General features: G+C 34.2%; 1 long non-coding RNA gene across 1 annotated transcript; it reads left to right on the top strand.

The window, feature by feature from the left end:
* Positions 1-42,112: 42,112 nt before the first annotated feature.
* LOC141544409 (uncharacterized) lies at positions 42,113-51,239 on the top strand. Its single transcript, XR_012482598.1, has 4 exons — positions 42,113-42,237; positions 43,036-43,120; positions 50,063-50,116; positions 50,225-51,239. It is a non-coding gene; the product is annotated as an uncharacterized LOC141544409 (long non-coding RNA).
* Positions 51,240-72,089: the final 20,850 nt, after the last annotated feature.

Genomic DNA, 72,089 nt, shown 5'->3' with positions numbered 1-72,089 from the left:
AAATAAAATATATTGATACATATTTATACAGTTGTCTTGCTACACAAGAAAAACTGGATTTAGAAAGAAGGTAAAAATAACCTGGGAAGAAAAACAAAAATGCAAGCAAACAACAACAGAAAGAGTGCAAATGTTATGTTGTGGTCTACACTCATTTTCTAGTGTTCTTTCACTGGGTATAGCTGGTTCTGTTCATTACTGATCAATTGGAACTGATTTGGATCTTTTCATTGTTGAAGCTAGCCACTTCCATCAGAACTGATCCTCATATAGTATTGTTGTTGAAATGTATAATGATATCCTGGGTCTGCTCATTTCACTTAGCATCAATTCATATGTCTCTATAAGCCTCTCTATATTCATCTTGTTAGTCATTTCTTACAGAACAATAATATTCCATAATATTCATATATCACAATTTACTCAGCAATTCTCCAATTGATGGGCATCCATTCAATTTCCAGTTTCTAGACAGTACAAAAAAGGCTGCCACAAACATTTTGGCACATACATGTCCCTTTCCCTTATTTAATATCTCTTTAGGGTATAATCCCAATAGTAACACTTCTGGATCAAAGGGTATACACAGTTTGAGAACTTTTTGAGCATAGTTCCAAATTGCTCTCCAGAATGGATGGTGTTTCTGTATTTTAAGATGAAGTTTTCTGTTTAGCTCTGGTTTTTTTTTTTCATAAAAATTTTGAGGCCTCTTACAGAAGATAATTGGTGGATTTTTTCAATGGCTATTTTATCCTATGATTCTAGGAAATCATGACACTTTTCCTTGATCATTTCTTGAAAGATGTTATTTTCAGGTAGCCCAGTAATGCTTAGATTGTCTCTCCTGAACATATATATTTTTATATATATATATATATATACATATATATATGTATATGTATATGTATATGTATATGTATGTGTGTATGTGTGTATGTGTGTATGTATATATATATATGTATGTGTGTATATATATATGTATGTATGTGTGTGTGTATATATATGTATGTATGTGTGTATGTGTGTATATATATATATGTATGTGTGTATGTGTGTATATATATATGTATGTGTGTATGTGTGTATATATATATGTATGTATGTGTGTATGTGTATGTATGTATATATATATATATATATATATATATATATATATATATATATCAGGTCAATTGTTTTTCCAATGAAGTATTTTACATTTTCTTTCATCTTTTTTGTTTTGTTTGACTGATTCTTGATGTTTCACTAAGTCATTCATTTCCATCTCTTCAATTCTAATTTTTAGTGAATTATTTTTTCAGTTAGCTGTTTTAAATCTTCTTTTTCATTTGGCCAAATCAACTTTTAAATGAGTTGTTTTGTTCATTGAATTTTTCCATTTCACAAGTTCTGTTTTTCAAAGAGTTGTTTTGTTTTTCCATTTTGCCAAAACTATTTTTAAGGAATGATTTTCTTCAGACATTTTCTGTTTCCTTTTTCAAAGCTCTCATTTCCTTTCCCTATTTTTCTCCTAACTTTATTTTAAGGTCTTTTTGAATTTTTTTCAAGAGAGCCTTTTGAGTTGAAGACCAATTTTATATTACCTTTTGGAGCTGCATCTGGAGACATTTTGCCTTTAGTGATCTTGGGGTTTGAAGTCTGTTCTTCCCTGGCTCCATAATAGCTATCTATGATTAGAGCTCTTTTTGCTTTCTTGTTCATTTTTAAAGATTGAGGTCTGCTCTTGGGGCAAAAGGGAGATTGTCCCAAACTTCCTCTACAGATGATAGTGGCTTCGTGTTGTCTTGAGATTGGTGCTATTGGCTTGCTTCCCATGCTGGGTTGGCATGGCCAAGTCCTGCTTGTTATGCTGGAATTCAGTAGCTCACTATTTGCCTTCTGTAGTTATGTTAGAGGTCTCCCAGCTAGTCTGCTAATCACACAGAGCGAATATGCCATTACTGGAAGGGAAAAGAAAGAACCTCTCTTGATCATCTCTTCCCTAGGTTGAACATCTTTAATTTCTTTTGTGGGATCCTTGTAGAGAATGGATTTCCATTTTCTCATCACCCTTATTGTCCTCTTCTAGACCAGCTTTAACTTATTAATGCCTTACCTGGTATGTGAAGATCTCCTTGTGCTATGACTTTGCTGAACTACCTCTCCTCTGCCTGATTGAGACAGACCTTTCCTGAAATTATTCCAAAATATGTTCTGCTGGAAATTTGTTACACTCCAAATATTTGTGGTGTAACAAATTTACAAATATTTGTGGATTACGTCACCCCAAAATCCATTCAGATACTTGATTTGGTGTTGATTCTGAGGGAAGCCAGGAAGAGCTTAGACAAAGATCTGTATGCTCTCTACCATCTTGGTTCTGCCCCCAGGAAAACTCTTTAAAGCTTTAAAAATATGTCATATTAAATGGTGGAATAAAGACAGGAACTCACCCAACCTGCTCCAAATTTCTTTGATTAATGATTCTAAACAAATATTAGAGCATCAGAACTGTCCAAACCATGGAGTAGAACACTATCCAACCAAAGTCAATTTAGAAGGTTGCTATAAATACTTGACTTTTTTTTTGCCGAGGCAATTGGGGTTAAGTGACTTGCCCAGGATCACATAGCTATGAAGTGTTACATTTCTGAGACCAGATTTGAACTCAGGTCCTCCTGACTTCAGAGCTGGTGTTCTATTCACCACACCACCTAGCTGCCCCAGTATAAATACTTAGTATAAATGGTAGGAAGCAGCATGCAATCCCAGGGCAGGTCATGTCAACAGAGCTCCATTCTCAGTCTCTGACAGTCTCTGGTATATCTTCACATACCAGGTAAGGCATTAATAAGTTAAAGCTGGTCTAGAAGAGGACAATAAGGGTGATGAGAAAATGGAAATCCATTCTCTACAAGGATCCCACAAAAGAAATTAAAGATGTTCAACCTAGGGAAGAGATGATCAAGAGAGGTTCTTTCTTTTCCCTTCCAGTAATGGCATATTCACTCTGTGTGATTAGCAGACTAGCTGGGAGACCAGCTCAACCTATGAATAAGCAGCAATACTGGTGGCTTCTCAGCCCAGAGACATCAAAGACCTAGATGGTGAGCAGAAAAGATCTATGGAACCAGGGTGGGAGATCATCATCCAATTCCACTATAGGTTGCAGCAAATAGTCCCAGTCCCACCAGAACCAGTATCAATGAGGTGGGAATTCTGAATCAGCAGCAGTGTTGGAGGATTCTTGGAGGATTCTGGACCTTTCAGCCCAGGTACACCAGGGAGGATTCAGAAGTGAATGGAAAGGGTCTGTGGCACCAGTGTGGGAGTCTGGCATACAATCCCAGTGCAGCCCCAGATAGTACAACCCCAGTCTCTGCCACTAGATCTTCCAACTATTGTGAGGCACATACACTTCCAAGAGCTTCAGGGCAGAAAAAGAATACTTGTGATCAGGTTTCTAGAAGGATCTCTGAAAACAGCTGTACAAAACAACCTGAAGCTTGGAACAGTACACTCTCCACCCTGGAAACAGACCCTTAATTTAACAAAGAGTTAAAAGCCAAGTAATAGGCTAGGAAAATGAATAAACAACAAAAACGTTTCTCATTATTGAAAGTTATTCTGATGACTAATAAAGATCAAAACACACATTCAGAATATGAGAGTAAATTCAATGCTCCCTCAACCAAAGCATCCAAGAAAAATGAGAATTGGGCTCTGGCCATGGAAGAGCTCAAAAGGAATTTTGAAAATCACATAACAGAGATAGAGAAAAAAGTAGAAAAATAATTGAGAGTGGTGCCAAAGGATATACAAAAAGCTAATAGGAGACAAATATCTTAAAAAGCAAAATTGGCCAATTGGGAAAGATGGTATAAAAGCTCGATGAGGAAAATAATTCCTTTAAAAATTTAATTTAGTAAATGGAAACTAATCTCTTCATGAAAAATCAAGATACAATAAAATAAATCCAAAAAGAAAAAAGAAAAAATAGAAAAAAATGTGAAATATCACATTGGAAAAACAACTGAAATGGAAAAATAAATGCAGGAAAGATGATTTCAAAATTATTGGTCTATCTGAAAGTCATAATCAAAAAATTAGCTTGAATATCATCTTTCAAGAAATTGTCAAGAAAAACTGTCCTGATATTCCAGAACCAGAGGGTAAATTAGAAATTGAAAAGATCCATTCATCATCTCCTGAATGTCATCTCCCAGGAGACAAAATACAAATACAAATTCCCAGGAATAGTATACCCAAATTCCAGAACTCCCAAGTCAAGGAGAAAATATCATAAACATCCAGAAAGAAACAATTCAAATAGTGGAGCTACACACAGGATAACACAAGCAGCTTCTACATAAAAGTATCAGAGGGCTTAGAATATGACATTCTGGAGATCAATGAAGGTAAGATTACAACCAAGAAGCCTATCCAGAGAAAGATGGTCATTCAAAGAAGCAGAGGATTTTCAAGCATTCATGATGAAAAGACCAGAGTTGAATGAAAAATTTCAAGAAGCATTAGGAGGGAATCAGAAATGTGCTATAATTAGGATTTTAATAAGGTTTTATCAGTATACATTTCTACATGGGAAGATAATATTTGTAACTCAGAACTTTCTCATTGTTATGGAAGTTAGGAGTATAAATAGACAGAGGACCCAGATATGAGTTTTTTTCATTTAAAAAAATATTTATTTTAATATATATTGCTTTATGAATGATGTTGGAAGAGAAAAATTAGGACAAAGGAGAAACATCATAATAGAGAAAAAATAATATGAAAAGACATGAAAATGTGTTGATTTACATTCAATCTCTATAGTTCTTTTTCTGGATGCAGACGGCATTTCCTGTCCAAAATCTAATGGGATTACTTTGGATCACTGCACTACTGAGAAGAACCAAGTCTTTCATAGTTCATCATTGCACATTCTTGCTGTTATTCTAGTATAATGTATTCCTGATTCTGCATGTTTTGCTGAATATCAATTCATGTAACTCTTTCAAGGCCTTTCTAAAATCAGCATGTTCATCACTTTCATGGGACAATAATATGCTATTACCTTTATAAACCACAGCTTATTCAGCCATTCCTCAATTGATGGGCTTCTACTCATTTTCCCATATATTGTTACCACAAAAATAGCTGCTACAAATATTTTTGCACATGTGGGTCCTTTTCCTTTCTTATGATTTCCTTGGGAATACATACCCAATAGTGGCACTGCTGAGTCAAAGGGTACACTGTTTTTATATCCCTTTGGGCATTCACAACTCCAACAATGCATTCTTGTCCCAGTTTTCCTACTTCCCCTCCAATATTTATTATTATCTTTTCCCATCATCTTAGCCAATCTGAGAAATGTGAGCTGGCACCTCAAAGTTGTTTTAATTTGCATTTATCTAAACAATAGGGATTTAGAACATTTTTTCATAAAACTATAGATGGCTTTAATATCGTCATCTGAAAATTGTCTATTCATATTTTTTGACCATTTTCCAATAGGAGAATGACTTGTATTCTTATAAGTTCTTTATATATTTTAGAAATGAGACCTTTAACAAACACTGGCTGTAAAGATTTTTCATTGCTTTATATATAAGTCCCTTTTAATCTTGTTTCTGTTGGTTCTGTTTATGCAAAACCTTTTCAAATTATTGTAATCAAAGATGTCCATTTTGTCTTTCATAATGTTCTCTAGTTATAGTTTGGTTTCAAATTTCTCTCTTCTCCAAAGATGTTAAGTAAATTATCCCTTATTCTCCCAATTTGTTTATGGTATCATCTTTTGTGCCCAAATCAACTATTCACTTTGATATGGGAAGTGAGATAATAGATCTATGATGGGTTTGACATATTATTTTCCAGTTTTCCCAGCAATTTTTGTGAAAAGTGAGTTCTTATTACAGAAGTTGGAGTCTGGAGAGGTTATCAAATATTGTATTACTATAGGCCTTGATTATAGTATCATTTGTATATACCCTAATGTACTAGTACCCCGTTCTGTTTCTTAGCCAGTACCAAATAGTTTTGATGACTGTTGCTTTATACTATAGTTTTAGGTTTGGAACTATTAAATCATCATGCATTCTTTTTTACTTGACTTTTGTTCTTCCAGATGAATTTTATTTTTTCTAGTCCTATAAAATAATTTTTAGAATTGTGATTGGTATGTCACTGAACAAGTAGATCAATTTAGGTAGAATTGTCTTTTTTATTATATTAACTTGGCCTACTCATGGGCATTTGACATTTTTCCAATCGTTTAGATCTGACTTTGTGTGAAAAGGGTTTCATTATAGTATTCCTATAAGGTCTATCTTGACAGATAGACACCCAAATATTTTATTTTGTCTATAGCTATTTTAAATGGAATTTCTCTTTCTATGTCCTACTGATGGTCTTTATCAACAATAAAATACTGATGATTTGTGTGGTTTATTTATTTTTGTAAATATTCATTCATATTGGTTAGATTGTTGTATTTGCTGCCACGCAGTTAGACAAAATATCTCCTAATTATTGCTTTAATTTCTTTTTCATTTGTGGTATGTCCATCCTTTTCATTTTTGATCCCGGTGATTTTTTTTCTTTTATTTTTCTAATCAAATTAACTAAAAGCTTATCTATTTTGTTGCTTTTTTCTTAAAACCAACTCTTAATTTTATTAACTAGTTCAATAGGATTTTTAAGTTTCTGAATTTCTAATTTGGTATTTAATTGGAGTTTTTTGATTTATTCTTTTTCTAGATTTCTTAGTTACATGCCCAGTTCATTGATTCTTTCTCTATTTTATTCATATATCTTTTACAAGATATAAAATTTTCCATAAGAATTGCTTTGGCTGCATCCCATAGGTATTGGAATGTTTTCCCATTATTTTCTTGAGTGAAATTATGAATTGTTTCTGTGATTTGTTGTTTGACCCACTCATTTTTTAGAATTGGATTATTAATTTCCCATTTGGTTTTTAGTCTATCTTTCCTTAGCCCTTTATTGAATATGAATTTTCTTGAACATAATATACAATCTCTTGAATTCCAAATGAATTGAAAGCATTTGGTCCCAAATGAATTAAAAGCAAATAAGCTTTTGTTATGTGTCAAGCTTTCTTTCAAGTTTTTATACCTCTAGGTTAGTTTTTTTTCCTTGAAAAATTAAGTGAAATCAATGTATATTCAATTTATGTTATGCTAATATCTCTATATCTCACTCCATATTTCCTTGTAGTTTTGTATTTATCTGTACACTCAAGACTGTCACTATTAAGTTTGTGACATTTGAAAAATCTTTGTTTCCTAGATGATATTTAAGGTCTCTGCTAGCTTTAAATCTATGATCCATTCCACAAATGTTGGGTATGTAGGTTGTTTACATTTTTCTTTACAGGTAAAACAGCTATGAATATTTTTGTATAGCTAGATCCTTTTCTTCTTCTTGGGATCTCTTTAGGATGAATTCTTAGCAATGGAATCATAACAATGAAATCAAAGATATGATCAGGTTTATAATTTTTATATATTGTCCTCCAAAACACCAGCACCAATATTCAGTCCTATTAATAGTATATTAGAATTTCCCACAACTCAACTAATTTGTAATTTTGGCAATTTTTGATCTTCTACTTGATGTAATAAACTTGTATTGATTTACAATTCTTTGACTACTGGGAAATTAGAGCAACTTTGATAAAGTTAATGACATTTTTATTCAATCATTTCTTTATTTACTAGGTTTGCAATATGTAGCAGATACAGTCAATCCTCAATTTTTTGTGGAGAAAACTTCATTAGAGAATGACTATACATTGTATATATAAGAAATAGAGGCTAAGATTCCCATGACTACCAACATTTGTAATTTTTCATCAGAAATAGCTAATTATACCATTTTAAAAATTCATCTTAGCCCCCTCCAACTTAGACTAATTATATGATATGTCCTCAGTTGAATCCATTTTCTCTGACCTTTTTCCAGTTTCTTTTTGTCACATTAAAATTTAAGCTCCTCTATACAAAAAAAAAAAAAAAAAAAAAAAAACTACAGACCAATCTCCCTAATGAAAAGTGATGCAAAAAATTTAAATAAACTAATAGCAGAGAGATTACTACTTATCAGCAGGATAATACAAAATGACCAAGTGGGATTTATACCAGGAATGGGTGGTCCAATATCAAGAAAATTATTACCATAATTTGACCATATTAATAACAAAACCAACAGAAATCATGAGCTAATTTCAATAAAGAAAAAAAAATTTTTGACAAAATACAGTACCCGTTACTATTTTTAAAAGTAGAGAGCATAGAGATAAAGGGAGTTTTCCTTCAAATAATCAGCAGTATCTAATCTAAAACCAACTGGACACATTCCCAATAAGATCAGGGATGAAACAAAGATGCCCATTATTATTCAACATTGTACTAAAAATGTTGGCTTTACCAAGAAGAAAAAAAAAAAAAAAAAGAAATTAAAGGAATTAAAATAAGCAATGAGGGAATGAAACTATGACTCTGCAGATGATATGATATAATTAGAGTATCCTAGACAATCATCCAAAACCCTATTAGAAACAATTTACAACTTTAGCAAAGTTGCAGGATATAAAATAAACCCACACAAATCACCAACATTTCTAAGTCCATAAGCAAAAGATAGAAAGAGAAATCCCATGTAAAATAACTATAGACAAAATAAAATATTTGGGTGTCTAATTGCCAAGACAAATCCAGGAACCATATGAACACAACTACAAAACATTTCTCACACAAATAAAATCAGATCTAAATAATTGGAAAAATATCAATTTTCATGAGTAGATCGAGCTAGTGTATAAAAATAACAAGTCCATCTAAATTAATCTATATATTCAGTGCCATACCAATCAGTGCCAAAAAATTATTTTACAGAACTAGAAAAAATAACAAAAGTCATCTGGAAAAACAAAAGGTTAAGAATATCAAGGAATTGGGCAGAGTCAAGATGGTGGAGAAGGCACACGCTACTTTCTAAGCTCCTTTCATATCCTCACTACTAATTACTAAATTCAAATATAGCACTTGACTGGTAAAATTCACGAAGATTGGAAGTACAACAACTTACCAGCCAAAGATAATCTGGAATATCATCAGAAAAGGTTGATCCTAAGCAACGGGAGCAGGTCAGAGCAAGCTAATGTATGGAGCATGGCAGGGGTGTTCTCTATGGCTGGAAAATTTACAGGGTGGACTCTACAACAAGGCTGGCTGCTCTGTTTTGGATGCAAAGCAGTAGACCAGCATAGAAATTAAAGCCAAAGGTAGAGAGTACTATAAAAAACACCAGAAACTAAGAGGATTTGGTCTTGCCCACCCAAAACTGGAAGTAAATGACTCAGCACAGACCACAGCATAGTGTGCAGCCCCATTCTGCAGTACAGGCTTTCACTGAGGCAGTCACAAATTTCCCCGGGGGGGGGGGGGGGGGAGGGAGGGGGGTGGCGCAGGCCAGGGCAGCCTCTAATCTGCATAGTGAGGGGTTTGGCCTGGAGTAATAGAACTTCCACAGCCTGCACAGTGGGTTTTGTCGGGAGTAGTGACACTTTTGCTGCTCAGCCTCTAGCCCCAGGGCAGTTACTAATCCCTATAGCAGAGCTCCTTGCATTTCACAGCTGGGGGGAGGGGTGATACCCAGGCCTGAGTCATTTCCAGTGCAGAGCTTTTCCTGAGCAATTCAACAACTTAGAGGTTCTTTGCAGCCCATTGACAGAATAGCTATTGGCTATCTGTTCTACAGAGGAAGCTGGTTACCTCCTTGCCCTGAAGGCAGACACTAATGGCCTTTTTTAAAAAAATGGGTAAAAAAACCAAGCAAACGCTAACCATCAATAGCTTCTATACAGAAAGAGAACAGGTTTTCAGCCCTGAGGAGACTAATAGCAGATACACTCCAGACAAAACCCCAAAGGAGGATGTAACCTGATCCCAATCACACAAGGCTTTCCTAGAAGAAACTATAAAAAATCATAAAAGAGAGCAAAAAAAAAAATGGGGAAAGGAAAGAGAAGCTATACAAGAGAGTAATAAATTCCTGAAATGTGAATTGGAAAAGATAAAGAACTCCCCGGAAAGTAGGATCTGTGAATTGGAAAAGATAAAGAACTCCTAAGAAAGTAGGATTTGTAAAGATTGAAGGGCCTGGAATCTGATATTCTGAAAGGCAAAAGAACTTGGAATGCAACCAAGAATAATCTACCCAGCTAAGATGAGCATTTTCTTCCAGGGAAGAAGATGGACATTTAATGAAACAGATGAATTCCATTTGTTTCTAAAGAAAAAACCAGAACTAAACAAAAAATTCTCTCTCATAGGACTCAAGAGAAGCATAAAAATGTAAAAAGCACTCTTGAGAACTGTATTTCTGTTATGGATATACATAAAGAGTACATATATAATTTGATTTTACTGATATAATATTTTTAAAAGGAAGTAGAAATGGAAAGAGAATAGCATTAGAAAAAGTGAAAAGGGGAGATAAAAAGATGGAAACTACATCCCACGAAGAGGTAAAGGATATCTATCATATCTGATTAGGGAGGGGGAGGAACATTGTGTGAATCTTACTCTAATCAGTGTTGGCTTAAAGAGAGAATAATTGACATATTTGGTTTACAGAGAAACTTCTCTCACCTCATTAAAAAGTGAGAGAGGAAAAGGGAAAAGGAAGAGAGTAATAAGGGGAAAATACAAGAAAGGGGAAGGGATTCAAAGGGGGTGGGAGGGATTCTAAAGAGGGAGAGCTGCATGAGGCAAGTGGTGTCCATAAGTTTAATACTGTGAAAGAAGGTAAGGGGGCGAGCAAGAAAAAGAAAAAGCATAATCTGGGGATAATAAGATGGAAGGAAATAAAGAATTAGTAATTTTAGCCATAAATGTGAATTGGATGAACTCTCCCATAAAGCGGAGGTGGATAGCAGACTGGATCAAAAGTAAGAATCCTACAATATGTTGTTTACAAGAAACACATTTAAAGCAGAGAGATACATATATAGTGAAGGTAAAAAGGTTGGAGCAGAATCTATTATGCTTCAGGTGAGGTCAAAAAAAGCAGGGGTAGCCATCCTTATCTCAGATTAAGCAAAAGCAAAAATTTATCTAATTAAAAGAGATAAGGAAGGAAGCTATATCTTGCTAAATGATAGCATAGACAATGAAGCAATATCAATACTAAATATATATATGCACCAAGTGGTGTTGCATTGAACTTCCTAAAGGAGAAGTTGAGAGTTGCAAGAAGAAATAGACAGCAAAACTATAATAGTGGGAGATCTCAACCTTGCACTCTCAGAATTAGATGAATCAAACCACAAGATAAATAAGAAGTCAAAGAGGTAAATAGAATACTAGAAAAGTTAGATATGATAGATCTTTGGAGAAAGCTAAATGGAGACAAAAAGGGGTATACTTTCTTCTCAGCAATTCATGGAACCTATACAAAAATTGATCATATATTAGGACATAAAAACCTCAAACTCAAATGCAGTAAGGCAGAAATGGTAAATGCATCCTTTTCAGACCACGATGCAATGAAAATTACATTCAATAAAAAGTCAAGGGAAAATAGACCAAAAATTAGTTAGAAACTAAATAATCTCATACTAAAGAATGACTGGGTGAAACAGCAAATCATAGACATAATTAATAACTTCACCCTAGAAAATGACAATAATGAGACATCATACCAAAATGTGTGGAATGCAGCCAAAGCAGTAATAAGGGGAAATTTCATATCTCTAAAAGCCTACTTGCATAAAATAGAGAAAGAAAAGATTAATGAATGGAGCTTGCAACTAAAAATGCTAGAAAAAGAACAAATTAAAAACTCCAATTCAAACACTAAACTTGACATTCTAAAAATAAAAGGAGAACTACACACCTGTCAGATTGGCTAAGATGACAGGAACAAATAATAATGAATGTTGGAGGGGATGTGGGAAAATTGGGACACTAATACATTGTTGGTGGAGTTGTGAAAGAATCCAATCATTCTGGAGAGCAATTTAAAACTATGCCCCAAAAGTTATCAAACTGTGCATACCCTTTGATCCAGCATTGCTGCTATTGGGCTTATATCCCAAAGAAATACTGAGGAGGGGAAAGGGACCTGTATGTGCCAAAATGTTTGTGGCAGCCCTTTTCATAGTGGCTAGAAACTGGAAGATGAATGGATGTCCATCAATTGGAGAATGGTTGGGTAAATTATGGTATATGAAGGTTATGGAATATTATTGTTCTATAAGAAATGACCAGCAGGAGGAATATAGAGAGGCTTGGAGAGACTTAAATCAACTGATGCTGAGTGAAACGAGCAGAACCAGAAGATCACTGTACACTTCAATGTTGTATGAAGATGTATTCTGATGGAAGTAGATATCTTCAACATAAAGAAGATTCAACTCACTTCAAGTTGATCAATGATGGACAGAAACAACTACACCCAGAGAAGGAACACTAGGAAGTGAATGTAAATTGTTAGCACTACTGTCTATCTACCCAGGTTACTTATACCTTCGGAATCTAATACTTAATGTGCAACAAGAAAATGGTAGTTACACACATGTATTGTATCTAGGTTATATTGTAACACATGTAAAATGAATGGGATTGCCTGTCATCAAGGGGAGGAAGTAGAGGGAGGGAGGGGATAATTTGGAAAAATGAATATAAGGGATAATGTTATAAAAAAAATTACTCATGCATATATACTGTCAAAAAAATTTCATAAATAAAATTTAAAAAAAGAATATAAAAACAATAAATGAAATTATATCTGTTCATAAGGTATTTACATTCTAAGAGGGATACAGCAATGATATGAGTAAATATCAAATAAATATAAATAAGTAAATAAAAGGTAATAAAAGAAAACAAAAAAAATAAAATAAATAAATAAAAGGAGAGATCAAAAACTATAGAATTAATTAATAAAACTAAAAGTTGGTTCTATGAAAAAAAAACCAATAAAATAAACAAACTCTTAGTAAATCCAAATAAAAAGAAGAAAGAGGAAAATCAAATTGTTAGTCTTAAAAATGAAAAGGGAGAACTCGCCACTAATGAAGAGGAAATTAGAGCAATAATTAGGAGCTATTTTGCCCAACTTTATGCCAATAAATTCTTTTTTTTTCCCCTGAGGCTGGGGTTAAGTGACTTGCCCAGGGTCACACAGCTAGGACGTGTTAAGTGTCTGAGACCAGATTTGAACTCAGGTCCTCCTGAATTCAAGGCTGGTGCCCTATCCACTGCACCACCTAGCTGCCCCAATAAATTTGATAATTTAAATGAAATGGAAGAATCACTACAAAAATATAGCTTGCCCAGATTAACAGAGGAAAAAGTAAATTGGTTAAACAGTCCCATCTTAGAAAAAGAAATAGAACAAGCTATTAACCAACTCCCTAAGAAAAAAATCCCTGGGACCAGATGGATTTACAAGTGAATTCTACCAAACATTTAAAGAACAATTAACTCCAATGCTTTATAAATTATTTGAAAAAACAGGGATTGAAGGAGTCCTACCAGATTCCTTTTATAACACAGACCTGGTACTGATACCTAAACCAGGTAGATTGAAAAGAGACAAAGAAAATTATAGACCAATGTCCCTAATGAATATTGATGCTAAAATCTTAAATAAGATATTAGCAAACAGATTCCAGAAAATCATCTCCAGCATAATACACTATGACCAAGTAGGATTTATACCAGAAATGCAGGGCTGGTTCAATATTAGGAAAACTATTAGCATAATTGACTATATGAATAACCAAATTAACAAAAACTATATGATCATGTCAATAGATGCAGAAAACACATTTGATATAATCCAACATCCATTCCTAATAAAAACACAAGAGAGGATAGGAATGAATGGACTTTTCTTAAAATAATGAGCATATATTTTAAACCATCAGTAAACATATGTAATGGGGAAAAACTGGAACCTTTCCCAGTAAGATCAGGAGTGAAACAAGGTTGCCCACTATCACCATTATTATTCAATTATTGTATTAGAAATGCTAATCTTGGCAATAAGAGTCAAGAAAGAGAGTAAAGGAATTAGAGTAGATAATGACGAAACCAAACTATCACTCTTTGCAGATGATATGATTGTATACTTAGAGAACCCCAGAGATTCTACTAAAAAGCTATTAGAAATAATTCACAACTTTAGCAAAGTTGCAGGATACAAAATAAATCCAAATAAATCCTCAGCATTTTTTTACATTACCAAAAAATTAAAAATTAGGCATGGACCCTCACTTAACACCATATATGGTAAGATAAGATAAGATCAAAATGGGTCCATGATTTAGGCATAAAGAACGAGATCTTAAATAAATTAGAGGAACATAGGATAGTTTACCTCTCAGACTTGTGGAGGAGGAAGGAATTTGTGACCAAAGAAGAACTGGAGATCATTATTGATCACAAAATAGAAAATTTTGATTATATCAAATTAAAAAGCTTTTGTACAAACAAAACTAATGCAAACAAGATTAGAAGGGAAGTAAAAAACTGGGAAAACATTTTTACAGTTAAAGGTTCTGATAAAGGCTTCATTTCCAAAATTTGTAGAGAACTGACTCTAATTTATAAGAAATCAAGCCATTCTCCAGTTGATAAATGGTCAAAGAATATGAACAGGCAATTTTCAGATGATGAAATTGAAACTATTTCCACTCATATGAAAGAGTGTTCCAAATCACTATTGATCAGAGAAATGCAAAATAAAACAACTCTGAGATACCACTACACACCTGCCAGGTTGGCTAAGATGACAGGAAAAAATAATGATGAATGTTGGAAGGAATGTGAAAAAACTGGGACATTGATGCATTGTTGGTGGAGTTGTGAAAGAATTCAACCATTCTGGAGAGCAACCTGGAATTATGCCCAAAAAGTTATCAAACTGTGCATATCCTTTGATTCAGCAGTGCTACTACTCAGCTTAAAAGAGGGAGTGCCTATGAAAAGAAAAAAATGAGATAAAGGAATATTTCATGAAATAATTAATGTAAACTATTCTCCTTAATTTACACATTAATCGATAATTTATAGAGTCAACAGGTAAATGGTGGAGAAGGACATTTCAGAAAGAAGAAACACTTTGAGTCTTGGAGTACAAGGCATAGTCATAGAATAAAATTTTATGTTGCTTTGGATTTCTTTAGGCAAGCAGTGAAAGATAAGGTCTTAGATTTATATCTCATAGTATTCTCTAGATAAACTCCATTTATTAAATTTTGGCAAGACAATTGGAGGCCCAGGGACATACAGCCATTACATGGTAAGTGTCTGAGCTCAATCTCATACTCAGGTCCTGCTTATTTCAGGGTCACTGCTTAACCTACTATCAGATCTAAGTGGCCTTATTCATTTAAATATTAAATTTAAGAGCTTTAATAAATAGAATAAGAATTTGATCAACTATGGAGAATATATTAAATCAAACAAAATAATTATTGGAAACAAAATCCACAGATTTGATCATATACAGATATGTATAACAAAATTTTAAAATTAAAAGAATAGAAAAGGTTTGGAAAATATTTCAAATAACTAATGACTATGTGTAATATATACATCCCTCAACATTCACGTTTTAATTTGTACAATTTTAAGCATTTGTGTGATTTAATTAGTAACCTCATTTTCATTTTCATGATAAAAACCCATATGCACAGTAGAGAAAAAAAAATGAGAGGCACAATGCTGCAAATTTGTGAAGTACCTAATTTCTACTAGGAATTTCACTGGGCTTGTTCACCCTATCTTTGTAGATCAATAAAAAAAAAAAAAAAACTCTCTATGCCTTCCTTTCCATAGTTTAATTATCTGCCTTAAAAATTCAAGGTTTGTATTATAATTACTCTCCAAAAAGATATTACAAGTCTCATGGGGTCCTCTGAACAAGAACATTGTATAAATGTATTTCATTATGACATAAAACCATTAAGAAAATAGATTAAGACACACTAAAATAATACATTTCTTTTTTAAAGGCAGAAACTCTAAACACAAATTTTACAAATTGTACAATAAAACTGTAATCAATCCTGGGATCACAAGATAAGATTATATAGCTTAGAAAAAATACTTATTAAACACTTGGTATGGGCAGAGCAAGATGGTGGAGAGTACACAGGTCTTTGTCTGAGCTCTTCCTGGCTTCCTCAGATCAAGCCTCTGAATTGGTTTTGGAGTGACAGAATCCATAAATATTTGGAGTGTAACAAATTAACAGCAGAAGATGTTTTGGAAGAACTTCAGGACAGATCTCTTTTAATTGGGCTGGGAGTGGGGAGGCCCAGGGCAGGGACCAAGGGTGGAGTGGCCAGGGGAATCTACTAGAACGTTCTTAGCCAAAATACAACAGCTTTAACTACTCTGTCCTGGTTCAGAAACCAAAAGATCAGCAAACTAGCTTGAGATCTCTCACACTGCTACAGAGGGCAAATACTGAGCCAAGGAATACCAGCATTATTGGGAACTTGGCCATGCCCATCCAGCATGAGAAGAAACCAGCAGCACTGGCTCTAGGATAGCATGAAGTCACTGTCACCTGTAGCGGAAGCTCGGGGCATTTTCTCCTTTAACTTGAGAACAGACATCAACATTAAAAATGACCAAAAAAGATTGATCACAAAATAGAAGATTTTGATTACATCAAACTAAAAAGTTTCTGTACAAACAATACTAATGCAAACAAGATTAGAAGGGAAGTAACAAATTGGGAAAATATTTTTAAAAGCAAAGGTTCTGACAAAGGTCTCATTTCCAAAATATATAGAGAACTGACCCTAATTTATAAGAAACCGAACCATTCTCCAATTGATAAATGGTCAAAGGATATGAACAGACAATTCTCAGATAAAGAAATTGAAACTATATCCACTCATATGAAAGAGTGTTCCAAATCACTACTGATCAGAGAAATGCAAATTAAGACAACTCTGAGATACCACTACACACATTCAGATTGGCTAAGATGACAGGAACAAATAATGATGAATGTTGGAGGGGATGTGGGAAAACTGGGACACTAATACATTGCTAGTGGAGTTGTGAAAGAATCCAGCCATTCTGGAGAGCAATTTGGAACTATGCCCAAAAAGTTATCAAACTGTGCATACGCTTTGACCCAGCAGTACTACTACTGGGCTTTTATCCCAAAGAAATACTAAAGAGCAGAAAGAGACCTGTATGTGCCAAAATGTTTGTGGCAGCTCTTTTTGTTGTAGCTAGAAACTGGAAGATTAATGGATGTCCATCAGTTGGAGAATGGTTGGGTAAATTATGGTATATGAAGGTTATGGAATATTATTGCTCTGTAAGAAATGACCAGCAGGAGGAATACAGAGAGGCTTGGAGAGACTTACATCAACTGATGCTGAGTGAAACGAGCAGAACCAGAAGATCACTGTACACTGCAACAACAATACTGTATGAGGATGTATTCTGATGGAAGTGGAAATCCTCAACATAAAGAAGAGCCAACTCACTCCCAATTGATCAATGATGGACAGAGGTAGCTACACCCAGAGAAGAAACACTGGGAAGTGAATGTAAATTGTTAGCACTAATGTCTGTCTGCCCAGGTTACATGTACCTTCGGAATCTAATGCTTATTGTGCAACAAGGAAATGGTATTTACACACATGTATTGTATCTTGGTTATATTGTAACACATGTAAAATGTATGGGATTGCCTGTCATCGGGGGGAGGGAGGGGAGGGAGGGGGGGGATAATTTGGAAAAATGAATAAAAAAAATTTTTTAAAAATGACCAAAAAAGCAAAAAGAGCTCTTAACCATAGATCACTTTTATGGAGACAAGGAAGAATAGACTTCAAGCTCTATTTACTAAAGGCAAAATATCTCCAGATGAAGTGTCAAAGGTGATATGATTTCATCTCCATCTCACAAGGCTCTCTTGGAAGAATTCAAAAAGTATCTTAAAAGAGAGGGAAAAAATGGGGAAAGGAAATGAGAACTTTGCAGAAGGGTTTGGAAAAGGAAGCACAATTTATCTAAGGAAAATTCCTTTAAAATAGATTTAGTGAAATGAAAAAAAGCAGATAACCACTTAAAATAGATATGACAAAACAGGAAAAGAATACTCCTTGAAAAACAAACCAACTCATTTAAAAATTCAATTGGCCAAATGCAGCAGGAAATAAAAAGGTAATTATTGAAAATAATTCACTAAAAATTAGAGTGGAACAAATGGAAGTAAATGACTCAATAAGACATCAAGAATCAGTCAAATAAAAACCCCCCAAAAATGAAAAAAAAATAGAAGAAAATATGAAATACTTCACTGGAAAAACAACTGACCTGGAAAATAGATCTAAGAGAAACAATCTAATAATTAATGGAGTACCTAAAAATTAAAATATCTTTCAAGAAATGCTCTGATATCCTAGAACAAGAGTGTAAAATAAACGCTGAAAGAATTTATTGATCATCTTCTGATAGAATCTCCAAAATGAAAACTCCAAAGAATAACATAGCTAAATATCAGAGTATCAGAAGGAGAAAATAGTACAAGCAGTTAGAAAAAAAAATTCAAATATTGATGATCCACAATCAGGATCACCCAGAAATTTCAACTTTAAAGGACTGAAGAGCCTGAAATATGATATTGCCAGGAGCAAAGGGACTTGGACTACAGCCAAGAATCAACTATCCAGCAACATTAATTTTCAGGTAAAAGGTGGGATATTTAATGAAATAAGCTAATTTTATTTATTTTTGATAAAAAGATCAGAGCTGAAAAGAAAATTTGAGCTTCATCTAAGGAACTGTATTATGATTTTAAAGAAAAGTTCGGATTCGCTCCTATAAATGATGCTCTCAAGCTCAATTAAAAAATGAAAATAAAAAGTTTTAATCAAACAAGACAAGGAACAGACAATTTAGATTTACACAACAAAACAAATAGAAATAAGAACAATTAACAACATGACAATTATAGCAGATAGAGGAAGAGAATACATCACCAATTCAAGGGAACCTCAAAAACTCAAATGGCTGGAAGTCCCGTTTCAGCCTCAATCAACTTGAATTGTGTAAAGATTTTTCCTGGCGAAGCATCCTCCCCATGGATGAGACTCAGTAGAGAGGCAGTACTCTCAGTCTTATATACCTCTCTTAAACAAAGAGGGCTTTCAGCCAAGAAGTCTGACATGTGTGACCATTTAGTATTTTGACTCACTTCATATATCATCTTGACATATGTATCAAATATCTAGTATTTTGACTCACTTCATATGTCTACATCTTGACGTATTTCCTTAGTAATAGTATATACTCGAGGAGGGAGCCACCCGCCTTAAGCATAAACATTCCCAGGAATGGCTAGTTCCTGGTATCTATTGTCAAGGACATATAGAGTTCATGGAATGGTCAAATTCCCATAATTTAGAAGCTCAGGCCTGTTAGATTTGAGTGAGCTTACAATTCTAATATGAAATTTTAATTTCTTATTCAGGAACGCAGGAGAGGCATAAAAAGATTTTTTAAATGGGGGGGGGGGGAACTTTTTTAAACTTATAAAGTTTTGGAAAAGGAGGAGGCAGAGCCAATGGGATGGTGGAATAAAGGCAGGAACTTACCCAGTCTCTTCTCCAAACTCTTCTAAATTTCCTTAACTAATAATTCTAAACAAGTTATAGAGTATCAGAACATCCAAAAAGACAGAATATTTTCCAGCCAAAGGCAATTTAAAAGCTCAGCAGAAAAGGTCTATGACACCAGGGTAGGAATCCAATATGCAGTCCACTTGCAGGGTATCTTGGGACCCTTGATGTTCTATGAATGTGAAAGGGGATGGATTTTCCCCTAAAATGTGGATAGCAGACTGGATTAAAAACCAGAATCCTACAATAGATTGATTACAAGAAACACATTTAAAGCATACAGAGTAAAGGTAAAATTTTGGAATGGAATGTTATGCTTCAGCTAAAGTTAAAAAAAAAAAAAAAAAAAAAAAAGATAATGATCCTGATCTCAGATATAACAAAATCAAAAATAGATCTAATTAAAATAGATAAGGAAGGAAATTACATTAAGCTAAGGGGTACCATAGATAATAAAGTAATATCAATAGTAGACATACATACACCAAATGGTGTATTTATACACTAGCCTAATCTGCTTATTTAGTGCTGTGTCAATCAAATTGCCAAAAAATTAATTTACAGATCTAGAAAAAATTGTAACACAGTTCATCTGGAAGAATAAAAGGTCAAGAATTTCAAGGGAATTAATGAAAAAAAATGCTAATGAAGGTGGCCTAGCCGTGCCAGACATAAAACTTTATTATAAAGAAGCAGTCATCAAAACCATTTGGTACTGTCTAACAAATAGAGTAGTCAATCAGTGGAATAGGTTAGGATCGCAGGACAATATTGTGCCTGCGTTAGATATCTTAGAATCAGCTGGAGTCAGGATAAGCAAAAGTCTTTATTCTTGGTCTTTTGGGGTCAATGTCAGGGAATTAGATATAGGAATCTCCACACCTCCTTTCTCTCTCTCCACCGCCAAAGTATGATCTTGCTTGTCCTATTTCACTCTCTGATCTCTCTTCTCCTTCTTTTTCCACACCCACAGATTGAGCCAGCCCAGAATAGTTGGGGTCATTCTCCAAGCATATGTTAATAGAGAATTGTCCAATTGGTAATTAACCTTAAGTGCCAGGTTATCTTGGTTAAGTGCATCTGCTCAGTTCTAGCTCTTTACAGGACAAAATAGGCAATAACTATAGAAATCTAGTGTTTAACAAACCCAAAGACCCCAGCTTTTGGGATAAGAATTCACTATTTGACAAAAACTGGAAACTAGTATTGAAGAAATTAGGGCTCGACACACACCTAATACCACATACCAAGATAAGACCTAAATGGGTTCATAATTTAGACATAAAGACTGATATTATAAGCAAATTCGGAAAATAGGATAGTTTATCTCTCAGATCTGTGGAGAAGGAAGGAATTTGTGTCCAAAGAAGAAACGGAACTCATAATAGACAATTCTGATTATATAAAAAGTTTTTGTACAAACAAAACTAATGCAGACAAGATCAGAAAGGAAGCAATAAATTGGGAAATAATTTTCATATTTAAGGGTTCTGATAAAAGCCTCATTTCTAAAATATAGAATTTATTCAAATTTATAAGAATCCAAGCCATTCTCCAATTGATAAATGGTCAAAGGATATGAACAATTTTCATATGAAGAAATTAAAACTATATCTAATCATATGAGAAGCTGCTCTAAATCATTGTTGATCAAAGAAATGCAAATTTAAACAACTATATACCACTACACACCTTTCAGATTGGCTAAGATGACAGGAAACGACAAGGACTAATGTTAGAGGGAATGTAATAAAACATATATTGTTTGTGAAGTTGTGAATGGATTCAGTCATTCTGGACAGCAATTTGGAACTATGTTCAAAAAGTTATCAAACTATGCATAGCCTTTGACCCAGCAGTGTTACTACTGGGCTTATATCCCAAAGATATCTTAAAAGAAGGAAAGGGGCCCACATGTACAAAAATGTTTCTGGCAACTCTTTTCATAGTGGCAAGAAACTGGAAACTGAGTGGATGCCCATCATTTGGAGAATGGCTGAATATGTTATGGTATATGAATGTTACAGAATATTATTGTTCTATAAGAAATGATCAGGAGAATGATTTTAGAAAGACCTGGAGAGATTTACATGAACTGATGCTAAGTAAAATGAGCAGAACCAGGAGATCATTGTACACAACATCAATACTATATGAAGATCAATTCTGATGAACATGACCCTTTCAACAATGAGATGATTGATGACAGTTCCAGAGAGAAGACTGTAGGAACTGAATGTTGATCACAACATAACATTCTCACTCTTTTTGTTGTTTTCACTTGCATTTTGTTTTCCTGCTCATTTACTTTCTTTTTTTGATCTGATTTCTCTTGTGCAGCAAGAGAATTGTATAAATATGTTTATATATTTATATATTGGATTTAACAGATATTTTAACATATTTAACATATATTGAATTGCTTGCCATATAAGGGAAGGGGTGAAGGGGAAGGAGGAGAAAATCTAAAACACAAGGCTATGCAAGGGTCAAAGTCAAATTATGTTATATAATATACAAAAAAAAATATGAGGTAATCAATTGTGATGAATGTGGCTCTTTTCCACAATGAGGTGATTCAGGCCAATTCCAATAGACTTGTGATGAAGAGAGACATTTACATCCAGAAAAAGGACTTTGTGGACTGAATGTGGATCACAACATACTATTTTCTTATTTTTTGTTGTCATTTTCTTGATTTAATTCTTTCTCAATTTTTTTCCTTTTTAATCTTTTTCTTGTGGAGCATGATAAATGTGGATATATATGTGTGTCTATATATGTGTACATAAACATATATATAGGTGTGTATATGAATTGCATATGTTCAACATATATTGGATTGCTTGCTATCTAGGGAGGGAAGGTTAAAAAATTTTGCAAGGGTGAATGTTGACAACTACCTTTGCAAATATTTTGAAAATAAAAAGTTATAATAAAAAAATAATCTGTGGTTGAATTTGATTTAAGGTCTTGGCACTCAATCCACTGAAACCCCTAATTGTCTTACAAATGCAAAGAATTCAAAAATGATGTCAAAGTTCCCACATCAAGTACAATGGCTAACTTTTTTTTCCCTTGGCTGAAATTACAGATACTGAACCTCCACAATTTTTTTTCCTTTACCTGTCATCACCCTTTCCTATTTCAGTTCTGGGTAAAGTCTGACTTTCAAATAGCAGGATCCAGCTATAAAATTGGAAGCTATTAAAACATCCATCGACTCACTTCTGCTTCACAGGGATAATGGCTATTTTCATAGTGTTGCTTTGGGGAATCTAGGGTTTTCCCAAAAAAGAGAACATAAAAAATTCTACTCCATGCATTGGATTATAGGACAAATTGCTTCTTCCCAGTGATTAGCATAAGTGAATTTATTAACAATGATTAGCATAAGTGATTTATAGTGTAGGTTAAAAAATTTTTTAGGATTAATAGGACTTGGAAATTAATAACTAATAGGATTTGTTACAAATTAATCTGCCAGGAGACCCAAGAGGAAGTCCTGTAAATGATTCAGTTAGACAATTCATCTAATTAGCAATTTCACATTTTTCATTAACAAGCTGCAGTAAACCATTGTGTTGTTTGTGTGTGTGTGTGTGTGTGTGTGTGTGTGAGAGAGAGAGAGAGAGAGAGAGAGAGAGAGAGAGAGCCCTCTACAGCTCTTTCCCAGTGGCTCCTCCTCTTTTTCACATGTGAACTCTTCCTTTTGACCCAGCTAGCTGCTTTTTGCATTATTGACTACTTTACTAAACCCTACACCCACAGCTTTAGTGGCCTTCTAGGACCTTATGAACTTTTAAGACAAGGTCACTTTGGCTCATCCAAATATCTGTAATTAAGTTATGAGGTTTTTTAAAATAATGATTTGCCTCTATAGTTGAAATATTAACAAATTTACTTATTCTTCACATACACTGATCCTCTCCCTAATAAGTGTATGTATTTTCAAATAATTATATAATTCATTACTAATTTTCTCTCCACAAATTATACACAATATATGTATATAATAATGAATATACATATTGTACTGTGTATAATATTATTTGCTCCATAAGACACCTAACTAGCCAAGCCAAAGGCCAAATATATTCACACTAGAAGATCATGAAGTCCCAAGTGTTAGGCTTCCAGAACTTGTATTTGAATCTTAGATGGTAGATGATGAAAAATATTCCACATTACCTGCCATTTAGAGAGAGCACTGAAGTTCTACAGGATATGGCAGATGTAATATAGAACATCTATCCCTTTGTAAAGTATTGACAAGTCATGTCACAAAAATAACCACCAACATGTAGACTGAGACCAAAAACCCTACAGAATCAGCTTACATCTTGGTTGTTTGAACAAAAGAAAAAAGAGAAGGAAAAAGAAGATGAGGGGGGAAGGAAAGGAAGAATAAGAGAGGAAATGCAGGAGGAAGAAAAAAAGGGAGGAGGAAGAGGTAAAGGAAAAAGAAGAGGGAGGTAAACGGGAGGAATGGAGAAGAAGCAGAAGGGAGAAGGAGGAACGGAGGGGGAAAGGGGACAGAAAAGATAAGGAGAAGGGTAAACTAGCAGCAACTGTAGCAGTGGGTTATCAGGAGGAGTGTACATTTTTGTATTTCAATGGACCTGGAAGTGAAATAAGAAATCAATCTGAGCTTGTGATGCAGAAGGTACATTTCACACACCACGAATGACTAGAGGAGAAAAAACAACAACAACTTGGTGAGAGGCTGGTGAAGAACAAAGCCAGTTGGGTAATCGTCTGTACTATTCCACTTGGCAGAAATTTCTTTGCGGTTTGGGGATTAAATCCCCGTTCCTAAAACAAAATATTTCTAGCTTCTATTTTACATTAAAATGTCTTCATTTTACAGAAAAAAAATCGAGTCTCCTAGAGGAAAAACTTTTCCCTTCATCACAAAGGTAACAACAAAGCGGTCCTGAGATTTGAATAAAATCCTGGAGCTCATCCCTCCTCGTGATCTGGAGCTCTGGACTCGTCGCACTCAGAGCCAAACGGAACCGGCACCTGTGCACTCAGCACTGCATGACTTGACTACCGCATCTGCGTGAGCCACAGATCCGACAAAAGCACGTGCAGTTCAGTTTCCTCTCCTGCCGTTGCCAGGGTTGCAGTCGGTTGTAACTGCTGCAGGCTCCCTAGGTCTCTCAACCTCCACCCGCCGGTTATAGACAGTTTTCCCTTAAATTCCCCTTTCAAGCAGGCTGAAGGCCCAAGGGAGAGGACTGTCCCGCGACTTCTCCTGACTGGTCCTGAAGTCTGCCTTCAGGATGAAGATTTTCAACTTGGACAGGAAAGGGCAGTCTACATCTCGCTCCTTCGCCACCCCGCGGAGTTACTTCTAAGTCCCGGAGTCCTACGCCAACGCAGGATACCTGATGCAGAAAAAGAATCTCGGGAAGCTCCACAAAGATGCCTCCATCAGGGACGTGGCGAAAGTGCTGCCGAAAGCACAACGTGAATGATACTCTGGATAAAGTGAAGACGTAAGAAGAAAGGTCGGGAGAGGAGGGAGAGAAGGGAAGGTCCTCACTGGAGGAAGCTGACACCCCCATCAAAAGATGTCTTCCAGTCCTGAGCTAACTCTCGGAAAATCATCCCCCTCAACATGAGGGTCAGAGTCAGGCTTTGCCTCCCGGAGATTAGATAGCAAGTCCCTCCTGTCTGTCCATTTTTTTTTAATTTAATTTTTATTTTATTTTATAATTATAACTTTGTTGGGTTTTTTTGACAGTACATATGCATGGGTAATTTTTTACAGCATTATCCCTTGCACTTACTTCTGTTCAGATTTTTTCCCTTCCTCCCCCAACCCCCTCCCCCAGATGGCAGGCAGTCTTATGCATGTTAAATATATTACAATATATTCTAGATACAATATAAATGTGTAGAACCAAATTTCTTGTTGCACAGGAAGAATTGGATTCAGAAGGTAAAAATAACAGTTTACACTCATTTCCCAGTGTTCCTTTTCTGGATGTAGCTGATTCTGTCCATCATTGATCAATTGGAATTGGATTAGCTCTTCTCTATGTTGAAGATATCCACTTACATCAGCATACATCCTCATACAGTATCATTGTTGAAGTGTATGATGATCTTCTGGTTCTGCTCGTTTCACTCAGCATCAGTTGATGTAAGTCTCTCCAAGCCTCTCTGTATTTCTCCTGTTGGTCATTTCTTACAGAACAATAATATTCCAAAACATTCATATACCATAATTTACCCAACCATTCTCCAATTGATGGACATCCATTCATCTTCCAGTTTCTAGCCACTACAAAAAGGGCTGCCACAAACATTCTGGCACAAACAGGTCCCTTTCCCTTCTTTAGTATTTCCTTGGGATATAAGCACAGTAGTAGCACTGCTGGATCAAAGGGTATGTACAGTTTGATAACTTTTTGGGCATAATTCCAGACTGCTCTCCAGAATGGTTGGATTCTTTCACAACTCCACCAACAATGCATCAGTGTCCCAGTTTTCCCACATCCCCTCCAACATTCATCGTTATTTGATCCTGTCATCTTAGCCAATCTGACAGGTGTGTAATGATATCTCAGAGTTGTCTTAATTTGCATTTCTCTGATCAATAGTGATTTGGAACACTCTTTCATATGAGTGGAAATAGTTTTAATTTCATCATCTGAAAATTGTCTGTTCATATCCTTTTGACCATTTATCAATTGGAGAATGGCCTGATTTCTTATAAATTAAAGTCAATTCTCTGTATATTTTGGAGATGAGGCCTTTATCAGAACCTTTAACTGTAAAAATGTTTTCCCACTTTGTTACTTCCCTTCTAATCTTGTTTGCATTAGTTTTGTTTGTGCAGAAACTTTTTAATTTGATGAAATCAAAATTTTCTATTTTGTGATCAATCATGGTCTCTAGTTCTCCCTTGGACACAAACTCCTTCCTCCTCCACAAGTCTGAGAGGTAAACCATCCCATGTTCCTCCAATTTATTTATGATTTCGTTCTTTATGCCTAAATCTTGGACCCATTTTGATCTAATCTTAGTATGTGGTGTTAAGTGTGGGTCCATGCTTAGTTTCTGCCATACTAATTTCCAGTTTTCCCAGCAGTTTTTGTCAAATAATGAATTCTTATCCCAAAATTTGGGATCTTTGGGTTTGTCAAACACTAGATTGCTATTTTTATTCACTATCTTGCCGTGTGAACCTAACCTATGCCACTGATCAACTAGTCTATTTCTTAGCCAATACCAAATGGTTTTGGTGACTGTTGCTTTATAATACAGTTCTAAATCAGGTACAGCTAGACCACCTTCACTTAATATTTTTTTCATTACTTCCCTTGAAATTCTCGACTTTTGTTGTTCCATATGAATTCTGTTGTTATTTTTTCTAGGTTATTAAAATAGTTTCTGGGAAGTCTAATTGGTATAGCACTAAATAAATAGATTAGTTTAGGGAGTATTGTCATCTTAATTATATTCGCTCGGCCTATCCAAGAGCACTGAATGTCTTTCCAATTATTTAAATCTGACTTTATTTTTGTGGCAAGTGTTTTGTAATTTTGCTCATATAATTCCTGACTCTCCTTTGGTAGATATATTCCCAAATATTTTATACTATCGACTGTTATTTTGAATGGAATTTCTCTTTGTATCTCTTGCTGTTGGATTGTGTTGGGGACTTTTTCTTAGAAAGTTGGTTAATAGCTTGGTCTATTTCTTTTTTCTGAGATGGGACTATTTAGACTACTTACTTCTTCCTCTGTTAATCTGGGCAAGCTATATTTTTGAAGGTATTCTTCCATTTCATTTAAGTTATCGAATTTATCGGCATAAAGTTGAGCAAAGTAGCTCCTATTATTATTTTAATCCAGTCTGCTAACCGCTTCCTCTTTATGAGGCAGTTTGCCCCATTCACATTTATGGTTAGAAGGACTAATTCTATATTGCTTGCCATCCTATTAACCCCTGCTTATGCTTTTCCCCTTTCCTTCCCTCTTATCCCCCTACCCAGTATTAAACTTGTGAACACCACTTGCTTTTCACAGCCCTCCCTTTTTAGGATCCCTCCCCCACCTTAAAGTTCCTCCCCTTATTTTACCCCTTTTCCTCACAATTTCTGTATTCCCTTCCCCTTAGCTTACTCCTTCCCTTTCACTTTTCAATGAAGTGGAAGAAGTTTCACCATAAATAGAATATGTCTATTGATACACACTATGTTCATCTCCCTCCTTTCTTTCTCTCAGATATAATAGGTTACCTTTTGCCTCTTCATGAGATGTAGTACCACCACTTTATACTTTTTTATGATATAATTTCCTTTCCACCTCTAGTTTCTAAGACAAATGGTCCATATGTTCTTTACATATTTTTTTGGCAGAAGTATAGTTCTCAAAATTTCTTTTTACCTTTTTAGAAATCTCTTGAGTTCTGCATTTGAAGATCAAACCTTTTATGTAGGTCTGGTTTTTTCATCAAAAATAGATGGAATTCATTTATTTCGTTAAATGTCCATCTTCTTCCCTGGAAAACAATGCTCATTCTTACTGGGTAAGTTATTCTTGGCTGCATACCAAGTTCCTTAGCCTTTCGGAATATCATGTTCCAGGCCCTTCATTCTTTTAATGTGGACGCTGCTAGATCCTGGGTTATCCTTATTGTGGATCCTCCATATCTGAATTGCTTTTTTCTAGCAGCTTCCAATATCTTTTCCTTTGTCTGATGGTTCTTGAACTTGGCCACTATATTTCTTGGCATTTTGATTTTAGGGTCCCTTTCAGTAGGTGATCAATGAATTTTTTTCAATGTCTATTTTACCCTCTGTTTCCAGAACGTCTTGGCAATTCTCTTTGATAATTTCCTCGAAAATGGTGTCCAAGCTCTTTTTTTCCTCACATTTTTCAGGGAGTCCAATTATTCTCAAATTGTCTCTCCTGGATCTATTTTCCAGGTCTGTTATCTTTCTAATAAGGTACTTGACATGTTTTTCAATTGTTTCATTTCTCTGGTTTTGCTTCACTACCTCTTGGTTTCTCCTTGAGTCATTCATTTCTACTTGTTTGAGTCTAATTTTCAATGATGTATTTTCTTCACTCACTTTTTTATATCTCTTTGTAATTGTCCAATTGAGTTTTTATCTTCTATGGAATTTTTTTCCATTTTATCCATTTTATTTTTTAGAGAGCTGTTTTCTTTTTCCAGCTCACTAATCCTGTTTTCCTTGGAGTTGTTTACCTTTTCCAGCTCACTAATCTTGTTTCTCAATGATTTGATTTCTTTATCCACTTTGTCTTTAAGTGCATGGGATAACTTCTCCAGGCTCTCTTGCCAAGCTTCCCTTTCCTTTTCTCATTTCTCTTCCAGATCTCTTGTGAGAGCCTTTTTGATTTCCTCTATGAGATTCTTTTGTATTGAGGAGCAGCTCATATCCCCCTTAGGGGATTCCTCTGGGGACAGTCTGTTTTTAGTCTCCTCAGTGTTTGAAGTCTGCTCTCTCTCCATACAGAAGCTGTCAATGGTTAGAGCCCTTTTGAATTTTTTGTTCATTTTATCAGAGTAGGAATCGAAGAAAACAAATTGACAAGAGAAACAATTGGTCTGTTTTGCAGGGGATGGGACTGGATGGTATTAATGGGCTTCCTCTACAGACTAGGGGTAGGGCAGCAGAGAGCCACTAACAGAACAGCGATGACTGTACTGAGTCTGCGCTCTGAGGCTCTGAGAACGCACCGAGTCAGTCCAGGTGAGGGTTGGGGGTGGCCGGGTTCTGAGAGACGCTAGCTTTCCGAGGTTTTAATCTTCACCTCCGGTGTTTACACCCTCTCCACTGATCCTAGCTTGCTGCCAAGACGGAGTATCCACACTGGGGTAAAAGCCTTTTCGCAGAAACGGCAGAGATCGTACCCCTCCCCCTCCGGTCTGAGCTATGTGAGCTGTCTCGCTCTGACTTGCCTGCCCTCAGTCTGCACCCAGTCTGATTGACCCTCCCCCGAGCAAACACAGACCTTTTCTGGCGACTTTCAAGGATGTCTTCTCTTGGTGATTATTTGTGGATTTCTTTCTGGGTCAAGCATTAAGTCTGAGGCTTGTCATGAAGTAAGTTCTGAGAGAAAATGAGGAGCTCAAGCAGCTGTCTGCCTCCACGCCGCCATCTTGGCCAGAAGTCCTGTCTGTCCATTTTTAATGAATGGGAAACTCCTTTCTACTTTTAGCTGGGTGGGAGCAAATACTATTCTCTTTTGCTGAAGTGTTGTCACGTCTAAAATGACTGTTTGAGGAGAATTTAATTGGCAAAGTTGCTGGAATGGTTTGTCGTTTCCTTCCTAAATTCATTTTGACAAAAGAGGAAATTGAGGCAAACTAGGTTAAGTGATCTGCCTTGCTCACACTGCTGTATCTGTTTTGTTTTGTTTTTGTTTTTGTTTTTTACAGGCATTTGGAATTAAGTGACTTGCCTAGAGCCCACAACAAAGAAGTGTTGTGTCTGAAACCACATTTGAATTTAAATCCTCCTAATTCCAGGGCAGGTGCTTTATCCTCTTTGCCATCTAGCTGCCCCTCAATTGTAAGGATCTGACGTCAGATTTGAACTCAAGAAGATGAATCTTCCCGATTCCAGGCCCAGAATTCTTAGTTATTGTGCCACATAATTGTCCCATCTGGTGAAATACGGACACCATATGTGAAGTGTAATCCTGTTAAGGCAGAAAATTGTTGCTTTTTAATAAGCCACTGCTATATATGTCAGCAACAAGTACAAATAAATGGGGAACCTGGAATTGTCCCTGCATTCTAAGTCAATCAAATAGAGAGTTAATTAGCAACGGACATTGCAGAGAGTTAAAGAATATGAGAATTGAGAAAAGACTATTGGATTTGGCAATTAAGAGATCATTAGTATCTTTGGAGAATTTAGAAGATGGACATAGAATGTTAAAAAAAAAAATGATAGGAAAGGAAGTGGAGACACCATTTGACAACAGCCCCCTCCAGGCATTCAGCTAAAAAAGCCAGGAGAAATGTGGGATGATAGTGGGGATGGATTGAACAAGTGAAAAGTTCTTTGGAGATGTTTGTAGGCAAGCAATGGAAATAGCCAGTATGCAGGGAAAGATTGAAGTAAGAAGAGGAAGGTTAAGAGGAATGATAAGTAATTTAGAATGGTATTGCTTGTTTATGTAAAAGCATTTTCATTGGCAAGGAGAAGGGCCACCTCTTCATGTGAGATATGTGAAGGATAAGATAGTGGCTGAAGGGATTTGATTGATATTTTATAAAAGAATAATCTTGCATTAGTGAGAGCCCATTTAAGGCTATGTAACACTAATTTGTAGTGGTCCTAGTAAGCACAGTTGCATGATTTTCTCCACATTTATTTAGCAGCATGTGTATATGAATAAAGCAATGATTCAAGGCTGAGGCTTAGCAGGACACAGTTGGCAAGATGATAAATGGACAATGGACTTAAGGAAAGGTAATGTAGAGTTGAACAAATACAATGAGTAGTTCACTAAGGAGTCAATATGGAGAAAGAAGGCGAGCTAGTGTAGGAGTGATGGTCTGGGATTAGATGTCATGGTCTAGATGAAAAACAGTTTAAGTTTGCAAGGCAAAGAAAGAGGTGGAAGGACAATAGATTGTAATCAGTTAAGAAACTGAGAATTTTCCCCCCATCCCCCACTCTCTTCCCCCCCCCCCACCTTTAGGAAGTTCATTGATGGCTTGTTCAATTTCTTTTTCTAAAATGGGGCTATTTAAGTAATTTGTTTCCTCTTCTGTTAATCTTGGCAATTTATATTTGTTGTAAATATTAGCAACCTAGATTCACCTAGATTGTCAGATTTGTTGTCACAAGATTAGGTGAAATTGCTCCTAATTATTGCTTTAATTTACTCTTCATTGGTGGTAATTTCATTCTTTTTGGATATTGGTAATTGAGTTTTCTTCTTTCCTTTTTTCAAATTAAGCAATTTAATTGCCTCTGATATAAACTAGAAATCCTGGGCAAGTCATTTAACTTTTAAGTGCCCAGGCAAGTATTCAAGACTGCAGGTTATTGAACTAAATTTATATTTGTCATGTACATGCTAATTTTCATCAGTAGAAAAAAGTTTCTTCTTCAGATGTTCCTCTTCTAATGGAATCATGGAATTCAGAAAATCCTACTGCTAAAAAAGGGAGAGAAATGAGAGAAGAATATTATGGTAATTATGTTGATTCTATTTTGATTAAAAACATCATGTATTTAATGCCCTCTTCTTAATCTGTAAAGAGTTATTTTGCTATTTAATTCTGAAATTGATAGGAGTCAAGTATTATTGTAAAAAATAACAGGACAATAAAATACCGGGAAACAAAAAAAAAAAAGAAAGAAACTGAGAATTTGTAAGGGTGACAGTGCTGCATTTGTGGGTGATCAAAGGTTTATAACTATCTTTGTATCTGGCCAACGTACTATGAAGAAGTATACTGTATGAAATGAGGAAGTTGGGGAAACATAAAGTGAGGGTGTATTAGAAAAGAGAGAGATTGTAAGATTACATGGGTGCAGGAGTGATGGTCTGTGATTAGATTCATGGTCTAGATGAAAAACAGTTTCAAAGAAAAAGGTAGATTGACAGATTTTATAAGGGTGGCAGTGCTGTATTTATGGGTGATCAAAGGTATAACTATCTTTGTATCTGGCCAAGGTATCATAAAGAAATACTGTATGAAATGAAAAAGTTGAGGGAAACGTAAAGTGAGGGTGTCTCAAGGAGTAAAAACTTAAATTGAAAAAGTATGGTGCATTGAAAAGGAGAGATTATAAGATTACATGGTTAAAAACAACTAAGTATAAACCAGATACTTATAAGTTGAAATGGGAGTAGTCTCAGAGAGAAGGGACTAATTTTAAGGGTGATGGATAAAGACTTCTTGTACAAGGAAAGATTTTAGCTATGCCTTGAAAGAATCCAGGAGGTAAAAGTGAGGAACATTCCAGGCAGTAAAGACACTGCATCAGGAGATGGAATGTGTGGAGCAATCAATCAACAAATAATATATAGAGTCTAATATATAACTGATCCTGCACTAAGAGCTGGGTATACAAAAAAAATGGTATAAGAAAGTCCTCACTCTCGGGTTACTCACATTGCAATGGAAGTGACAACATGAAACACAAACAGGATACTTCTAACAGATAAACTAGAAAATCAACAGAGAAAGACTTAAGTATTTAGGAGGATTGGGGTTAAAGAAGATAGGATTTTAACTGGGACTTGATTAAGGAAGATAGGGCAGGGGAGAGATGAAGAAGAGAGGAGAGAGAACTCAATAAGTTGGGGGAAATCAAATGAAAATGGCTGGAGTCAGGAGGTAGGAATATCTTCCTCTAGGATGAGCAAATAGTATCTATTCCATGCTTCCTCATTCAAATTAAACTATTGGAAACAAGCCAATCTATTCTACACAGTATAGAGCAGAAGATTGTAGTAATATTCAAAAACATAACTCAATGTAAAATTTGCTCAAAGTCTTAAAGCTACAGCCCTATCTTTCTATATTCTGTTTATTTTTCTTTAAATAATTTTAATAAGAACTCTCCTGCCCAAACAAATCTTAAGTGCTTGGTAACACTTTATTTGTCTATATTTTCAATTTAAAATAACAATTTAGGGGCAGCTAAGTGGCGCAGTGGATAGAGCACCAGCCTTGAATTCAGGAGGATCCGAGTTCAAAATCTAGTCTCAGACACAACACTTCCTAGCTGTGTGACCCTGGGCAAGTCACTTAACCCCAGCCTCAGGAAAAAAAAAAAAAAAAACAATTTAGAGCATGATTTCCATAAGGTGATAATGATAAGCATGATAAGGTGAAAAAGCAGGTTTGAAGTTATGACTATACTTCAAGGAAATTTGATTTTTCATGTGTAGTTTATAGAATCAGCTTCATTGTTCTCTCAAAATACTGCATTTAGCTGTCCAATATAGATAGATAGATAGATAGATAGATAGATAGATAGATAGATAGATAGATAGAATGAGTCATAGAAATTATACATGAAGTTAAATTTCAAATGCATTTTAAGGGTATGCATGGTTTATTTTCTTTGCTAAATACTGAAAATCTGTGCCATCCTGACTGGAAATTTGATGATTCAGAGTACAATATCCATTTGTCCAAATTATATTTTGTACTGTTTCTTAATTGGTGAAAATCTACAAGTATTCATAGAAACAATGAAACCTTGCCCTGATGTAAACTTATTTTTTTCATGCCATTTCTAGTATCACTCATTCATTAGTTTTGAAAATTCAAAGTGAGAGGGTACATTTTGAGTTTTTCTTAATATTTTTTACTTATCCCAAAAGCCAAGAAATAGTCATTGCCATGTTACTTATGCACGTAGCCAATACATTACCTGATTTACATTTACAAAGCCAAAGTAGGTGTGGTTGAGTGAGAATAGCCTCAAAGACTGAATCCAAAGGCCTGATGAATATGTTGTGCATTCAGGTTATATATTGATAGTCTTTTTTGATATAATCATTTATTTTTATTTTTTAAATTTATTTTTATTTTTTCCAATTACATATAAAAACCTTTTTTTAACATTTGTTTCTATTTGATTCTCTCCCTTCCTCCCCATCCACCCCCTATTGAAAAGGCACAAGTAAACTTAGGCAAAACATTTCCATAAAAGTCATGTTGCAACAGAAAACATGGATCTCCGTCCCCAAGAAGAAAAAAGGGGAAATTTTTGTTTTAATTATGGTTCAATTTCTATGCAAACACAATCATTTCTTTCTCTGGGTATGAATAATATTTTTCATCATAATTTCTTCAAAGTATCCCTTGGTTATTGTATTGCTGAAAATAGAAAGGCATTCTCATGTAATCGTCATGCAACATTTCTATTAATTTTGTACATAGTACATTTCCGAGTTCACTTGAGATTGTGGAGGAATTTCCCCCATTTTCCTGAGAGCATCCTGCTGTTGATGTAATTATTAAAAAGTCATTTAAACATAGTAATCATTATAGAAATGAATGTAGGTAACAAATACAAATGCTTTCTAAAACTAAAGAGAAAAAAAAAATGATAGCCAATCAATATTAGTCTCTTTTCAAGGTTGAGACACTTTTAAATGCATTCAATAGTGATCTGCCTATTTGAACTTAAGCAGAATGTCAACTATTATTCACCAGTTTTCAAAGTAACTGTATTTAATATAAAGACACACTTAGAATGAAGAACGTTAGATTTGCAAGCATCATCAATATGTGAACTCACTGCAAACTCTCAGATTCTTCTCTCTCCTTAATGCACAGGAACCACCTTACCCTTCCATCATGGTGCCACTCAACCAGCATGATGGCCGACCCAACATTTTTCTCCTTTACTCTCTTTCCTCTACTATGAGCATTTTATGCTACTTTGCTTCCTTCCTTTCTGACTTTTTTCACTTACTCACAATTCAGTTAATTAGCAGTGTAAACTAAGTTAAGAAATCTCAAATTATTTTAAGATATCCTTTCATAATCTCGATAATAATAGAATTCATTTTATATCATCATATATATCATATCAAATAATCAAAAAGCTTTTTACTTTCAAAATACAAGCAAAGATAATTTTCATCATTCACCCTTGTAAACCTTATGTTCTAAATCTTTTCTCCCTCCCTGTTACCTTTTGTCCTAGACAGCAAATAACCCAATACGTTAAACATGTGCAATTCTTCAATACATATTTCCACAATTATCATGATGCACAAAAAAAAATCAAAAAGGAAAATTAGAAAAAAACCAAGCAAACATCAAAAAAAAAAAAAAAGATGAAAATACTGTTTGGATCTACATTCAGTTCCCACCGTTCTCTCTCTGGATCTATCACAAGTCTATTGGAATTACCCTGAATCATCTCATTGCTGAAAAGAGCGAGGTCCATCAGAATTGACCATTTCATAATCTTGTGTACAATGTTCTCTGGGTTCTACTCAGTTGACTTAGCATCATTTCATGTTAGTTTCTCCAGGTCTTTCTGATATCATTCTGCTGATTTTCTTATAGAATAATGATATTCTGTAACATTTATACATGATAATTTATTCAGCCATTCCCCACCTGATGGGCAATTCTTTGCTACTACTAAAAGGGCTGCTACAAACACACATGTGAGACCTTTACCCTTTATTTAACTCTTTGGACTACAGTCCTAGTAGCATCATTCCCTTTTCTAATTAAAAATTTAAGTATTAATTTTTTAATAGATGCAAAAATCTTTTTGTGGTTGTGATCTATTTTGTTTAGCTAATTTAACTGCTAATCTGTTTAATTACTAAATACTAATTACTCAAAAAGACGAATTCATATTCAACCACATACTCTTTTTTAAAATTTTGTTTATTTTAAATATATTGTTTAGTTACTAAATACTAATTGCTCAAAAAGAGCTCATATTCAACCTCATACACATTCTTTTTTAAAAAATTTATTTTAAACACATCGCTTTATGAATTACGTTGGGAGACAAAAATCAAAGCAAAATAGAAAAACGATGGGAGATATTTAAATAGAAAAAAATGAACATAGCATGTGTTGATTTACATTCAGTTTGATTTACATTCAGTTTCCTTAGTTCTCTTTCTGGATGTAGGTAGCATTTTCTGTCCAAGGTCTATTGGGATTGCTTTGAATCACTGAAACACTGAGAAGAACCAAGGCTATTATATTTGATTACTGCACATTTTTATTGTGTACAATGTATTTCTGGTTCTGCATGTTTCAGTCAGCATCAGTTAATGTAAATCTTTGCAGTTCTTTTTTTTTTCTTAAATTACTCTTATAATTATAACTTTTTTTTTTTACAGTACATAGGCATGGGTAATTTTTTACAACATTATCCCTTGCACTCACTTCTGTTCCGAATTTTCCCCTCCTTCCCTCCACTTCTGTTCCAATTTTCCCCTCCTTTCCTCCATCCCCTCCCCTAGATGGCAGGCAGTCCCATACATGTTAAATATGTTATAGTATAACCTAGATACAATATATGTGTGCAGAACCGAATTTCTTGTTGCACAAGAAGAATTGGCTTCAAAAGGTAAAGATAACCTGGGACGAAAAACAAAAATGCAAACAGTTTACACTCATTTCCCAGTGTTCCTTCTCTGGGTGTAACTGATTCTGTCCATCATTAGATCAATTGGAACTGAATTAGATCTTCTCTTTGTTGAAAATTATCCACTTCCATCAGAATACATCCTCATACAGTATTGTTGTTGAAGTGCATAATGATCTCCTGGTTCTGCGCATTTCACTCAGCATCAGTTGCATGTAAGTCTCTCCAAGCCTCTCTGTATTCATCCTTTGCAAGTCTTTCTAAAATCAACTTATTCAAAAAATTTTTATGGACTAATATTCCATGTCTTTTTTTCTTTCCTTTTTCTGATTCAATTAACCAAAGGTTTGTCTATTTTGTTATTTTTTTCATAAAACAAATTTTAGTTTCATTGATTAGTTCAATCATTTTTTCTATATTATTAATCTTATGAGTTTCAAAATTTTTAATTTGGTGTTTAACTGAGAGTTTTAATTTGTTCTTTTTCTAGCTTTTTAAATTGCATGCCTAACTCACTTATCTCCTCTTTATTTTTTTCATGTAGCTATTTAGAGACATAAAATTTCCCCTAAGAACTGCTTTGGCTACATCCCATAGGTTTTGGTATGTTTTCTCATTATTGTCTTTTTCTTGAATGAAAATATGGGTTGCTTCTGTGATTTGTTGTTTAACTTATTCATTCTTTAGAATTAGATTATTCAATTTCCAATTGGTTTTTAGTCTGTCTTTCCCTGGCCCTTTATTGAATATATTTTATTGCATTGTGGTGTAAAAAGGAAGCATTTACTATTTTTGCCTTTCTACATTTGATTGTGAGGTTTTATGCACTGATATATATGTGTAGGTTCCATGGACTGCCAAGAAAAAAGTGTATTCTTTTCTGTCCCTACTTAGTTTTCTCCAATGGTCTATCATAATTAGGTTCTCTAGGATCCTATTTCTAGGAAAATATTCACTATTTTCTTTCTGGGTTATTTTGTGGTTAGATTTGTCTGATTCTGTAAGGAGAAGTTTGAGGTCCCTTACTAGAATAGTTTTGCTGTCTTATTTCTTCCTGCTACTGGCTTAAAATCATCTCTAGGAATTTGTCTGCTCTACCACTTGGTGCATACACATTTAGTATCATTACTACTTCATTATTTACTGTGACCTTTATCAAGATGTACTTTCCCTCATCTCTTTTAATAAGCTCTATTTTTACTTTTGCTTTATCTGAGATCAGAATTCCTACCCCTGTTTTTTTTTAAGTTTATCTGAAACATAATCTGTACCAGCTTTTTGCCTTTACCCATGTTTCTCTGGGTCAAAAGTATTTCTTGTAAACCACATATTGTAGGACACTGTTTTTAATCCACTCTGTTTCCTTCTATTTTATGGGAAAGTTGATCCATTCACATTCACAGTTATGATTAACAGTTCTGTATTTTCCACCATCCTGTTTTCACTCCTGTATATACTTTTATTCTCTCTTTCTACACTGTCTTCAGTTGTTTTTATTACCCATGCCATGTACTACCTTATCTTCTATCAACCCTTCCCCCTTTCCTCTTCCCTATTATCCTAGGGTTTCTGCCTGCCCTTCTAGGATGCATTCCAAGTTCCTTTTTTTTTCAGAATATCAAATTCCAGGCCATTGGAGCCCTTAAGATGAAAGCTGCTAAGACCTGGATAATCCTTATTATGACTCCTCAGTTTTTGAATTTTTTTTTCTGGCCACTTGTAATATTTTTCCTTGGTCTGATAGTTCTGAAATTTAGCCATGATATTCCTTGGAGTTTTAATTTTGGGTTCTCTTTCAGGAAGTATTTGGTGATTTCTTTTAATGGCTATTTTACCTTCTGATTCTATGTTCTATTTTTTCTTTTTTATCTTTTTTTGGGTGGGGTTGCTTGACTGATTCTTGCTGTCTCATTGAGTCATTCATTTCCATTTGTTCAGTTATTTTTTAGACTTATATGCTTCCATATCACTAAATCTATTTTGTAGTGAATTTTCTAAAGATAATTTCTGTATTTTCTTTTCCAGACCCTCTTGTAAAGTTCTCATTTCATTTCTCCATTTTTCTTCCAGCTCTCTTTTAAGATCTTTTATAATTTCTTCTAAGAGAGCCTTATGTGATGGGGACCAATTTATATCATACTTTGTGGCTTCATCTGGAGATGATATGCTTCAAACCTCAGGGTTTGAAATCTGTTCTTCTCTTTCATCATAAATTATCTATGGTTCATTTTGCTTTTTTACTCATTAAAAAAAAAGGTGAGAACTGCTCTTAAGGCAAGGGACATTGTCCAAGCTTCCACTACAAGCAGCAGCAATTGTACTGAGTCCATGCTGACTCACTCCCAGTGCTGGATGGCGTGGCCAGGTCCCATGAATTTCTGGCTCGGAGTTCACATATTTACCTTTTGTGTTTGTGTTGGATATTTTATAATTTCTTTGCTGGTCTACTGTCTTGCAACCAGGGCAGAGTAGCCAATACTGCTGTAGATTCCTCCCTGGCCTGATTCTCTGTCCTGCAAAGCTCACACCACCCCACATTGCATTGCCTGCACTCCACATCTGTGCTCAGCCTGCTTGTGCTTGGCCCGCCTCCCTCTGTGCCTGATTGAAACAGACCTTTTCTGGCAATCTTCAAAATTATCTTTTGCTGGTAATTTGTTACACTCCCAATATTCGTGGATTCTGCCAGTCCAGAACTTATTCAGAGGTGGGATTTCGTAATTAGTGTGAGGGTCATGGGAGAAGATCAGAAAGAAACATGTGTCTTCTTCACCCTCTTGGCTGTCTATCTCTGCCCTTTCTTTTCTCTTCCTCTTTCTCTTCCTATTTCTTTATAGGTTAGATGAATTTCTATACCCAACTGAATAATTAGAGTAAAAACAGATGAGATCAAACTTCAGACAATGTTCATCCCTAAATTGTAATAGGTGTTTTGCTCCTCTTAATGTGAACTAATTTTGCTATAATGCCTCCCTTTTACTCTTTTTTTTTTCAGTAGATACCTTTTTCTACCCTTTCATGTTTTTTTTAATTTGATGTTATCACATCAGATTCCATTCACAAACACACCTTCAGTTCATGTGACACTCTCTTCTGTTTGCCCCAATAACAGATAAAGTTCTCAAGAGCTACAGATATAATTTTCCCATATAGGGATATAAACTGTTTAACCTTTAAATAACATATATTTTCCCCCTGTTTACCTTCCTATTCTTCTCTTGAATTCTTTGATTGCAGATTAAATTTTCTATTTAGTTCTGGGGTTTTTTTTTTCCAGTAGAAATGATTGAAAGTCTCTTACTTCATTAAAGCTTTATTGCCTCCCTTAAAAGATGACGCTGAGTAGGTAATTCTTGGTTGTTGTAACTCCAGGTGTTTTGCCTTCCAGAATTATAGTATTCTATATCTTCTAATCCTTTATTGTAGAAGAGGACAGAATCTGGATAATCCTGAAAGTTGCTCCTTGATATTTGAATTGTTTTTCTCAGGCAGCTTGCAGTATTTTTACCTTGAGACTGTCATTTTGGAGTTTCACAACAATTTTCCTTAGGGTTTTCCTTGTAGGATTTCTTTCCAGAAGTGATGGATGGATTCTTTCAATCAATATTTCTCCCTCTGTTTCTAGAATATTGGGTCAGTTTTCCTTAATGATCCCTTGTAGAATGCTATTCAAGCTCTTTTTTTGGCCTACCTTTAAGTAGGCCAATAATTTTTAAATTGTTTCTTCTGGATCTATTTTCCAGGTAACTATTGTCCAGTGGGGTATTTCACATTTTCTTCCATTTTTTCATTTTTTTTTTAGTTTGTTTGACTGATTCCTGCTTTCTCATAATGTATGAGAATGTATACCTTTCATTTGCTGGGTTCTCCTTTTTATTGTGTCATTTTCTTCAATTAGCTTTTGTACATTTTTTCCATTTGGTTAATAGGAATTGTTTTCTTTTTTAATATTTAATAGTTTTTATTTACCAGATATATGCATGGGTAATTTTAAAACAATAATAATTGCCAAAACTTTTGTTCTAATTTTTCTCCTCCTTCCCTCCCCAGATGGCAGGTTGACCAATACATGTTAAATATGTTAGAGTATAAATTAAATACAATATATGCATACATGACCAAAAAGTTGTTTTGCTGTACAAAAAGAATTGGACTTTAACATAGTGTACAATTATCCTGTGAAGGAAATCCAAAATGCAGGCGGACAAAATTAGAGGGATTAGGAATTCTGTGTAGTGGTTCATAGTCATTTCCCAGAGTTCTTTTGCTGGGTGTGGCTGGTTCAGTTCATTACTGCTCTATTGAAACTGATTTGGTTCATCTCATTGTTGAAAATGGCCACATCCATCAGAATTGATCATCATATAGTATTGTTGTTGAAGTATGTAACGATCTCCTGGTCCTGCTCATTTCACTCAGCATCAGTTCATGTAAGTCTCTCCAGGCCTTTCTGAAGTCATCCTGTTGGTCATTTCTTTACAGAACAATAATATTCCATAATATTCATATGCCACAATTTATTCAGCCAATCTCCAATTGATGAGCATCCACGTAATTAGGAGTTGTTTTCTTCAGACAATTTTTTTTCTTTCCTTTTTCAAGTCGGTTATTCTCTCTTGCATACCTCATTTCCTTTCTCACTTGTTCTACTACTTTTATTTGCCTCTTAAAGTCTTTTATGAGGACTTCCAGGAAGCTTTTTTGAGCTTGAGACCAATTTACAAAACTCTTTCTGCCCTCCTCCGAGTTGCTATTTTGATCTCTGTCACCATAATAGCTTTCTATGGTGAAGTCTTTTCTGTTTTTTGCTCATTTTCTTTTCTTTTCCTTTGTTATTTCCTCTTCTCTTTACTTTTAAGGTGGAGCTCTGCTCCTGGGATAAAGATGGTGCAGCTCTGAGCCTTGATTTTCAGTACAGGAGTCCCTTGTGTTTGCAGGGAGTAGCTTTGTCTGCTTTTTCCAGGAAGCCTGATTTTTCAGAGTTTTCCTTCTGAACTGGGACTGGAAGCTTGCCCCACTGATTTGCTCATCTACTGAGCCAGGACTGAGCATCTTAGCTGATTTGCTGTTAAGATCCTATTACCGATTTTTCCAAAGTGTCTTTGACCTGGGCTGATCACCCTTATCAACACATTGAGAATAATCTTTCTCAAAGTTTTTTTTTTCTGTCTATGTCTTGAACTGGACAGTCACTCTGTTCAGAGTTTCATGTGGTTTTCAAGAGAAACTGAAAGAGCTCAAGCAGCATCCTGACCTGACTCTGCATCTTGGTTCTACCTCCAGAAGTAATCTGTTTAAATGCTTAAATATGAATTGTTTCTTTGTTATTCTAGAACAGATATCATGATTGCTGTCAGGAGTGCATCAGGTGAAGTCAGTTTTCTTCTTGAATATATGATTTCTCTTGCCAACATATACATGGATGGAAAGCCAAAGAGTATGCTATTGTCAGTGATTATTCTATGTAAGTACTAACATCATAATTCTAATTAATTACCTTTATGTAATTGAACTTAAAATTTTTTTCTCCATATAATTGAGTGTAAATTGGGCTTTTTATAATAATCTCCTGGCAAACATACTCAAGGATATGAAGAATAAATTTGGCAAAAGGCAAAATCAAAGTTCAGTAGTATATAAGCAAGAAATAAGATATAAGGTACATGTAATCTGAGATCAGAATTTTCAGAAGTAATGATGATATAGTATCCATTTTTATACTACTTTAAGGTTTTTGCATACATCGTTTTGCATATATTTTATTATCTGAATAATGTCTGGTTTAAATAAGTATGTTTTTTAACCTTTGCTGACACCTTTCAATTATAATATACCTAAAGTTAGTTTTAGGGAAAATCACATTATGTTTTGGATGCCTTCACATAAGTGATAACTAAAAAGAATCATATACAATTAAAGTCAACTTTGGAACTTACAGAAAAGCAGTTTGATACAAGGATAACAGTGTTTGATTTGGACTTAGAGAACCTGGGGAAAGTTCCTGCCTTGGACAGTGTGACCTTGGACAACTACAATCTTTTCTGGAATTCAATAGCTTCCTTTAAATTATAAATTGTAATTAATAATCTATATAGAATGTTTTGAGTTCAAAACAATGAAAATAATTTGGAAGATAATCCTGATTAAGATTTGAGACACAAACACTTTGTGTATGAAATTCTCATCTTGGTTGATGTTGACTTATTTTTATATTTATTTTATACATACTAATCACCAACTAATTAATCAATATGAAATACAGAAGGAATGCAATCAGCACCTTTCACTTCACATCAGCTGTTCCAGTACTGGATTTACTTTGGATGGACCTGCCTTGGACAAAGAAGGTAGGAATGACAAACCCAAAGAAAAAGTTAATTTTAAAAATAATGAAAGAGCAATGTTAAAATTTATATGTACCCTATTTTGTTCTATTTTCATTTTATACTTTAAAGAAACTGGTTCATTTTTGATTGGTTACTTAATTATCCTTGTAAGTGTGCTTTCCTGAAAATCATACACACACACACACACACACACACACACACACACACACACATCTCAAGACTTTTTGTGTTATTAACCTGCTTTATCAAAAAAAAAAAATTAAGCTAAAAAAAGTTTTTTGATTCTCTATTATTCTATTTGTTAAGCCAAATCATATGAAAACTCTTTAACACTTTAAAAACATATTGTATTTAACAATATTTATTTCTGATTCTTACATAATGGGGGAAAATAATAACTATGTGTAGTGTATACACACACGTAGAGATGAACTGATCTTACAAATTAATATATAAAGATAGAACAGTACAAAAATAAAAAGATGGAAAGCAGAGTCCTTGGGTTTTTTTTTCCGGAACTGTGTAAATTTATCTAAGCTTCAGAAATACATTTTAAATATTTCCCAAATGTTACAATGAGCAATTAATGAGACTTGAAAACCTTGGCGTTAGAAACCCAGGGAACAAAGGAACAAGTTTGAAATGTAATGCACATTTTCCTAGATTTTTGGTAGATATTTTCATACATGCCCATATCCAATATGACCCTCAGAAGACTTTATAAATAGGCAGTTAAACTTTAGAAGAGACAGCATTTTCTGATTTGTCTCAACGTTTTATATTGCTAGCTAAATAATTTGAACTCTCAATGACCTGGGCTTGTGATAATAAATTCATCTCAAATTTATAAGTTTTTTTCCAAACAACTTACCCTTTTCTTGTGACAAAGATAGTGCAGGTCTTCAGATTACTCCTACTTGATTGGTAATGAAAGTAAGGAGCAAAAAGCTGAGATGACTTGCTCATGTTTAACAGGAAAGGGTGATCATGCACTTTTTAACTACTTTGCATGACATGACCTATGTAAACCCTTCCTTCTAGAAGAAATGAGAAGTCAAAATGGCAGAAAAAAATCAGTGTTTAATTTTAGTATGTCTTATTACTACCTAAATATGTTCTTTTCCAATAAAATATTTAGTTCTTATTGCTAGCTAGATGACTAGCTCACTTTTCTTTATTTTATTTTTATAATACTATATCTCTAGCTACCTATATGAAATTGTTGTGAAAGCATTAAAGGGCCCCAGAGAATCAACTAAAAAGCTATTAGAAATAATCCACAACTTTAGCAAAGTTGTAGAATACAGAATAAATCCACATAAATCATCAATAATCTTATACATCACTAACAAAATCCAACAGCAAGAAATAGCAAAAGAAATTCCACTTAAAATAACTTATTAATATAAAATATTTGGGAATTTATCTGCTAAGGCAAAGTCAAGAACTATATGAGCAAAATTATAAAACACTTTACACACAAAGTCATATTTAAGCAACTGAAAAAATAACAAGTGCTCATGGATAGGTCGAACAAATATAATAAAGATGACAATACTCACTAAACTAATAATTTGTTTAGTGCTATAACCAATCAAACTCCCAAGAAACTATTTTACTGAACTAGAAAAAATAACAATAAAATTCATCTGGAAGAAGAAAAGGTCAAGAATTTCAAAGGAATTAACGAAGAGAAAAGTAAATAGAGGTAGCCTAGCTGTACCAAATCTAGAACTATATTATAAAGCAATGGTCATCAAAATCCCCTGGTACTGGCTAAGAAAAAGAGAAGTTGATCAGTGGAATAGGTTAGATTCACAGAACAAAATAGCCAATGACTATAACAACCTAGTATTTGACAAAAGACCCCATCTTTTAAGATAAGAATTCACTATTTGATAAAAACTCTTGGGAAAATTGAAAACTAGTATGGCAGAAAGTAGGCATAGACCCACACTTAACACCATATATCGGGGCAGCTAGGTGGCACAGTGGATAGAGTACCAGCCCTGAATTCAGGAGGACCCAAGTTCAAATCTGGTCTCAGACACTTAACACTTCCTAGCTGTGTGACCCTGGGCAAGTCACTTAACCCCAGCCTAAAAAAAATAAAAAATAAAAAAATAAAAAAAAAACACATATCAAGATAAGGTTAAAAAGGATTCATGATCTAGACATAAAGAATGACAGTATTAACAAATAAGAACAACATAGAATAGTTTACCTCTCAAATTTGTGGAGGATGATGGAATTTGTGGCCAAAGAAGAACTAGAGATCATTACTGATCATGAAATAGATCATTTTGATTATATTAAGTTAAAAAGATTTTGTACAAACAAAATTAGAAGAGAAGCAATAAACTGGGAAAACATTTTTACAGTTAAGGGTTCTGATAAAGGCCTCATTTCCAAAATATATAGAGAATTGACTCTAATTTAGAAGAAATCAAGCCATTCTCCAATTGGTAAATGGTCAAAGGATATGAACAGAGAATTTTCGGATGAAGAAATGGAAAGTATTTCTAACCATATGAAAGGTACTCCAAATCATTATTGATCAGAGAAATGCAAATTAAGACAACTCTGAGATACTGCTACACATCCCTCAGATTGGCTAGAATGACAAGAAAAGATAATGATGAATGTTGGAGGGGGTGTGGGAAAACTGGGACACTGATACATTGTTGGTGGAATTGTGAATGCCCTTTTTGTAGTGACAAAAAACTGGAAACTGAATGGATGCTCATCAGTTGGAGAATGGCTGAATAAATTATGGTATATAAATGCTATGGAATATTATTGTTGTTCTCTAAGAAACGACCAGCAGGATGATTTCAGAGAGGTCTGGAGAGACTTACATGAACTGATGCTAAGTGAAATGAGCAGAACCAGGAGATCATTATACATGATAACAAGACTATATGATGATCAATTTTGATGGATGTGGCTTTCTTTAACATTGAGATGATTCAAACCAGTTTCACTTGTGTAGTGATGAAGAGAGCCCAGAGATAGCACCATGAGAACAGAGTGTGGAACACAATATAGCATTCTCACTCTGTTTTATTTGCTTGCATTTTGTTTTCTTTCTCAGTTTTTTTCTTCTTTATCTGATTTTTCTTGTACAATAAGATAACTGTATAAATATGTATACATTTATTGGATCTATTTAACATATATTGGACTACCTGCCAGCTAGGGGAAGGGGTGGGAGAAGGAGGGGAAAATTTGGAACAAAAGGGTCAATGTTGGTAAAATATGCATATGCTTTGTAAATAAAAAGCTTTAATAATTAAAAAAAATGCATTTAAGGGGGAAAATGTTTGAAGTGATGTTCATTAGTAAGTGGTATTACATTTTTATCATGTTAACTACAAATAAAAATTTAAAACCCAATTTTTGAAAATCCCTAAAGCAATTTTATTATTTTTTAGATTTTCAACTCTATTTTTCCAAATACAAGTAAAGAGTTTTCAACATTATTTTTTATAATAAGTCCTTTGATCTACTATAACTTTTAGAATATACATCTATAGAATTTAAGGTTGTGAACATGAATTTCTTCTCTTCAGGCCTTTGGTATTTTTTCAATGCCTGTGTATGTACATGCTCAAAAATATCACAGAAATAAACCTTTTTTTGGGGGGGTGGGGGGGGGACTGGGAGGCAACAAAAATGTATGAAATTTCTTTCCAATGCTTAGTATATCTCCCTCTTTTTACATATTTCTAAAATTGATTCTCAATGTCTTTAACTACCTCGATAGTTTCATTATAGCATAACTCCATTTGAATTACAGGTGCTTGTCAGGCTCTAAAAAACACATTGTAGCGACACTTCACAAATTATGCTTTTCATATGAATGTCACGTATTGGTATTTGTGTTTTAATTGTATTTTACTTCTTTCTAAAATAGTGAACGTTCCTCAGAAGAATCTATATGTAGGTAGGTTTTGTGGCAGATTAATATTTTAATTAATCCTCATGGTCCATTCTCCAAACATTTTTTCTATCGAAGGCAAGCCTGATTTTCATGCCCCCAAAAAGACATATCTTCAATTTAACCTATTTTCACTATCACATAAACCCATGTTTTTACTTCAATATCTTGCACAGAATGGGGTTTAATAAAGGCCTAGTCTGTATGGGTATATGTATGCATACACACACACACACACACACACACACACACACACACACACACAAAGCAATTACAAATACAAGTAAAGATTATACAAATAAATATATACAAAAAACATACACACATATATATGTAAATATGTGTAAATAAATGTTTGTATATATGCATAATACACAAAATAACACACATATATACATACGTATGCACAGGTGTATAAGGGTGCATAGGCAAGTGTCTTGTGTATTTGTGTATGTATATATATTTAGCAGATTGGCAAATGTTTTGTATTAACCAGCTATGAAAGATTAAGTAACTTGCTTGGGTTTACAAAACTAGTATGTGAAAATGGTAGAATTTGAATTTACTATATTTTTACTCCAAGACCTATTCCCTTTCCACAATGCCTTAATATAACTATTAAGAAATAGTTATAAGGTATTCACCTTATGAGCCTTATGAAGAATGAACAAGCTATATTCTTCCATATGACCACACTATGTATTTGCCACCTGAGATGAATTCCTAAAAAGGTTTTTAAGGCACATCTGTAGTACAGATATGTATCTTATAATTGTGGAAATTTATTTAAGTGCTTAGGCAAAGGAGTTAACATAGGATGGAGATTTGCCATTGGGACCAGGATCTTAACACAAGACAGGAAATAGTATTGGAAATTACTCAAGAAGGAGAGCAGCAATAGAAAAAATACAGAAGTGTTTGAGTAATTTCTGCTTGGAATTCTTGTGGACAAGTTGTAGAAAGTTGCTTCTCACATTGAGAGTTGTGCAGGAATATTCTAGTTACCAAATAGAGGTATTTGGGAAAATTGTCATTGAATCATGGGAAGAGGTGGCAAGTCTATTAAAAGGACATGTCTCTGGAGCTTCTAGGGAGGCAAACAGATGTGGTAAAGCATTAGCTGTAAAGGCTACCAACAAGAATGACTGAAGCTTGAGTATTTCAGGTGCAGCTAGATGGTGTGGTGGATAAAGCATCAGCCCTGAATCCAGGAGGACCTGAGTTCAAATTTAGCCTCAGACATTTAACATTTCCTAGATGTGTGACTTATTTAACCCCAAATGATCAACAGAAAAAAAGAAAAGAAAAGAAAAGTATTTCACTTCCAGGAAACTCAGTGGGCTACAGATTCTATGTTCTGTGTTTCTGTCAATGACAAAAGAGTCTATATAGAAGAAGGTAGAAAGTCTGGGGGGAAAAAAAACTTTTTCACTCTTCAGATGATAAAGTACAATGAAGTATTCCTAAAAATGATATCAAGTTTTGAAAAAGAAAAAAGATACTCTACAAGGAGTTAGTGTAGTCAGAATCTGTCTGATGAGTAGAATCACATGACACAGAGAAGATTAATATCGGGAACCTTTCTTCCTACTTTTGTCCAAAAGATGATGGAGAATTAGATAAATGAAGGAGCCAAATACCACATGGGAGAGTGATTTCTAATGTGACAAATTCACATGAGACATTTATCCTAGCCACAGAGGATGTCATTAAAGTGAACCAGCACAAAGGTTAAATCAAATATGATCAAGATTCTTCCAGGGATATGGGTTTTTTAAGTCTTGAGGGAATGGGGAGCAAAAGGCTACCACAGGAAATTGATATCTTTTTGTATAAGATTATCCTTGATAATAGGAACTGGATGGACTTGTTTCAGCATTACATTATTCCTGATAATGGATACAAGATAAACTCTTTTATGATACTGTAAGAAAAGGAGAGCAGGAGAAGGATCTAAACTAAAGGAAAAGATAATGACTTGTGAAGATAAGTTGGAAACCTAAATTATAAGGAATTTTGAAAAAAAAAGTTAAAAGTTTGAAAATTAATAATAAAGAAAGTGGGAACCCTTAAGAAACTGACGTAATTTGGTTTAACTGGAGAAAAACTCCCACCAAATTAAGGAAAAGAAAGTGAGCCCAAGGAGGATTTGAAGAGACCACCTAATGAAGAAAAGATGAAGGCTTTGAGGAGGAAGAGAAGATGGAATCCAGTTGAAAGAGAAAGATTTTTTTCTTTCAGAAGACAGATTTTTAAAAATAAGAACAAGTGAGTAAAATAAGTTAACATATTTAAGAAGGAGGAAAAGAAAATTAGTCATGCCTATCAAAGAATTAGAGCTAAAGAAGAAAAAAGGCTGAATTAGTGCTAACAGGAATTAAGGAGCTAAGAAGAGGACGTTGTTTCGGATTGTGGACAGGAGTCTGGGAGTAAAAATAAACTGGGTTCAAGTTTCCCATTGTCACATTATTGATTTGTGACCCCCAAGCAGTCAACAAATTCTTGAGTGTCAAGCAACTCTTGACACATAACAGTTGCCTATCTGCATTATGTCCACTCTAGAAGTTCTCTATACCAGTCAATCACAAATTATATACTTCATTCTACTTGAATTATGGACCCCACCCCACCCCTTTTCACCCCATGTGAACTGATATAAATCTGGAGTTGAAACTCCCGAAAGCAGATGACCAAAGCAACTGTACAAAATGCTGCTAACAAAAAAAGATAGACTAATAATTTATTTCAAAATTTTTCAAGATGCAAAGATAAGTGTTTATTACAAATTATAGCTAAGATTGATGACTTTTATATTCTGTATCTTATGTGATTGACTAAAACTATGAAAAAACTATATGGTGCCATGAGATAATATATAGAAAGTGGTGTAAAAAGTTTTAAGTGCTAAATGTTAGCCATTGTTATTTTTAACTTTATCATTTTACAGTAATTTTATATTTTACATCAAACTTATAATTTTACAATATTTTTGTATATTATAGGGAAAAGTACAGATGACTACAGATGCTCTTGAGGAACTTAATCATCTGACACAGGTACATAGGATTATGATTTGGCTCCCTCAAATTATAAGAATATTATATTAGTGATTGAGCAACTTAATGTTGATTTAAAGGTGAGAATATTTTTAAATTTTCTAACAGAATGCCAACATTAAACAGAAACCAAAGATGTGTTTATATCCAAGAAGATACCACTGAAGTCCTATTCCATTGATCCGTAGTAGAATAGAGGTGACTTTGGGTTCTTGGAGGCTCTGATATTTAAAGTCTAATCTCTGGCAAACTTGACCAAGCTAAAAGGATTATGTTTGATTCAGGCTGATGATTTTTCAGTCATAGAAGTTCTCAAGGATGATCTACTATTTGTTTCAATGGAGAAAGAATTAAATATCTACTATGACTCAAATAAACAAAATTTAGAAAAGATACATTCCTGAGCCAAGATGGCAGAGTGAAGCCAGGAAGCTGGTCCAGAACCCACATGAAACCAAGCCTCTAAACAGAGTCTAATCAAATGAAACTACTCTCCAGCTCAAGATAGATTGGAAAAACTAAAGAAAGGTCAGTCTTACTGGGGTGAAAATAATGTTCAGTCCAGGTCAGTCAGAGCCTGGAAAAGACAATGAGTCTTAATCACAACAGAGCAGCAACGGAGACCCTCAGTCCTGGCTAATTAGACCAGTTACTTAGTGGAGCAACTCCCAGTCCCAGCTCAGAAGACGAATTTTGGGAAATCATGCTTTTCTTGAAAAGAGAAAGAAAAGCTAATCCCTACAAACACAAGGAGTTCCTGTGCTCAAATCCAAGCTTAGATTTGCACAGGAAGCTTGAAACAGTGCTTCCTTTAGGAGCAGAGCTCAACCATATAAGGAAAAAAAAAAAAAAAAAAAAAAAAAAAGGGAAATCCAAAAAGAGGAAAGAAAATGAGCAAGAAACATAAAAAAAAAAAAAAAAAAAAAAAAAAAAAAAAAAAACACCTTGATCATAGAAAGCTACTATGGCATAGAGAAGACCAAAGCAATAACTCAGACAAGGACAATGTGTCCATAGAAGAAATTTAAAAAGTGATATGAATTAGGCTGAAGCTCAGAGAGACTTCTTGTTCTTGATCATAAAGGGCAAATAAGAGAGGTAGAATAAAAAATGAAAAAATAAATGAGAGATACAAAAGAGAGTCAACAGTTTGGAAAAGGAAAGCATTTCCTTTAAAAAATATAATTGGCCAAATGCAAAAAAAAAAAAAAAAAAAATACTGAAAAGTAGAACTAATGGAAAAAAGAGACACAAAGATCAATTGAAGAAAATCACACATTAAAAGCTAGAATGGGGCAAATGGAAGGTAATGATTTTAAAAATCAAACTAAACAGAATGAAAAAATGAAAATATAAAATACTTTCAAAGAGACAATTTTAAAACTCTTGGTCTACCAGAAGGCCATGATTTAAAAAAAAAAAAAAAAAAGCAGCATGGATAGCATTATTCTAGAAATGATCAAGGAAAACTGTCCTGGTATTCTAGAAATGGGGAAAATAGTTACTAAAGAATCACATCGATGAGCTATAGAAAGAAATCCCACAAGGAAAACCCCAAGGATTCCAGAACTATAATCACAAGGAAAAAAAAAGACTACAAAGAGCAACAGTCAAGATTACCTAGGATCTGGCAGCACCTACAATAAAGGATCAGAGGGCCTGGAATACCTTATTCCAGAAGGGAAAAAACCTGGGGCTACAACCAAGAATTAACTACTCAGACTGAGTATCATCTTTCAGGGGAGAAGATGGTTCTTCAAAGAAAGAGACTTTCTATTGAAATAATGTCTTTTGAAAAAAAGCAGAACTAAACAGTATTTAATATTCAAACACAGGACTAAAGAGATGCTTGGAAAGGTAAAGAGGGGGAAAATACTACTTAAAGTTTATCCCTAGATGGGAAAGTGATATTTGTAACTCTTGAGAACTCTATTATTAGGGCAGTTAGAGGTGAGGGATCACATGGACAGAAGGTGTGGTTTTGAATGGACTCTGATGTAATATTAAAAGAAAAAGACATTAAGGAGTGGGGAAAGGATTACTGGGAGAAAAGGACTAGGGAGGTAAAATGGAACAAATTAAATCACATAAAGAAACAAGGGGGTATGGGGCAGCTAATTGGTGCAGTGGAAAGAAACAAGGGGGTTAAGCATATTCTGAGAGTGTATCTCATCAGTTTTTGTTCAAAGAGGGAATAATTTAATCATTCAGTTGAATATAGATATTGATCTTACCCCATAAAGAAGGAGGAGGAGAAAGAGGAAAGAAAAAAAGAACATCTTGATATATGGGAGGGCAGAAAACTGGGCAAAAGGGGATAAGAGAAGGGGGAGGGGTGACAGAAGATAGGGCATGTAGTGGGTGGAGTGGATTCAAAAAACACTGCTACAGATGGAGAGAACAAAATTATATATAAAAGGGAAAATTAGGATGGAGGGAAATAACAGACCTGTATATAACTCTGAATGTGAATGGGATGAACTCTGCCATAAAATGGAAGTGAATAGCAGAATGGACTAAACAGAATCCTATAATATATTCACAAGAAAGACCTTTGATACAGATATACATACAGAGTAAAATGGAGCAAAATTTATGCTTCAACTGGAGTAATAAAAACAGGTGTAGCCATTCTGATCTCAGATAAAGCAAAAAGTAAAAAAGAGGTCTAATTAAGAGAGATAAGGTAGCAACAATACTAAATGTATATGCACCAAATAGTAAAGCACTCAGATTCCTAGAGATGATATTAAGCCAGTTACAAAAATAGATTGAAAAATTAATTCTAGTGGGGGACCTCAACCTTCCCCTTACAGAATCAGACAAATCTAACCACAAAATAAGCTAATCAGGGAAGTTAATAGAATCTTAGGAAACCTAAATATGAAATACCCCTGGAGAAAACTGAAAACATAAAGGAATAGATCTTTTCTTCAGTAATATATAACACCTACACAAAAATTGACCATGAAAAAAAAGTTCACAATCAAATGCAGAAAGGCAGAAATTATAAATGCTTCCTTTTCAGACCATGATGCAATAAAAATTATATCCAATAAAAGGTCAGGAAAAGATAGGCTAAAAACCAATTGGAAATTAAATCTAATTCTAAAGAGTGGGTCAAACAATTCACAGAAACTATAATTTAATCCAAGAGAATGACAATGAGATAGCATACCAAAACCTATGAGATACAACCAAAGCAGTTCTTAGGGTAAATGTTATATATCTAAATATTAAACATGAATAAAATAGAGAAAGGGATCAATGAATTGGGCATGCAATTAAAAAAAGCTAAAGAAAAAATTAAAAACCTCCCATTAGATACCAAATTAGAAATTGTGAAATAATAAAATTTAAAGAAAACTATTGAATTAAAACTAAGTTGGTTTTAAGAAAAAAATCAACAAAATAAATGACCTTTTGGTGAATTTGATTAATTTGATTTGTGATCCCCATTATTTTCTGGACATAAAATTTTTCAGTATCTTAAAAAATCACTTGGGGATATATCAAATGCATAATTACATAAAAAGCAGACATTTGTGTACAGACATTAGCAACTTCTTCTGACCACATGTATAACTATTACTCCTATTTCTCTTAGGATACTTTGTGAACCTTGTTCTTGATGAATCTTATTTTGTAAACTACTAATCTTTCTGCCTGTATATCTAAGTAGGCTGGTTTTATAACTTGTAACATTAGTTATCCTGATGTCCACTGCTTGCAAACAAATTGTCTTTCATTTTAGCCCTCCCTGGAGTTCTCTAGTACTTTTTAGGAGATTTGTAGGGGGTTTCCAGACTCTTTACAAATGGCTTTGGTCCCTAGAGAGGGTATTCCCTCCATTGTTTAGATGAGCTTCTTGTACCTCAGTTCGATTTGGTTATTTGGATCAACATTTACAAAGAAATATTTACTTCAAACCTATACCCAAAAAATATACAAATTTACTTCAGAACATGTCGGTAGCCTTAATTTTCTTCTATACCAACCACTTCAAACTCTTGTCCAAATATAAACCTCACCTTAGATTTGAGTGCTAGCCATCTGGTTTCTTGGGCTTCTCTATTGAGCTGGATGGATGGCTGCAACATTCCATGTTTTCATGGCTTAAACTCCTAGCTTAGAAACTGAACAGAAGAGAAACACCCCAGCCCATTTCTCTTGAGCCATAGGGTAAAGAGAGATAAAGAAGGGTGTCTTCTTTCAGCTTATAGTGCCCACATATGGGTGAACTAAATGTTACCTTCACCCTTTGTAAGTATTGTTTTTAAAGAGGCATCCTCTTCCAACTTAATAGCCAAACATGGAGGTATAATGCACCCAAAATTCACCTTGAATTTCCAATGCGATGTTTGGGAGCTGGCATACTCCAATCTCTATTTCTAGGCCTTATGAATTGTTTTTATACCTAATGATGGTAACAGTTGAAATTCTAGGAAGGGAACTTGCTCTAATTGTTCAGCCCCAAACATTTATGGGGATGCTTTGCAGTCCTAGACAAGGTTATTGGATTATGACATGCAGTCATCTTCATTTGGGACAATACTGTCTAAAGCTCTTATCTGTCTCAGGTAATCTTGTAAGCAGGTTGTAGTTTTTTTGCTCTTAAGAGTTTTAGTCAATCACCTGTCATTTCTTTCTTTTCCTGCTTCCTAGGAAGTCCACTGATGTTTCCTGTGACAAAAAAATTTTGATTGTCTTTATAGAGCTTCTGAGTTTGTTCTATAAGCTGGCAAGCTCTATTGATTTTGAACAATTTGTTATGGAGTAAATATTTTTTAAAAATAAACTTCTGAATTTTAAAGGCCAAGCTAATAGGTAGGTTTGGCTCATACTCAAACATTACCAAGTATGGCATAAAACCTGTGGTATTTCTTCTTGACTTGTATGTATGTATTACATATATTGCTACATGTTTATGCCATTGACATTTTTATTCAAGCCTCTGTATTCAACATAATCCAAAAAAGTATTTCTCCTTGATTTAATAATTAAGGTATTTAGGTATGAAAAAGAGAATGTTTAAATTATTGATAATGCAGACATAGGAAGACCTGATTCAAATCTGACCTTAGTTTCTTAAATACCTCTTAAGATCCTTTGATCATTACACTCTTTGGAAGTGGTTCTTAATATAAGTTTATATATAATAAAGTTTTCATAGCTTTTTGTGTTAGGAATAGTTCCTGTGAGCAACATCTTGATGAGTAGTATTTTTAATCCATTTCATAACTTCTTTATCTTTAAATTAGATTTCAATCATTTACATTCCAGGTTATAATTATTACATTCAACAACTATACATTTTCGAATTAATTCATTTTTTAAAAAGAGAATATAGTATTTATTTCACTAATACTATTTCTATCTCATCTTTCTGTTTCCTACACACAGACACAGACACAAACACAGAGACAGACAGACACACACACACACACATACACACACACACACACACACACACACACACACACACACGGTATTAGTAAATACAATTCCTATATCTTAAAACTATTCAGAAAAATTTAACTCGTGCCCTTCCAGACCTTTGAGACTGGATTGCTTATTACTTGTCATGATTAATCCTTATGCTAATTAAATTAAAATGTGGATTAATTATAAGATAAAAGAAATTCTGTGATTTTTAAAATTCATCTAGGGGTGATGCATTTTAGGCTCTGGGATTTTATTGGTTTTGCATTTTTTTTAATTTTTGAAATGGTATTTTTTTAGTTTTCCATTTTAGAAACTGCCTCTCTCCCTTCCCCACACTATACACCCCGGCCTGGGAACTCACCTCACTTCAGTATCGCCTCATACTCTGTCTCCGCTGCCTCAGTCCAGTGCCAGAAGTGTGCTTTGCTAATACAAGTTTAGGTCGGACATCACTTCTAGTCTGATTTTGCCATAACCTGGTGGGCCGCATAAATGTCCTCAACGGGCCGCATCTGACCCTCGGGCCATTGTTTGAGGACCCCTGATCTAAAGTGTCTATTACTGGAATATAGCTCAATCCCTAGAACAGCATATGATACTATGATATTTGTTCATTGAATTATTGACTAACTGAAAGGCATTTTGAAATTGGTAAGGAGGAGAGTGGAAAGCATGAAGTCCTGAAAATTAGAATCATTGAATTGTCTGTTTGGCTTTTCACTAAACTAGTTGTGAGACCATAGGCTAGTTACCTGACTTCCCTGGGCTGTGCCTTTCCCATGTCTTAAATGGGTAGTTGTATTAGATTATTTCTGAAATCCCTTCCAGCTCTAAACTTCCCATTCTAATTTCACCCAAGCAATTACAATGATTAGTAAATAAGTGAATCTAAAAGGTAATTTTAAAAATAACAATCAGTATTGAAGTTTCAAAATAACTTAATAGAAAATATCTCTGAATCACAAAGTGACTTATCTTTTTCTTATCTTAATGTTGATATCATGTCTATAAAATATAGTTAAATAACCACATTAATAATTGAAACATAGGCTATTAAGAATAGAAAACTTTTCAAATATGTCTACAAAGAATTGGTTCAGGAAAAATTAAATGAAAATGATAGGAGACAAAAAATTTCAGGAAACAAAATCAGAAGAAGAGAGCAATATTTGGACTTGGGGATTATGGACAAAGTAGGATCTTTCAAAAAACAGTAATTTTATGTGAGAATATAGAACCTTTTTCTTTCAAAAATAAAAATAAAAATAAACTTAACATTTAATAGTTTATAATGTCATTTTACCAAAAGAAACTTTTGTAAGCATATTTTACAACTTGAGGATATCACAATATACTGGATACAGTTTGGAATTAGGAAGCCCCAAGGTCAGTTTCCATTGCTAATATTTTGGATGTGTGGGACAAGACACTGAATTTCTTAGCCTCCAGGTAACTTGATAAGACTTAGATGCTCTAGAACAGTAACCAATGTGCATCACTAGAAATTTATTCCTTGTTAATTTCCTAAAATGATGAAATTGGGAGCCCTGTCAAAACAATAACTTAACTTTTCTAGTAGCACATTTGTCTGATGTACTATGAACTTGTAGCTCATTGGGAATATTGGGAATTTCACAAGCTATTTGTTTACTAGTATTATTGTGAACTGATGCATCATTTTTCTTTTCTTCCTCCTCTAAGTCTGTTGTATATTCCTATAATTAATGAGAATGAAATGTACAATGTCCTCCAAAATTTTTCTTTTATCTATGGCTAGCACAAATAATGAAAACTACCATTTGCATTACCAAATAAATGCAATCTACCCTATTGCACTTGCCAGAAGACCTAACAATCAAATCTTGCAAAGAATTAAGATGTTTTCAATCACCTGTTTTAGACATTTGGTTTATAGAATATCTTATAGAACATTTTATATAACTCATAACTAGAAGTATGAATTTACCATAGCACACATATTGATGAATATTTTAATTATTCAACAAATTCAAATAGTAGAAGTAGATAAAAATAATAGGATACACAGTTCTTATCCTCAAGTTATAATAATCTAAAAGGGAAGAAAAGATATCCTCTGACTGGAGGGAAGAGCCATAAATTTCAAAGGAGGGGACTCAGCACAGACATCTCATTTCTCACTTTGCTGCACTCTTTGCAACTTCTCTGATTTTTCTACATGTCACAGCACCACATAGTGCAAACCCCAAATTTCTTGGTTTCCTTTTATGTTATGTCATTTTATGTACATTGCAATTCCTTGAGGGGAGGAAATGTCTTTTGTTTTTATCTTTCTAACCCTGGACTGGCACAGTAGCTACTTTATCAGGGTTTACTAAGCTATAAGTATAGAAGAATCTATGAAATGTATTAAAGAATTAAAAGAGTTATATGAGTTTAGAAGGACCAATAAAAGCTTTATATCCATGGTATTGCTTGATGTGGGCCTTGAAATATAACTAGAATTTCAGAAGAAAAAAAAGGCTCAGGAAGTTATTCCAAATACAGGGAACAATATAAGGAAAATTAATGAGGGAGGAAAAGGTAAAGAGAGATTCAGGAAATGCTTAACTGAAATAGAGATTCATAAGGATAAAATAGATTTAACTAAAATTCAAAAAAAAAAAAGATTAAGAACATTTGTCAGTTTTTTAACTGACTTTTTCAATAGGTAGGAGAATAAAATATTGGGGGATGCCTTATCTCCTCAATTAAATTATAAAGTATGTGATGACTGGAACTGAGTCTTTGTTTTTGAATGCCATATAATAAAATACTTTGCATATAAAATATATTTTAAAGGGTTGAACTGAATTACTGAAATATGGGAGCTATTAAAATGTAATTTTCATCTTGACTTTCTTCTTCGTCCTCTATTCCTACATATTCTGACTCTTCTCCATCTTGACTGAATCCTCCTCCTTTCTTTCTCTTTCCTCTTACTTTCTTCCTCCTTTGACAATTTATTTTGATAATCTTTTAATTGTCCTTTGTCTTGCCTGCTTTCTAATTCTTTCTGAGAGTTTACACATAAATTATCTGGACTTTCTTGTGATGTTACTTTTGAGGATTTCCATTTCTACAATCTTTCCCATTTCCATGAAGTCGTTGTGAGAAAAGGACAGATGGTGAACATATATAGGAAGAATGATAAGAATCATAGCGAAGTATAATTACCTTAAAAGTATCCAGAAGAGTAAACTCCATAAGGGAAGACTTTGAAAAGTAGGTAAGTGAAGGATGTGAAAAGTAGGTAAGTGAAGGATGGACAGGATGAGAAGAGCACTGGGCATGGGATGAAGATTAAGAAAGGGATATGTTATATCTTCTTTTTCACTATCTGGCTGATTGTCTCCAAAAAAAGCTAGCTGTATGTTCTGTACTGAAAGTGCTACTCTTTTCATTAACTATATGAAAGACAAAAGAGTACTTGAACAAATATAACATTTCAAGGCAAGCAATAATATAGGAATAAAAATTCTTCAAATAGCTTACTGATTTTTCTTATTTGCTGAGCAGCATTTATAATTTTGATTAAGTTCAATTTTGAGAGTTTCTGCCAAAAAAAGTGATAAGAATAATGAGTATCAAAACTAACATTTAATAATTCACACTTCTTTGAGATTTGCTATTGTGGAATATTTAATCTATTCATTACATAAAAAATAAACTCTTCTGGACTATTTTGTTCACCAAAAACTGATACACTAAAATTTTGTGTATGACAAAGTTGAAAAATAAATTTAAGTAAATCCCTACTGATAACAAAGAATTTTATCTTAATCATTACTTTTAGATTTTTTATATGTTTTGGAATAGTAAAAATTAGTCTGAGTTACTTTTCTTAAAACTAAAAGCAAGAGAGACAAACATCTGGGTAGAAGTCTCAAGACTAGGGAAACTAGGTAAATGTTGTTATTGAGCTTTTTTCTAGATCTAGTTGTTGGATTTATTCATTCTACTTGACATCTTCATCAGGAAGAAACCAAATCTTCCTTCTAGCAAGGAGCCACTAAACTGAAAATACAGGTTGTAAGATTTTCAGTCACACAAGATCCTGAATGCCTTCCTTACATAAACTGCATATTGTGTTTGAACTTTTTATGTTCTTTATATGCACTTTGAAGGACTGAGCTTTAAATTATCTGGGACTAGAAAAGGCTGTGAAGATGTAGTCTAATGATGGATATTTTATTATTTACTGTTCATTGCTTTTAAGTCAATGTCAAATATCCAGCATTATAGACACCTAATGAAAAAATATAAATATTTAAAACAGAAGTCTGTCTTTGTGTGCATGTATGTGTTAAAGGTTTCTTTGGCAGTTTTGTAAAACTTATGAAACACTATTCAAAGAAATATTTTAAGTGCATAAAATAAAAAAAAGTTTAAATAGGAAATGAATTAAAAATGAGAAAATCATTCACCCATTCCAAATGGGACTACCACAGATTTGTGATATATAACCTTAACTGGACACTCACTGCTTCTAGGCAATCGTGTCATGCCTCCTTCATGATTGAACTATTCCTCTCTCCATAGCAGCTTTTCATGCCTTTTCATCCTCTCTCAAACCTTCCATGATTTCCTTCTCCCCCATATTTTCAACTGAGAAACTTGTTTCATATCTTACTAAAAAAAAAAATTGAGGCCATTTGGCATGAGCTCTCTCAATTTTCCTCTTCCACATTTCCTGTCACTCAGATGCCTTCTGCCAATATCTCATTCATCCCTACCTTGCATGATGAAGTGGGTTTAATGTCTACCAAGATAGAGCTTTCTACTTGTTCAGGTGATCCTATGTCATTCCGTATCTTACAATAGATTTGCCCCTCTCTCATACCACTTCTATCATTTATTTTTAATTTCTGCAATATGCAAAATCATTCCATATTTTTTAAAACATGTCTATGTTGCCCACATGATGAAAACCCTTCCTAAATCCTTAGATTCCTGTTATAATTCCTTCTATTCTTTGTAGTACCTTAAGTCACTACATTTCCTTTTTCCTGCAAGCAGCCAGAATTGTAACCAAGTAACAGACAGAACCAAAGTAAACTTTTCAAAAATGTCTTAAGATAAGGGACTAAGAAATTAGAATCCAATATTAACAAAATAAAGAAATATGGGACACAAATCCCAAAATACTTAGCATAAAATAAAAAGAGATGAATATTTAAACAAAAATAATGGTTAGAGCACTGAGGCTCCAGTCACAAAGATCTGAGTTCAATTTCTGTCTCAGACACTTACTAATTGTATGACCACGCAGCCATCTCAATTAATAGCTGTTTGCTTCAATTTCCTCATCTGTAAAATGGTGATAATAGTACTTGCCTCTGAGGGCTGTTGTGTGAATCAAATGTAATGTGCTTTGTATAGTGTCTACCATGGGATAAATGCTATATAAATATTATTACTAATCCAACAAATTCACTAAGAAAAAGTTATCAACTCATATTTTTATGTGCATGCTGCTCTACTTGATTCAATGAGAGATTAAAAATGTTCTTTTCCCAATGAGTTATAAAATATTTACACTAATAACTATTATAACACCAATAAAAATTTACACCAATAAAACAGTGGGGAAAATAGACATTAATGAATATTAATTGTATTAATATACATTAAAAGAGGAAAAGAGAAAAATGGGATAAAGGAAGATTATAATTTATAGGGTCAACAAGAGAAAGACGTTTTAGAAAGAAGAAACTTTGAAGTCTTGGAGGTTCAAAAATTTCTTTGGTGCTTAGAATTTCTTTCAGCAAGTAGTGAAAGGTAAGGTCTATAAGATTTATATCTCATACTCTACAATAAACTATACTAATAGTAATTAATTACTTTTTGACGATGCAATTGGGTTTAAGTAACTAGCCCATAGCTTTAAAATGGTAAGTATCTAAGATTACATTTTAACTCAGATCCTCTTTATTTCAGGGCCATTGCTCAAACCACTCACCCATCTAACTGCCCCTATAAATTACTACATTTGTAGTAAATGGAATAAGATTTTTGATTCATTCTGCAGAATACATTTTATCAAACAGAATAAATCCTGGAGACAAAATCAATAGGTTTGATAATGTAGAGATCTGTATAACAAAGTTAGCTTTTAAAACTAAAAGAATAGAAAAAGTTTGGAAAATATTTCAATCTCTATTTAAACTATTAGATAATGACAATATGTAATGTGAAAATTCAACCCTCAATATTCATGTGCTTTAACTTTTGCAACTTCAAGCATTTGTGTGATTTAGTAAATTTTACTTTCATTTTCACTTTCATGATGACTACCTGTATGTAGAGAGGAAAAAAAAAAAAAAAACACAATGCTGCAAATTTGTGGAGCACCTGATATCTACTAGGCCCTTCATTGGTCTTATTTCTTCCATTTGCATAGATAAAAGAACTCTGTGCATTCCATTACCTATGCAAATTTATTTGTATGCATTTAAAACTCAAGATTCTTATTGTAATTATGTCCCCAAAACATAGTGCAAATCTCATGGGGTCCTCTGACTAAGAACATTGCATAAATATATCTCATTATAACACAGAATATTTAAAGTAAATTAGGACACATTGAAATAAGATTTTTTTTTCTTTTAAAGACAAATTCTAAACACATACTTTGAAATCATACATAAAATAAAATGATAAATCATAGGATCACAAGATTATATAGCTTAGAAAAATATTTACTAAGCAGTTATTTTATATATATTATGTATCTATAATGTCAGACACAGTGCTGGGTACACAATACAAACAAAAGGAAACACTATCTGATACATATCTTTAAATCTCTAATTCTACCAGAATACCTCAAAATGAAGAAATGACTGAATAAAAATATCCTTCATGAAAAATGTTCAAATTTCCCAACACTCAGAGAAATTTAAAAATCAATATAAGTTTATCACCTCCAAGGTCAAAAATTCCAAAGAGGGGAGGATTCTGGAAAGATGGAGCAATAAATTGGTAAATTTCAAGTTCTCCAGATTTTCCCCACTAATAGAACAAATTTGTGCCTCAGGCGAACACAGACTGGTGAAAGATCAAGATGACTCAGGACAGAACAGAGGTGATATGGCTAAGTGCAAACATGTCCAGGCTAACTCCACAGAAATATCAAGTGGGAATTCTTCGGCTAGCAGACCTTCACCAGGAGCCATAGAGACTTAGAACCTCACACCACTGTTGTGTTGTCAAGTTGGGGAAGATGATTGGGAATGCCAAGCCCCACTATGCTACTGAGATAAGGCTCTGAGCAAGAAGGCATCTACATCTGCTAACAGAAGCAGTAAAGTAGGATTGTTGCTGGCTGTGAGCACTTGCAGGAGGGTGGAGCTCTTGGTTTGAGGTTCCTGATCAAAGTAGAGAGCTCAAGAGAATCTTAACACACCATCTCCTGGTTTCATTATTAAAGGTGCTTACAATAATACCTCTTATTCAAAAAAAAAAATTTGAACCAGCAAAGAACAACAACCCCATCATTGAAACAAATTATGGGAATAGGGAAGACCAGGGTTCATCTTTAGAGAACAATTTAGTAACAAAAACCTTCTACCTCAAAGAGTAATGTAAAATGGTTTCTCACTCAGAATTTATAGAACTCAAAAAAGAATTAAAAAATCAAAAGAGATGAGGAAAAACTAAAAATAAGCCATCTAAGAAAAACAAGATTATAATAAAGTTAAGCAACTAGAACAGGAAGTATAGAGTCTCAAAGATGAAAATAAAGTGAAGCTATGAGAGACCAAGAAATAAAACAGATTATAAAGAATGAGAAAATAGAACAGACTATGAAACATCTTATATGAAAATTGACTGATCAAGAAAATATAAAAAAAAATTGACTGTCAGAAAGTTGTGACCAAAAAAGGGATCTTGACAAAATAAAGCATGAATGAATCCAAGAACATTGTCCTGGAATGATAGAACATGAGGGAAAAGTAGAAATAGGGAAAAAAATCATCTGATAATCTCCAAAAGATCCTTTGTGAAAAACACAGGAATATTTTTGCCACATTTTGAAATCCACAGATCAAAAAATTTTGCAAAAAGCAAGAAAATTCAAATGTGCTGGAACTATAATGAGAATTGTACAAGATTTGTCAACAGCTACAGTAAAAGACCTCAGATTCTCAAATCAATCTACCCACAAAAAACGATCTGCAGCCAAAAATATATCCAGCAAAATTACCATTTTTGAATGAGAAAAATGGATATTAAATGAATTTGCAAATTTTCAGGACTTTCTAAACGTTCAACTTAACAGAAAATTTAACATAAGTACCAATATCAAAAATCACTTTTTAGGAATTCAACATAGACAAACTGTTTAAACATCCAAAAATTTTTTTAATATGGGAAATGTATATACTTCAAATTGATTCAAATATGGTTCAAATCCACAATAGGGTAGTTCAAAAGAAAGGCTGGCAGAATTAAGGTAAAAATAGTAATCATATGACACAAAAGCAGAGCCAAGATGAAGAGACAACACATTTTTATCTGAGTTTTCCCTGACATCCCTCAAATCATCTCCAAATCAGACCTCTGAACTGGTTTTGGAGTTACAGAACCATAAATCAAATATTTAGAAAATATTTTGGAAGAACTTTATAAAAGGTATGTTTCAATTGAGCACAGGGGAAGGGACCAAGTGCAGACAAGCACAGGAACCCAGGGCAATGTGGCATCCCACCAGCCTGGAAATATAACTGGAGGAATCTACAGCAATGTTGCCTACTCTGTCCTGGTTGCAAGCCAGTGGATCAGCAGATTAGCTATGAGACATCAACACAAATACAAAAGGCAAATAGATACCCCAGAATAACAGAGGACCTGGCCATGCCCACCCAGCACCAGAAGTTAGTCAGCATGGAAAAAGCACAGCAATTGTTGCCTCTAGAGAAAGCTAGAATAATCTCCCCTTTGCCCTAAAAGCAGAACTCAACCTTTAAAAAATGAGCAAAAAAGCATGGATAGTTTTTATGGAGAAAAACAGATTTAAAACCCTGAGGACACTAAAAGCAGATCATCTTCAGATGAAGCCCCAAAGGGTGATAAGAATTGGTCTCCATCTCATAAGTAAGGCTCTCATGGAAAAATTCAAAAAGGACCTTAAAAGAGTTTTAAAAATGGGGAAAGGAAATGAAAACTCCATGAAAAATACTTAGTGAAATGGAAAAAGCAAGAAACTCCTTACAAAAATAGATTTAACAAAATAGGGAAAACAGCTCCTTTAAAAACAGAATTTGTGAAATGGAAAAAAAAATCCATAGAACCTACCTCATTGAAAAATTCAATTGGCCAAATTGAAAAAGGTAACTGAAGGAAATGATTCACTAAAAATTACAACTGAACAAATGGAAATGAGTGACTCGAGACATCAAGAATCTAACAAAACAAAACAAAAAGTAAAATATTTCATTGATAAAACTGACCTGGAAAATAGATCTACGAGAGGCAATCTTAAGGATTATTGAACTTCCTGAAAATCATGATGAAAAAAGGAGCCTAAATACTATGTTTCTGGAAATCAAGGAAAGCTGCCCTGATGTGCTAAAACCAAAAGATTAAATAACCATTGAAAAAATTCACCAATCACCAGAAAGAGACCCAAAATGAAAACTCCAAAGAATACTGTAGCTAAATTTCAGAATTATCAGATTAAGGAAAGAAACAAGATTACCCAGGACCTAGAATCAACTATCTGGCTAAATTGAGCATTATTTTCCAGGGAAGGAGGACATTCAGTGATACAGGTGAATTTCATTTATTTCTGATGAATAAAAAAATTATCTCCAAATACAGAAATCAAGAGAAGCATGAAAAGGTAAAAAGGAAAGAATTCCTGAAAACCATTAATCTGTTACGGGTATACTTAGAGAGTGCAGGTGATAATATAAAACTAGAGTCAGAAAAGGGTTCTAGAAAAAATGAAAATGGAAGTAAAATGAAAGAAATTAAATCTCAAAGAAGACCTGTTACAAATGAAGGAAAGAAGGGAGGGGGATGCAAATTTTATTCTCAGATTTGGAGAATATCAGACATATGGTTCCACAGAGAAACTTGTGGAACCTATAGGGAAGTGGGAAGGGAAAGGGGAAAGGAAAGTGGAAGGCTAAGAAAGAGCTAAAGGATTATAAAGGGAGAAGGCTGTTGGGGGAGGTGGTAGAAGCAAAATGCTGGGGAAGAGGAAAGAGGGAAAGAGGGAAAAAGCATAACCTTGGTGGGAAATTCAGAATTAACTATGAATGGGAATGGGATGAACTCTCTCATAAAAGAGAAACAGATAGCAGACTGGATTAAAAGTCAGGAACTAATGCTAAGTGAAATGCTAAGAGCAGAACCAGGAGATCATTGTATATGACAACATCAAGATTATATGATGATCAATTATGATGAACGTGGCTCTCCTCAATGAGATGATTCAGTCCATTTCCAATGATCTTGTATTGATAAGAACCATCTATACTCAGAGAACTGTGGGAACTGAGTGTGGATCACAATATAGCGTTTTCACTTAATTTTGTTTGCTTGAATTTTATTTTTTTTCTGATTTTTCTTGTGCAGCAAGATAATTGTATAAATATGTATGCCTAAATTCAATATACATATATTTTATCATGTTTAACATATATTGGATTACTTGCCATCTAGGGGAGGGGAGAGGGAGAAATTGGAACACAAGGTTTTGCAAGGGTCAATGTTGAAAAATTATCCTTGCATATGTTTTGAAAATAAAAAGCTTCAATTAATATTTTAAAGCAAAAAAAAATTAGCAAAACCATACTAGTGGGAGATCTCAACCTTGCTCTCTCAGAACTAGATAAAGCAAAGCACAAAATTAAAGTTATTGTAAATTAGAATTTTAGAAAACTTACATGGAGAAAATTGAATGGAATACTTTTTTCTCAGCGGATTATGGAACCTATACAAAAAATGGCCATATAATTAGGGCATAAAACCTCAGATGCAGAAAGGAAGAAATAACTTTTTCAGATCATGATGCAATAAGAATCACATAAAATAAAGAGCCAGAGGAAAATAGAACAAAAATCAATTGGAAACTAATCTGAATAAGTGGGTGAAACATGACAAATGCTCATGGGTAGGCTAGCTAACATAATAAAAATATTACCCAAATTGATTTACTTAGTGCTATAGTAATCAAACTTCCAAGAAATTATTTTACAGATCTAAAATAATGTTCATCTGGAAGAAGGAAAAGTCAAGAATTTCAAAGGAATTAATGAAAAAATGCAAAGGAAGGTGGCCTCCCTGTATCAGACCTAAATTCTTATAAAACAGCAGTCATCAAAGCCATTTGGTATTGTCAGTGGAATAGGTTCACAGGACAAAATAGTAAATTATAGTAATCTAGTGTTTGACTCACCCAAAGATCCCAGGTTTTGAGATAAGCACTCACTATTTGACAAAAACTGCTGAAAAAATTGAAAATTAGTATGGCAGAAACTATGTACTGAACTGCACCTAACGCCTTGTACCAAGATGAGATCAAAATGGATTCATAATTTAGACCAGGGGTCCTCTACTACTACCCGCAGGCCAGATGTGGCCCACTGAGGACGTTTATGTGGTCCTCCAAGTTAAGGCAAAATCAGATCAGAAGTGACATTTGACCTAGAGTAAGCAACACACACTTCCAGCACTGTCATAGTTTTTGTTTTTACCATAGTCCGGCCCTCCCTACAGTCTGAGGGACAGTGAACTGGCCCCCTGTTTTAAAAGTTTCGAGGACCACTGATCAAATAAGAACAAAGAATAGTTTACTCTCAGATCTATTGAAAAGAAAGGAATTTGTGCCCAAAGAAGAACTTGAGTACATTATTGAATTTGAAATGGATAATTTTGATTATACCAAAAAGTTTTCATAGAAACAAATGCAGACAAAATTAGAAGGGAATTTTTTTACATTCAATCATTCTGATAAAGACCCAATTTCTAAAACATAGAATTAACTCAAATTTATAAGAAAGTCATTCTCCAATTAAGTGGTCAAAAGATATGAACAGGCAATTTCTGTACGAATTTAAAACCATTTCTAGCTATATGAAAAGGGACTCTTAAATTATTAATCAGAGAAATGTAAAATAAGAACTCTTGAGGTACACACCTTGGGTACCATTACCCAAGGCTCTGACTGGCTAAAATGACAAATATAATGAATGTTGGGAGGATATGGGGGAAAACTGGAAAACTCATACATTGTTCATGGAGTTGTGAACTGATTCAACCATTCTGGAGAGCAATGGAGAACTATGCCCAAATGGCTATCAAACCTGTGCATATCCTTTGATCCAGCAGTGTTATTACTAAAAATAATAAAGATAATACTAAAGAGATAAAGGAGGGAAAGGGACCCACATGCAAAAATATTTTTCAGCTCTTTTTGTAGTGTTTCAGCACCTTCATTGGTGGGCATCTCTTCAGTTTCCAGCTTCTTGTAGTGGCAAGATACTGAGTGGATGCCCATCAATTGGAGAATAGCTGCACAAGTTATGGTATGTGAGTAGTATGGAATATTATTCTATAAGAAATGATCAGCAGGATATCAGAGAGGTCTTGAGGAATTTACATGAACTGATGCTAAGTGAAATGATCAGTACCAGGAGATTATACCAAGCAAAAGCAAGATTATGTTGAGCAATTCTGATGGATATGGCTCTTGTCAACAGTAAAGTGATTTAGACAGAAAAAGCCATCTGAACCCAGAGGGAGGACAGTGGGAAGTGAATGTGGACCACAACATAGTTTTTACACTTGCTGTGGTTAATTGCTTTCATGGAGTTTCAACTCCTGATTTTATCAATTCACTAAGGATGGAGGGGGAGTGTAATTGAGTCCAGAATTCAAGGAGGGTGGGGTATATGACTGGTTCAGGAAACATCCAGATAACACAGATGGACAATTGTTTTATATTAGAGTTGCTGAGGGGCATTTGCTGAGTGTGACAAAGGAAGAACTTGAATCCAGTTTATCTTTATTCCCAGACTTTCTGTTCACTAACCCCAAGGCGGTTCTCTTCTCTCTTTAGGATCTGTTAGCACCAAGACAGCTTTGCTTTTCTTCTTTTTTTAGCTCTCATTCTTTGATAGACATGCCCAATTTCCTTGCCTTCTTAAACTTTCCAACTAATTTTACTTATTTGGTCTCTTTTTTTTAACATTGTTTTCCCCTTTTAGTTGGATTACAGTTGCTCTTCCTCCTACTTATAGCCTTCACCTTGTCATCTTTGTTAGGTTCTTCTCTATCTCTTCAAATCCTCTTTGGGCTCACCTTTGTTTTTTTATATGGAGTCTTTCTCCTTCAATTAAATGCACTTCAATTTCTCAAGACCTCCTGAATTAACTTTCAATCTTTTTATTTTTTTCCAAATTCTCAAGGCTTCAAAATCATATTCACATTTCATTCTCCTTAAAAAAATTTTTTTTTGGAGGCTGGGGTTAAGTGACTTGCCCAGGGTCATACAGCTAGGAAGTGTTAAGTGTCTGAGATCAGATTTGAATTAAGATCTAAAAGAGCTCATTCTATCCCCATTAAGAAATGGTGTAAATGTTGTAACATGTGTATCAACCATAAAATTTCCCAGGACTGCCTTGTTAGCATATCTACGACTGACTCAATTATCTCATTAAGCATTGTGCAACTATTCACATAGACACAATGTACATGAAAGTTTGTTCTTACCTAGGTCCCTCCCTATCCCTCTACTCCCTAGATTCTACTCCTTGCTTCCCTCTCCCTTTCCCCCCTGACAATCACTGAAAATATCTTGCTTAAATTATATTTGATTTAGTCCATAAATGATTTAACATTAATAAACACCATCCTTTGTGTCTGTGATAAATATCTCAGGTGAATTTGTCACATTAGGAACCTCTCTCCTGTCTGGTACTTAGGTGCTTCATTTATCTGATACTTCATTTTTTGAATAAAAATAGGAAGAAAGAATCCATATGTTCAGCTTCTCAGTATCACAGGATTCTTCCCATTAACATAATCATCTCCCACTTTTCCTCTTGTAGATTCTCTTTTTTTCTCTGTTTTTTTTTCAGAAAACAATTATGATTTCTAGGAATACTTTATTTTACCTGATCATCTAGAAAGTGGAAAGACTCAAGACTTTTCATCTTCTGTATTAACTCATAACTTACAGCAACAAAGAACACAGAATCTGTAGGTCACTACAAAATAACATTGTGGTGTGGGAAAATGAGCTCACTAGAAGTGAGATATTTAGTCTTTATTCTTGTTAATGGCTTTTATAGCTAATGCTTTGCCACATCTGTTTTTCTAGAAGCTCCAGAGAAATGCATTTTTACCACTTCTCAAGCTGCCATTGCCCACATGTGTCTTAATTGGGAATAAGAATATTCCTGCCAATGTCTCAAAGTGAAAAGTAGCTTTCTACCACAGTTGCCCACAAGAGTTCCAAGCAGAAACCACTCATCAGACACTTCCCTCTATTTTTCTATTGCTTCTCTGCTTGCTGAGAAATTTCTAATATAATTTCTTGCCTTAATTTAGGATCCTGGTCCCAGTGACTACTTCCCACCCTGTGTTGATAACTCCTTTATCTGAGCACATAAATTTCCACAAGTATAAGATGATTCATGTTTTCATTGTAGGTGTGCCCTAAAAGGCTTGTTAGGAACTCATCCCAGGTGGCCAATATGTGGTGGCCATTTGGAACATAGCTGGTTCATTCCTCATTCATCCAATAACAACCGTTATATTAAGACATTATGACTAGAAAGTGAGAAGGGGGTAAAAACATAATGGATTCAAGTTCTTCCTTTGTCACATACTGATTTTGTGAGCCCAAACAAGTCTCTTAATCCTTCAGCACCAGGCAACTTTCTACAGAACAGTCGCCAACCTTCTAAATAAGGAGACAACCGCATATATGTTTATAAATTGGTTTATATTGCATGTTATCTATGTACATTCAAACATATATACATACATGTACCTATTAGGTTTTTAGTAAACCTAATTTTTTTGAAAGATAATGAAAAAACATGGATTAATGTGAAAGTGGAAATTGGTTAAATTAAAGATACATCTTTTGGAGCCATGAGAGTCTGCTTTGTTGTGGATTGAAAAACCTTACTGTATGACCCATGACTTATTATTGTAAAGAACAGCTCTTTAGCCAGACAAGAGAAGGCAAGAGAATTAATCTGCTAAAAAGCCTACCTGCTTATAGAATCTTCTGCAGAATTTCTGCTATTGTAGAAAAAAGTAAAATACAATTAAAATTTATAAATAATATGAAAAGCATAATTTTAAAGCACTTTTTGAACAATGACAATATGATTCAAATGGGCTTGTGCTGTAGATAAATGTCTTCAAGTAGACTGAGGTGGGTAGAAAGAGGTGGTTTTAAAGTATTAAGATATATCTAGCAGTGATTTGGTTACATTAACTGCTTCACACTGGCAGAGCATAATATGTCTGCCATAACATGATTAATCTGGGCTTTTAAAAATAGATTGCAAAAGACCACATTGAGAAAGATCACCTTTCTCATCTGTCCTTACAAATGGAATGTTTGGAGATGTACTGCCACATTCAGCATGACATGGCATTGGCTTTTGTTCCATTCTTTAAATCAGGGACATGATTTGTACCTCTCTTCCATGCACAAAAAGTGCAAAATAATGTAACTTGTCAAGACTAAAATAGTCTCCTCTGGAGAGTATGAGTAGCAAACCAAAATATTTTCTCTTTTCAAGTCTTCCTGGGAAGGGAAGCCAAAAGTAAAAATAAAACTTATAATATACAATGCACATTATTTCTTCTGACCTTTGACTACAAAATATAGTTTAAAATATCCAGCTAAGAAGTGAAATAAGCACTTTTTTCCTATCAACACATGAGGCTAAGAAAAGAACTAAGAAGTGACCATTTGCCCATTTCATTGGGTATATTTTATTTCGTAACCATTCAAGAAAATTTGCTTTCTCCAAACCATTTAACATTTATGTTCAACTAGATGAGGTTTTATTTGTATGGAAATCACATTGATAAAAATTTACCTCCACTTATAGGCAATTTCTCTGCAAATTATAGTCCAAGTGAATTAGTAAATTGAGGCACTGAGAGGTTAAGCAGCCTGTGCAGAATCAATCAGCTAATATGTATCAGAAATGAGTTTTAAACCCATGACTTCTTACTTTAACCACTTTTGCCAACTGGTTAGGACCTGTGAGAGTGTTCACTGTGTCTACTCAAACTGAGAATTCTCTCTATTCCCAATGGATTGGATTGGAGTTAGATTTCAGGATAGAGCATAATATATATTGGGTATCTAATGATTATGTGAGTAATAAATATGACTCTTACATTCTTTCTCCCCATTTAAACATAAGTAAGCTAAAAATATGTGTGCAGTATAAAATGCTATTCCTAGATACTTTCTCAAAGAGTGGAAAGTCTGCAAAAAGCTAAATTCATACAGAACAAAGTA

The sequence above is a fragment of the Sminthopsis crassicaudata genome, chromosome 5 (assembly GCF_048593235.1).
Source record: "Sminthopsis crassicaudata isolate SCR6 chromosome 5, ASM4859323v1, whole genome shotgun sequence".
In the NCBI taxonomy this organism is placed as follows: Eukaryota; Metazoa; Chordata; class Mammalia; order Dasyuromorphia; family Dasyuridae; genus Sminthopsis; species Sminthopsis crassicaudata.
The sequence above is the reverse complement of the archived record's forward strand: the minus strand, read 5'-3'. Positions and strand labels throughout refer to the sequence as shown.